Genomic DNA, 72,089 nt, shown 5'->3' on the forward strand with positions numbered 1-72,089 from the left:
ACACTTTTGTCTCTTACTTCATAGTGGAAACAATTCCCAATTTGTTCTCTGGGACAACAACAGAGACATTCATCTGGTTTTGGTTGTAAACTCATTTACTTATGCTACGCATACCAAAATTTAAGAAAAGACTATTAGGTTTTATACCCATGCCATAACTCGTATGGTGTCATTTCAACGGATTATGATGATGCTCTATTCAGTGTAAAAGAGGTAGTCTCTAAAGCATAATCCACAAAAATATAATGGCATCATTTTATTTTATCTCATCATTAACCCAACAAGGTTTGGATACGTCTCTCGGAAACTCCATCATCACTATGATACTCCAAGACACGTGAGTTGTAGAACAATTTCATAACTCTCTTAGATGTTCGCTAAAACTCGTAATTCAAATATTTCCACCATGATCCAATCATAGATATTTGACTTTTCTATTACGATGATTTCCACTTCATGCTGAAATTTATTTGAATCCATTCAAATGTTTCAAACTTCTTCCTTATCGAATATATCCACATATATATACTCAATTTATTGTTGGAAGTTTTCATGAAGTAGAAGAATCTCCCGCACACAACTATGCCCAGTGAACCACATACATCATCATGTATGTTTCCACTAAGTTAGTTGCCCGTTTAACTCTTGGCCTATGAACGGTATTTCAGTCATTCTCTTTAGAATAGATTTGCAAGCGCCAAACGATTCAAAAATCAAATGACTCCGAAAATCCATTTGCATGGAGTTTCTTCATGCGTTCCTTTCTAACATGACCTAAATGGTGGAATTCACATCATTTGCCTTATGGCATTTTAGCGTCAGTGTTATGCATGTGTGCTTCACCATAAAGATTTATAATAACTTATCCATCGTACATGGAATGTTGTCATAATTTGAACAACTCATTGTTTACATTTAACCAGAATAAAACAACAATTATGAAGTTCTTTATTATAAATCTGAAGGGCTAGATAGAATGCCAACGACGAACATAATAACACTTTATTTTTGTTCTAGACGTGCACTCCTATCATATTCCTTGTCAGTCACTTAGGCCATTGTATTCTTATATTGCGTTGTTTTGTATGACACTTCATACCAACCAATATGGTACAAATACCCAAGAATTTCATTGTGTGACCAAACAAGGAATATACATCCATAACATGTATATCATCTATATAGACCTGAGCTAGACTTTCTAGTCTTTTCTTTCTTTCTGCCAAAAATCTTTTGTAGTTTCTCTTTTAGCTTTCCTCATTCTCAGAAAAGACTTCACCTTCAATAACTTCTAGGTCCATTGGTCAAATACTAATAACCTTGAGGTTCTTACCTTCAAGTTGATCATCACATGAAAAGTGTTCCAGATTTCACTATTAGTAACCTTTTAATGTGATGAACAATTTCACTCATAATTTTTATCCATCAAATCATGATGTCTTTCCGAGACCATGTTTGTACATGCCAGGCTCGTAAAGTTTTAACCTTAGTATTCGCATGTGCAAATCTGGCTTGCACCCGTTGTATGCACACGTAGAATCTATAACACCCGATCATCACGTGATGCTTCGAAACGATGAGTCTTAGCAACGGTGCATACTAAGGAAGATCACTTCATGGATATGTGAATATCGTTAGTGCCCAACTAGTTGGAGGATTGGGACGCCTGGCGTCTTCAACCTTCGTACATTCACATAAAACTTATGAGTTTATGTAGTCTCACTAGATTATATTCTATCATCTTGCAATAAGGTCTTAGATATCACATATATCTCATACCTTGCTTATTTCTGAAAACAAAATTTCCAGGTCCGTACTTTTCAAACGGATTTGAACTTCAAGTTTCACGGAGACAAGGTGATTTTAGGTACTAATTGAAACCATTGCTCCTTGAATCAGCAATGTGAGGTTTACTAAAATTTTGCAATAGGACTTAATCATTTCTTGATTCTTTAACAATACGGTACCAGTCCGTAAAGTTACTTGTCAGACTTAACAGTATTTCTATCTCAATTACAAGACTAGCGCATGGTAGATAACGGATGCCGATTCTACAAATTTAATTCAAAATACTATTCAGACTATGTTCATGATAATCAGTTCATGTTTTAATCTAATTACTAATGAACTCCCACTTAATACAACATCCCTCATAGTTGTTTAGTGTCACATGATCCATATCCACTACACCAAAACCAATCATCACGTGAGATGATGTAGCTTCAATGGTGAACATCAACATGTTGATCATATCATCCATATGAATCGTGTTCAACCTTTCGGTTTCCTGTGTTCCGAGGCCATGTTTGTACATGCTAGGCTCGTCAAGCAAACCCAAGTATTTCCGCGTGTGCAACATGCATGGCTTACACCCGTTGTATGTGAACGTAGAATCTATCACATCCGATCATCACGAGATGCTTCAAAACGACGAACTGTAGCAACGGTGCATACGAGGGGAGAACACTTTATTATCTTGATATTAATGTGAGGGGTCATCTTATAATGCTACCGTCGTGATCTAAGCAAGATAAGATGCATAAAGGATTAACATCACATGCAATTCATAATATGTGATATGATATGGCCTTTCTTCTTGTGCTTTTGATCTCCATCTCCAAAGCACACGAGCATGATCTCCATCATCACCAGCATTGCACCAAGGTCCATGGCGCCACTTCATGGTTGTCCATCACTTATAGCTACTATAACAACTACTTGAAATAAAGCTATTACATGATGAATAGACACGCAGGTCTTAACAAATTTAAAGACAACCATTAGGCTCCTGCCGGTTGCCATAATACAATAATGAACATCTCATACATCAAATATAATCATCACATCATGGCCATATCACATCACCAAACCCTGCAAAAACAAGTTAGACGCCTCTAATTTGGTTTGCATATTTTACGTGGTTTAGCGTTTTCGAGTAAGATCCAATCTACCTACGAACATGAACCACAACGATGATACTAGTGTTGTCAATAGAAAGAGTAGATTGAATCTTCACTATGGTGGGAGAGACAAACACCCGCAAAGCCACTTATGCAATACAAGTTGCATGTCAAGCATGGAGCAAGTCTCATGAGACGCGGTCATGTAAAGTTAGCCGGGCCGTTTCATCCCACCATCCCGCAAGATGCAAAGTACACTAACTAAAAATAACAAAAGCATCAACGCCCACAAAAACCATTGTGTTCTACTCGTGCAACAGATCTATGCATAGACACGGCTCTGATATCACTGACGGGTTCGTTGCATGGAAAACAAAGAATTTCTACCGTGAACATGAACAAAAACCACGATCCAATCTAAGAAGAAGCAAGATCTAATCTACCAAGATCGAAGCAACGAGATGTATGTGGGACTAACCCTCGGAGATTCCAAAACCTACGAGATTAGATCTCGTTGTTGATGTAGTCGATCGTTGTAACACCCCAAAAATTTCAAAATAAAACAAATGAATTTCCCTAGTTCCAAATTTTGGTACCAACAAAAACTTTTATTAAATTAAGTGGGATACATAGTGATCTTGCATAATCCTTGTGCTATTGCCATGATTACTTGTTATAATAGTTTGAAATAATCTTAAACCCTAAACCTCACCCCTCTTTTCACCCTCCTAGTTAAAATAAAATAAAAAGGAAATTAAATAAGAAAAAGGCATATGTGCCTATGGCTATTTTTATAAATCTTTACCCTAGAACTTTCTACTTTGCTTAGAAGTTTGGAAAGCCTTCATATCACCCTACCTAGCACTTATCAAACCTAATCCAAGTTGTTTCCAAAGAAACTAAAAAGAAACTAAAAATGCCATAGAGGCATATGAGAGTAAAATAGCAAATTTGTGAATTTGAGAAGATTGACCCTAGGACTTGTTGTGAATGGTGGGATCACTCCTATATACCATTTCAACACTCAACAACACCATTTGGGTCAAGCCAAGTCAAATTAAAATTCAAATGCAACATATGCATAGAGGCATATGTGGCACATAGCCATTTCACCAAATTTTGCCCTATGACTTTAAACCTTGACCAAATGTTGGGAAACCTTCTCTAAACCTAATCTAATGCTAAATTGACCCTAACCCATGTCCAATTAAATCAAGATGAACAATTTACAAGTTTAATGAAATTTGACACATCACCTCTTATGTGTTATGGCCATTTTTGCAAATCTTTGAACAAGACCATTTGAATTGGTTTCAATGGTTTGAAAATGTTTCTAAACTAATAATAATCACTTTAGAGTCAAGAATAATCAAATCACAAAGAGAGAAATCAAATAGGGAGAAAATCCCCAAAATTCACTCACATACACTTAGCCAAATTTGCAAATCTTCAACCAAGGCCACCATTGCTTGATCTATTGTTTGTAAAACTCTTATATATGATTAAAAAAACACAATTGCATCAAAGAAACCAAAATCAAACCAAAGCAAATCTCGAAACCTTCACACATATGATAATGGTCATATGTGCACTTTTTAAAATCTTCACCACTTTACCTCTCTGGTTTTGACTTTTCTTCAACCAACCTTGACCAACCATTGCCATGTCATCCAAGACCATGTCAAGGTGAACAACTTTCATGTTGACCACACATGCTAATGTTGACCAGGTTGACCAGTAGAGATTTGACAAGTGGAGACTTTGAAATTATGGGAAGATCATACCAATTTTGAAATCTCACAAATCTTCACCAAAAAGAACACCACCACCACCACCATTCTATCACATTAAATATTTCAATGAAGTTCACCAAAAAGAATTTCAAAATTTAAAAATTTTCTCATGCGGCCATTGTGTCGAACACCTGGCAGGCAGCATCTAGCTTTTGTGTTACATCTCATTATCCAGTGGTTCTTAGCCTAAACCTCTTTTAGCTTGTGATGATCACACTCCCCTACAACCCCTGCATCAATGCCATGTACTTGCACCACCGTTTAAAGTGAGAAAAAGACCTAAACTAACCATGCCGTGCACCATGCCGGCCACCCATGCCACTCCTCTCTCTGGCCACCTCCTCTCACTTTCACCATGTCACAGAGTACCCCCAGCACACAAGGACGACGCCAGTACCAAGCCCTAGCCCATCCGTGCACCCCATTGGCCGAACCAGGCGCGCCCATGCACGCCCAGTACCGTGCCAGGCACGCGGTGAGCGCGCCCAGACGACGCCCTGGACGCGCCAGAGCGCCACTCGACCCGTCGCTCTCGTCCTCCTCTCCCTCCCCCACTTGGCGCGCGTGATCACCACGCCTACAGCTACTCGCCTGACCTCCTCACTAGCTCGCGCACGCCCCATCGCCGTCGCCATCATCAAGTTTCTGCCGCGCCGGTACCGCGAGGACGGCAACGACGCCGCACGCTCCCATCCTTCCCTAGCTGCGCCATCAAGCTCCCTAGCACTGACTAGCCGTCGCCTACCTCCTGCACCCCATACCTTGCCCCTTCGCGTCCTGGATCGCCGGCGCCATCGACGACCCTGCCGCACCCCCACGGTCACCTCGCGCCCTATAAATAGAGGCCATTCCAGCCTTCTCCCTCCACAGCAAACTTGCTTCTCTCCCTCTCCTTGACCTCCTCAACCACTGCACCCCCTCGATTAAGCCTCACGCTGCTCCAATTGCTCCGTCGATCGCCGGAGTCCGCCGCAGATCGACTCGCCAAATTCGGGCACCATTGGAGTTGCCATTGGTACCAGTAGGATCCTCGTCCTCGACAACCTCGTCTAGCACCTGCGTCGCCCCTCGCCGGAGTCCCAGCTCGCCGTCGACCCCCTACCTCCGCCGTGCCTGCGTCTGCTTCTCGCCAACGACGACGACGCCCCTCCACCGTTGATTTCGCTTCTGATCGCGCGGCTCAGGTTAGTTGATACCGTTTCGGTGAAATAAGCCACTGACGGGTGGGACCCCATGTCAGCAGGCCCGAACCGTTACTGGGCCAGTTCCTTCGTTCAAACCATTTCGGCCCATCTGTTTTCCCGCGCAGCCCAACAATTTAAACTGTGTATGAATCCATTTCAGCAGTTATTCCATTCTGGTCTGTGCTATAAATTGAATAGTTCAAAATCTAAAATTCCAATTTGAGTAATTCAAAATGTTACAGAAAGCTTATGAATTTATCTAGCCAACCCCACTGGGTTTAACCTTATACCTTGTGTAGTTTTGGAATAGCAAAAATAACAAAACAGAGACTTTTCAGTATTCAAATAAATCTTGAAAATCAACCATTTTGAATTTTGAAGTGAATCCAATTGCAATAATTCACTTTTAACAAACCCTAATTTAATATGTAAAAATATGATATGGATTCTGTACATGATCATGGGCTAGATTCAAAAATTGGCTATGTAGTCAATACTAGCTCATTTAAATCAATTTCAAAATTTTAGGGTTTTAAATCTATGAGGTGTAGCACCTCATTTAAATCACTTTCCCAAGTGTTATGCAGTAAGGTGAGGTCCTTAGTTGCATGATCTCATATTTTCTCACTTGTGGAATTTAAATCAAAGTAGTATTTAATTTTGGCAATGGTTATTTTAAATCACATGAGATGATGAATCTCAATTAAATCACTTTTCTAAAATAATAAATGTGAAGTGTTGACCTTGGTCAACATGGGATCATCCCTGGTTATTTGAGAAGATTAAGTCTTAAGGAGAATTCAATGAGAGGAAATTATTTCTCCCAAACCAAAGAGAAACCCTAATTCCAATGTTTAATGAGAGGAAATTATTTTTCCAATTATTAAATAAGGAACCCCTAGAATAAATTTTGGATAAATGTTAAGTAGTAATGCTAGATCAATTGTGTGAGCCATTAAGGCTAATTAAAGATTGCTTAAGTGTTGTTTGGTGATTGTATCCTCGTATTCGTTTATAGACGCTAGTACCGGAGACTATCAAGAGGAAGAGGTCTTCTACCAAGAGGAAGAGCAAGAAAACTTTGATCACATCACCAATCAAGGCAAGCTAGACTAATGCAAGCTATTTTGTTTGCAAGATATTATCAATGCAACTAGAATAATGCAAAGCTCTACAAGAGCAAGGCACCATTACTTTTATTTTATGCTTAATGCTCCTATCCCAAGTTTTTACTTTACAAGCTTTACTAAATTTTGTTTATCAAAGTACTTTTTGATTCATGATTCACTTAGTTTAGTTATGGAGAAGTGCAAGAGTATCAAACTTAGCCTAGAACAATCCAAGTTGCTTAGCACCCCTCATGACTAGTTGCTAGTGCTCAATAATCAAAGTGACTATTCTAGATGGGAACTTGTGAAAACCAATGACTTTGAAAACCTTGGAATGATGAGTCATTCTATTGAAAGATTTTGAAGGTGAATGTGACTTGTGAATGACTTGGTGAATTTTACAAAACTGATGGTTGGGTTCGGATGCGATACCATTCCAATTTTACAAGTACCCCCACAATACCTGAATCTGGGTAAGGCTTAGCTGGAAATTTATGTGTCTTAGTATGGGTTCCCTCTAAAACAAGCGTCATCGGGGTTATGCCGGAGGCTGCCTCTACAACAAAAGGAATGATGTGAAATGTGGGGATCCCAGACTAGCTGTCCAAAATCCCTGTTATGTATACAGTTCACGATCCCATGATCAGTGCGTCGTGAACACATAACCGAACTGATATCAAATTACACCATCCATTACAAAGCGGAATAAGAAAATTACAATGAGGTCACATGACCATTACTTACATAATAGCCTCGAAGGGCCTAACTAAACATCAGAGTAGCAACATCACTTCAGCAGCGTAGTACCCAAGTCATCCGCCATAACCCTACGAGCAAGCGAGCGGGAAGACGTTCCTAGCTCGCATAGACGTCGTCAACTCCTTCTTCATCCATTGTGTTCCTCCGAGTCTTGCCAAGTAAATAGCCAGGGACAAAGCCGTGAGTACATTGGAATTGTACTCGCAAACCATCAAGAAAGGTGCTAACAATGCTAACTAAAAGAGACAAGAGAAGAAGGATAGCTTCTCTTGTGGATATAGCACGTGAAAGAGAATCAGTTTCTCTTGTGGATATAGCATCCCAACATCGCAGTTGAAGGGGACACTAAGAGGGTTCTATGACATCTCTATATCTTTGTTAAAGAAGATACTTCAAAAGAGTTCTACAACATAAAACACTAGGAAGGGGGTAACCCAGTTTATTTCCTTTCCGACCATCTCCACAAGTTCCTTTTTCCTTTGGTAAACACTTTCTCAAACAAAACTCATCAGGCTAAGCAGCAGCCATTTCAACCGTCCATGACCGCGGACACGGCTATTCGAATAGATTTGACTCTGCAGAGTTTGCACACTTTCCCCACAAGATCCGCGAGTTTATCATGTGGGCATCATCCCTGGCATATCAACTATGCCATGACAAAAACTCGGACATAGCCTTTCGCCTATTCGTCTAAGCACGGGATCCTACCCTATGGAGTATGTACCTCCCCGGGACCGTGGCAGCTCACCTCACTTTGAGCGTGGCTCCACCGCCAAGCCAGGAGACCCATAGTGTCTTCCGGACGGGTCAGCCCCGAAGGCCTCCCGTTATACTATTGTCTCCACCAACGACAATCCGGATTCAGGGGTAACCTTACCCTTATATAGTTGTGCGGTTGTTGACGTCAGAAACCCCCTGGCGGGCAGAGACGGGCAACACAGTAGAGCCGGGAACAACTAGGGTTGCGGCTGGCCCCAGTCCCTCAGAGCGACGGCCCGCAAAGCCTCCTGGTCGCACGTCCGATGCTATCGCAAGGGCGTGCCACCCGACCTATACCTGGTCGGGAAGGTGTGGATGATGCCTCGCTTAGTTTCCTGCATGGCATACACGTAAACATTAAATACGAGCCTCGATCGGCTCTCGAGTTGTCTCGTGAATCGGCTCAAAGAGCCGATTCACCCATGATTCGAACGAGGTGTCCGAATATATGGTGGTCCTGCTTGATCAAGATAAAGCTGATGAGACCTACGACGATTTAGGGTTTTCACCGCATAATCGGATCGTCCTACTCACGATTGGGCCTCGCGCTCGCGCACGGTGACCGTAAGCCGATCCTAGACAGGGCCTAAAAACCAACACGAGGTTGATCCCGGAACATCCTTTCTAGGGCTAGCAAACGTCACCCTACACGCCGCTGGATCCTCCAACCCTTTGTAGGGCCTAACTATTGCGGATGTTAAACTAATCCTTGATGAAACAAGGAGCAACCGTAACGGATCAGATCTACTAAACTATGATCAAGCGGGGTGCCGCCCCTACACCTAAGATAGGTGTAAGGGCGGCTAGATGTGCAAGGGTCGCATAACGAAAGCATGTAATTCGAAGAACAATGCTAACCCTAACACATCTAAGATAACTACGTTGCTCGCCATCAAAAAGGCTTCAGCACGAGCAACGCATGAACAACGTAGGCAGGCTTGTGCTGCCTAGATCGCAAGATGCGATCTAGGCAGCATGGTGCTTACCGGAGAAACCCTCGAGACGAAGGAGTTGGCGATGCGCCGAGATTTGTTTGTGTTGAACGTTGGTTGTTGTTTATTCCATAAACCCTAGATACATATTTATAGTCCAGCGGACTTTCTAATGTGGGCGTGCACTAAACCGTGCACGGGTAAAATTCTAACTTCTAAACTAAGATGCGATCTAATATGTTACAGATACACGGGCAATTAAGCCCAACTTGGTATAAAAGGCCGATTCTCGTATTTCTTCTACATATAATCTTCAAATCCATCTCGATCACGGCCCACCTCTGACTCGGTCAAATTCTGGTGATAACACATGCCCCCCTGGTTTTGGAAATGTCATTTCCAAAATCATTATGCTCTTCTTTCGTCGGGTCATGTCGTGGCAGAGCAGAACTGCCGCAGAATCCTCATCATGGTGCCTTGCCCCTTCCACTTCTCCACGTGGCCGCAAAACTCTCCTGTTGGGCAACATCTCCTCGGAAACTGCTGTGGCATTGAATCTCTCCCATATCCCCTTTATTTAACCGTTCTAAACAGCTTGCGTCTCCTTCGTCCTCCTCGCATTAGCACCAAAAAACACTCGTGCCACCATGTCTTCTTCCTCCTCCTCCGAGCTTTCCTACGGGTCCGACTCCTCCCGCGAGACGCCGCCGGAAATCCGTGCCCCAGAAGAATGGGACGAGGAGAGCCACGCCTCCTCCATTTGGTCCGAGGACGACAAGTCCTTGACCAGCGGGGATGAAGATCTTCAGTTCCTCGTCGACGGGGAACTGGAGTCAGAAAGCGAGGACGACCGGTTCCCCTGGGACGGCTGCCCCACCTCTGAAGAAGAGGAAGAGGAAGACGACGACGACGACTCCCTCGAGGGCTACCCGCCGGCGAAACGCCTCCGCATGTGGTGGGACGATGACAGCAGCGACGATGAAGACGGGGATGAAGCTCCCGTAGAGGGCTACGGGAGTAGCGACGAGGAGCCCATCGGCAGCAGTGCCGATGAGAGTTCCGAGGATGACGACGAGGGCAGTGATGGCCCGTAGAGTAGGATCTACCAGTATAGGCCTAGCCGTAGTAGATTGGCCAATAGGCCCTTCTTTTGTTCTTCATTCTTTGAGCAATCGGTTCTTCCTTTGTAAGAAATCCTGTTTATTAATGAAGAAACTTCCCCAATTTGGTCTTGACGATTTCTTTTGGACCGATTCTCAATGAGCCGATGGCAACGCATCGGTCTCTCGTATAATGAACTTGAGCTCCGCCAGATCACCACCTTTGACGAAAATCGCTGCGCAGGACTAGCCGATGGCCACCCAATCGGCTTTCAAAAACGGGGCTTCCATCAGGCCAGCTGCCCCCCGAGTCTCAATCAAGGCGAACAGATACGAGGGCATGCCATTCAGACAGATGGACCTGGGCTAGGCCATGTCCGAGAGAACTATCATGCAGAGCCAGCCGATTCCCATCAAAATCGGATCTTCAGAGCAGAGAACCTTCGGGGTGAGCTGCCCCCCGAGCTTCTTCAGTTCTTCCTGCACCTTGCCGGCCAGATCGGCTCCTTTCCTTTGGCGGATCTAATGCAATCCATCCTTGACCTGATCTGCACGTCCAGGCTGCTTTTGGCATTGTTCTTGAAGAGAGGATCCGAGCCATTGGACCATTGAACCACTCCATTGAGGAGTTATCCCATCACAGCCGCTCTTCGTGGTCCACTTCCTGCTCCATTGATCCTCTGATAGTTACAGCTACACCTCTGCATCGGCTTGTATATCCTTAAGTCGATGTCTGCTGCATCGGCTGTGCTCAAAAATTTTCGAATTTTTTGAATTTTTACGGCCGATTTATGCATCGGCCCCCATACTTTAATACTCATCACCAAAGAATGAGACACTTCTACTGCATATCCTTGTGTTTTATCCACCTGGGTGCCCCCCCGAGCCGATTCTGTCAAGAGAATTGATGGTATCGGCTCTGTTGGATAACATGTTGAACCCGAGCGAGAATGGATGGTGATGATAATTTTGGCCGATTGCTGGAATCGGCCTCCACGTTGAATTGCTCGGTGAAGGTCTTGTGAGGTCCCTTCACCAATTTTTGGGGCCGATCACAAGGATCAGCCTCGCCACGTTTGCTTATTGACGTGCTCTTGCTACTCGTTCAGGCCGGTAGATAAAACCAGCCCAATCTCTGACTTTATCATGTTGGTGTGCTTGCTCGTCGTCCACCTTGAGTGCATCGTGTAATCGTGGAGCACTAAGCTTCGTCGGAAGAACGAGCACCATGTTTGTGCCAGCCGATGTTTCATCATCGGCTTTCCTTGCTTGGGGCGCCACTCCATTTTCCGTGGACGACCCTCTTCATCCAGGGCTCGCTGAATCTTCGCAGCCAGATCAGGCCTTGCCTTCCTCAATGTATGCAAGTATAACCTCTCGGCTTCCTCCAGGCCACGCAATCGCTGAACCCTGCGTTTCTGGGAACGGCTGAGTCCATCAGGGCACCACCTTGGCCGGTGGTACATGTCTTCTTCTTCTCCCTCGTCTTCTGAATCTTCGAGATCTTTCAACCGAGGGGACTCAGCGCGTTTACTTTGTGGCGGGAGAGGCCCTAGGCGCTTGAACACGGACACGTTGGATGTCTCCTTCTTCTGGTTGCATTACGGCGAGCTTGCCGATTGTGGGCAATCGGCTCATTCCTGAATCCCGGCAGGTGTCCGAAGAAGGGACAGTCCCGAAGGCCTATCCTCGTCGACTTGCTCCCCCAACTTTTCCTTGGCACGGCGCACGTGCTCCTCCTCATTACGATCATGCCGACGACGTCTCCTGTCGTCCCTAGCCAGACGATCTTCTTCATCATCGTCGTTGAATCGCCGGCGTTGGTCATACTGACTCACATACTTGTTGAGGAGGTGATCAGAGAGAGGTCGTTGATACCTTATGTTTTTCACCTCTCTCTCTGTGACGTAGCGCTTGCCATCTTGGCGGAGCCGATCGCGTGGAGCGGCTTCCTCTGTATCTTTGCTATGAGAGCAGCTGCCCTCATCTCCGTCCTTACCAGGGTGGTGTCCCGGTCCTACCATGTTGATATTGTACGAGAAATCCGGCTGGCATCCTCCATGGTAAGTATACTCCACCATGTTTACGGCGGGGAAGGGGTGTGTGTCGACCTTCATGGCGTACTGGTTGAAAATTAACCGTCCGTTTTCTATCGCCATTTGGATCGCTGCCGCCACACCCTGCGGTCGTTGGTGGTGTGGGTGAACGTGTTATGCCACTTGCAGTATGGCTTTCCGTTCAGCTCTTGCACCGTGGGGATCTTGTGGCCTTCGGGTACCTTTATATGCTTCTCCGTGAGTAAGAGATCAAAAATCTGCTCCGTCTTGGTCACGTCGAAGTCGAACCCTTTTGGAGGGCCTTGTGGCTTCACCCATTTGCAGGTCACGGGGCCTCGTCGCTCGAGTCCATTCAGCCACCGCTATCTCTCGATCTCCCGCAGTACCTTCATCCTCGTCCGCCTCAACCAGGGTCACCGCACGCTTGAATTTGTCCCGGTAAACATCCGGGTGGCGCTGCTCATATGCCGACAGCCTTCGCACCATGTGCGCCAATGAAGGGTAGTCTCGCTTGGGAGGTCACGTCCTTAATCGATGATGAGAGACCCACCACCGCCAACTCGACCGCTTCTTTTTCACTTATATGAGCCGAAAAGCATCGGTTCCTAATGGTCCCGAAGCGCTGGACGTATTCCGACACTCGTCTCCCCGCGCTTCGTCGTACTTGCGCTAGATCGGCAATACCAACATCGGAAGCCTCCGAGTGATACTCGCTCATGGAACTCGCTCTTCCAACTGCTTCCAAGTTCGGATGGAGTTCGGTGGCAGCGATGTGTACCACCCGAAAGCCGATCCCGTGAGGGATCGTGCAAAGAACCTCACACGCAACTCGTCCGATGCCGAGATCGTGCCCAGCCTGTGCCAAATATCGGCTCACATGCTCGATGGAGCCGGAACCATCCGATCCACTAAACTTTGTGAAGTCCGGGAGCCGATATTTGGGTGGTAGCGGGATCAGTTCGTAGTCGTTGGGGTACGGCTTGGTGTAGCCGAACGTCTTCCTTTTCGGCATCATGCCAAACCGATCTTTCGAGATTGCACAAATCTGATCCGCCGTGATGGCCGAAGGTGTCGAACCCCGAAGATTCGCCGGGTGGCATACTTAACCAGCCATGCTTGCTTTTCCGGTTCTAAGCCAACCGCAGGAGCTGGGCTCGGAGGTTTGTCGGGGTGGCGTACTTAGCTAGCCACGTTTGCTTCTCGGGATCGGCTCCCGACGTTCCTCCCGCCGTCCCGCAGGCCCCTCGCTGTTGCAGCCTCGGTTCGAGAGTGCCCGAGCGCCGCAGTCTGGTACGTATGCGCACGCGTATCCGTGCGGGATCTCCTTGGGTGCCTCGGTAGGAATTGGTAGTCGCTAGGATCACCACCAATCTTGTAGACGACGTATGCCGATGAGTTCGGCAGCTCCGGTGCTGCCCACGCGAACGGCCGGGGCTGGAGTGGCATCTCTCCTTTGAAAGTCCCCGCAGCTGGTCCCGACGGAGAATACCGGTGGCTCATGATCTCCCGGACCACGCGCGAGCGACACGCTCCAAAGTGTTCACCGAGGCTCTCGCAGTGGCGATGCAGCGAATGAGCCACCATGTAGTTGATTTCCGCCGCAGCGACCTGGTGCGTTCTTCCGACGGGGCGGACAGGTCCACTCCATCGAGTGCGCCTTCGGTGTGAAACCTTCCACCCGACGCCATGGGAGCGGGTTCGGTGGAATGAGCCGATGAGTTCGGCTTCGAGGGTTGCCTTGATCTCGTCATGTTTCTTCTTGAGTTCATCGAGCGGATCCTCGTACTTGACCGGAGTGCTTTCCGCCATCTCGGATGTAGATGGCGATGTGGTGGATGTCGAAGGTGGTCCCACCGGCGTGCCGCGAATGTGTTGACGTCGAAACCCCCCGGCGGCGCAGAGACGGGCAACACAAGAGAGCCGGGAATAACTAGGGCTGCGGCCGGCCCTAGTCCCTCGGAGCGACGGCCCGCAAAGCCTCCCGGTCGCACGTCCGATGCTATCGCAAGGGCGTGCCACCTGACCTATACCGGTCGGGGAAGGTGTGGATGATGCCTCGCTTAGTTTCCTGCATGGCATACACGTAAACATTAAATACGAGCCTCGATCGGCTCTCAGGTTGTCCTGTGAATCGGCTCAAAGAGCCGATTCACCCATGATTCGAACGAGGTGTCCGAATATATGGTGGTCCTGCTTGATCAAGATAAAGCTGATGAGACCTACGACGATTTAGGGTTTTCACCGCATAATCGGATCGTCCTACTCACGATTGGGCCTCGCGCTCGCGCACGGTGACCGTAAGTCCGATCCTAGACAGGGCCTAAAAACCAACACGAGGTTGATCCCCGGAACATCCTTTCTAGGGCTAGCAAACGTCACCCTACACGCCGCTGGATCCTCCAACCCTTTGTAGGGCCTAACTATTGCGGATGTTAAACTAATCCTTGATGAAACAAGGAGCAACCGTAACGGATCAGATCTACTAAACTATGATCAAGCGGGTGCCGCCCCTACACCTAAGATAGGTGTAAGGGCGGCTAGATGTGCAAGGGTCGCATAACGAAAGCATGTAATTCGAAGAACAATGCTAACCCTAACACATCTAAGATAACTACGTTGCTCGCCATCAAAAAGGCTTCAAGCACGAGCAACGCATGAACAACGTAGGCAGGCTTAGTGCTGCCTAGATCGCAAGATGCGATCTAGGCAGCATGGTGCTTACCGGAGAAACCCTCGAGACGAAGGAGTTGGCGATGCGCCGAGATTTGTTTGTGTTGAACGTTGGTTGTTGTTTATTCCATAAACCCTAGATACATATTTATAGTCCAGCGGACTTTCTAATGTGGGCGTGCACTAAACCGTGCACGGGTAAAATTCTAACTTCTAAACTAAGATGCGATCTAATATGTTACGTATACACGGGCAATTAAGCCCAACTTGGTATAAAAGGCCGATTCTCGTATTTCTTCTACATATAATCTTCAAATCCATCTCGATCACGGCCCACCTCTCGACTCGGTCAAATTCTGGTGATAACACATGCCCCTCTGGTTTTGGAAATGTCATTTCCAAAATCATTATGCTCTTCTTTCGTCGGGTCATGTCGTGGCGAGAGCGTAACCGCCGCAGAATCCTCATCATGGTGCCTTGCCCCTTCCACTTCTCCACGTGGCCGCAAAACTCTCCTGTTGGGCAACATCTCCTCGGAAACTGCTGTGGCATTGAATCTCTCCCATATCCCCTTTATTTAACCGTTCTAAACAGCTTGCGTCTCCTTCGTCCTCCTCGCATTAGCACCAAAAAACACTCTGTGCCACCATGTCTTCTTCCTCCTCCTCTGAGCTTTCCTACGGGTCCGACTCCTCCCGCGAGACGCCGCCGGAAATCCATCTCGATCACGGCCCACCTCTGACTCGGTCAAATTCTGGTGATAACAGCGGTGTCCCATGTTAAGAAGAACAAACTACGGGCTAAGCCCCGTCCCACCCCAGGGTAATGTGGTTGCACGGGTTAATTGTCACGGGTGAATACTTAGGCGCCAAAGTTTTCGAAAACAAGATTTTCTTTTCAACCATCTTTGCCAAGATCCTTTCCTTTCATAAACACACGCTTGGGTAAGTCCAACTCACCCAAGGTTTTCAAAATTTCTTTTCAACAAGGTATTTTTCCAAGGGGGTTCCCAACCTATAGTTTTATGACGGAACTAAGAGTCACAATGACATGATGCTAGCCATCATACCACTAAGGGGATGATAATTGAGGTGTTAAGGGGATCATACATACTTAGGATAAGCATGTATAGGGACAACATAAGTTGGAAGATTCAACGAGGTTCAAGATGTTAATCATCATACCGCTAAGAAGATGATAATATAGATGGTCAAGGGAACATACATGCTCAGGGTATGCATGCATAAGATCAACAAGGGGTTCAACATACTCGAGAGTAAGTATGCTGAACATCAACAAGGGGTTCAAGAAGGGTGCCAAGAGGTCGACACACACAAGATAAGTGGGCATACCCCTCACACTTAGAGGGTACACCAAGATCATGATAATGACCACCATTTCCCTAAAGGGGATGGTAGGTGAGGTGTCAAAGAGAATCCAACATGCTCATGGTGAGCACGCTCCATCAACATAAGTAGATACCACACAAAATATATTGAGAGACAAGAATAACAAAGTAACCACAATATGTGATTCAACATTCAGAGATCAAGAGATGGCTTGCCTTGGCCTATTTGTCCCTGGACTTCTTCAACTCCATCAATATAAGAATCCCATCAATATAAATAAAACCCTTATCCGAACCACTTCTTCTTCTCCGGAATTGTTCGCATCTATCGCCGGAAAATATAAAAGGAACTCAATCAATCACATTGCATCAACAAGACAACATTCAACAATCAACAACTAACCATGCAGCCAAGGTATAACATACTAGGGACTTATAGATACCACAAACAACTTAAAGAGAACCCATTTTATTTACCTAGTAAAAGTATGAGAGTGCCACGACTTAGCAATTGCCTCTCTAGGTATCACCATGGCACAAACTAAGTATCCCCTGGTAGATAACATCATAAAGAGGACAAGAGCATTAGTTTGACATCAGATACATTCACAAAACATTTTCAAACATTTTTGGAAAAGTAGAAAACAGTTTTCCTAGTTTAATTTGTTCACATAACACTACATCCAAAATAGGAAGCAAACCATATTCCAAATCATTTGGAAACTTAAGCAAAACAAAAGAGCTAATGTTAAGTTGCAGAGGTTTTGGTTTGCAAGTATAAAACAAAGGTTGCCCATCTCTACTAAAAAGAGTTGGTCAAGGGTTTTAAATAAACCGAAAAGTTTTGCTTCAACAATGCATGTCACACATAAACATCACTAACAGCAACAAATATGTATGAACAGAGACTAATAATATTTTTCCTAGATGGCCAGTATTAATACAAGACTAACCCAATTGGAATCACCCAAAAAGGTTAATCCTACTATTTTAGGAATTTCTTTGAATCTGACTGTACAGAAAACAAGATCTGTAAGCCATAAATCATAGAAAAATCCTAAAAATATGAAGCCACTGGCATTTGAAAGGTAATTAAACAGAGATGCATACACAATTGGATTTGGGTTCAAATTATTTTTGAAGCTCTCACAAATGGATTTACAAGTTTACTTCATGTCTGTACCATTTGCTTTCTCTCTGGAGTTACAGAACAGATAAAGGTTTGAAACTTGTTTGAGATGATTAAGAAAACATTCAGTAATCTTACAGAATTGGAATCACTCAATTAGGTTCAAAAATGGATTTTTAGTGATTTAAAAGCTAACAGCCATGTCTGCAGAATACACAGAACAAGTTTAATTCACCAAAAATCGTACATAACTCATAAAACTATGAGGTCAGATGCATCTGAAAGATATTGAATAGGTGGTTCTTACCCAATTGGTTTCATTCAAAAATTCGTTTCCAAGCTCCTAGTTTAATTCGACAAAGTCAGATCTGACCAGATCTTGATCTGTGAACCATTTCAGTTTCAGGAGGTCAATCCAAGTGAAATCACCGCCAAAATGAAGGTATTGAAGTGGGCTTTCACCTACAGTTGAGTTTGTTCAAAAAGGTTTTGTGAAACGGAACAAATCTAACAAACAGTGAATCTGCATGTTTATAGAACTTCATTTACCACGGACAATCCGTAAAGAATTTGAGGATGAGACCAACGCCAAGTTGTAGATCTTTTCAATACCTATCTGTGGAACTTTGTATCACTCGATTTGGATATGCACACGAGTTTTGGCGGATTTTACAAATTCGTACCAGAATCTGAAACAGCAAGATTACAGGAATTACAGCAAGGTTTTGGACGAACTTTGCTCAAGAACTTCAGATCTGAGGATAGCTTAACCTTCTCCATGCTTGGACCAACATGCACCTGCATCAAGATCCAATCTTGTGAGAGGAGAAAGGAGAAAGGGGGCTGGATTCATCAAAGGTTAGGGAAGAAGAGAGTGAGAGGGATGCTCTCATGGTGAGGGGGAGCTTGAGGGAGGAGGAGAGCTTCATCTTGGTGAGCTTTCCATGGCCATGGCCGGCCATGGAGCCTAGGAGCAGCAGCATTTTCGTGGGGAGAGGTAGGAGAGAGTTATGAGGGTGTAGATAAGGTGGAGGAGTGAGTGGGGAGTGAAAAATGAAGCCAGAGGTGGAGGTGGTGGCCGGCCAAGAAGTTCTTATAGAGGGAGAGTGAGTTGGCTGCCTCCTTTGTGATTGGCTAAGGTGGGTGGCTGTCCATTTAGTGATTGGGTTAGATGGGAGGCAAGGCTTGTAAGAGAAGGAAGTGAGGATGAGGAGATTGGCTCGGCACGAAAATCTTGCTATGGCTGGCTCCTTCTTGACAACCACAAGTGAACAAACAAAGTGCAATGCCACTTCATGAATGTCGACCAAGGTTGAGTATTTGAGGGGTTAGCTAAAAATGGTTTGATGATGTATTAAAATTTGGGAGAGAGGTGATAATAATCATTGGTGGCAATGTTGGAGAATAAAGTACTTTGATCAAATTATCAATTTGGCCAAGAGATGATGGTGGTGATGGTGGTTGGGACAATGGTAGAGCAAGATTAAGAGAGATGGTGAGTGAAGTAACCATATACCCACAATGAAGAATATGGTGACTTAAATCATGAATTCATGAGGTCAAGGTAATGATGGATGGAAAGGAGATGATGAAATAAGTTGCTCTACAAATGAGGGGTCAATTGGGAAGGATTTGAAAGTATCAAATGATCATCCATTTGATCAAAAATTGGAGGATGGAGGGGATGCAATGTGGTGGATCAGAGATGTGCATAAGATGTGCAAGAGTTGCCATTTGAAAAAGAGTTTAATTGAAAGGTATGGGACACACCTCAATTGTCTAGAGACAATTGGGAATGAACTCAAGTGAAATGGAATTTTGAAAATATTGAGAGAGATCTAGTTGGAACATAGGAGTTCAAAATGTTCTACTTACTTTCTCAAGTAAAGTAGAGTTTTCTCAAACCTAAAATAAGAGAACAAGAAATGGTATAAATACCATAGCAAACCTTTTTGTAAAAAGGAAAGCAAAATAGGAAGAAAAGTTTTAGAAACCAGTACTTGGTAGAAATGGGATGGAAAGCAAAACCCATTTCAGTTCTTTGTTTTCCTTTAAGAAATATCTTGAAAAGATTTAATAAAACTAGAAGTAGTTTTGTGATCAAAACTAGAGAAGGAAAAACAATAGGGTTTTTGAGAAAGAAAACTTAATTTAGGGAGAAGTGTTCTCAAGGGTAGATGGTGGCTATAAAATGTACCCATCATTCCCACTCTTGGTTTTGTGAAGATAAACTTGGATGTAGAACAAAAACAAGAGGTGAAAGAGGAAGAAGTGATCCGGTGTCTGGAACATGGGATAGGATACCGAGATCAAGTTGAATATATGAGTTGCAAGGATTGACTGAGACATGCAGGACGTGGAGGTTGAAGAGAATGTTGCATAGATGAGATCCATGCATTGAAGTCAACAATAACAGTTGTGGGTGCTTAGAGATCAATTGCCAAAGTCTGGACATTTAAAGCCTGTCAACACAGATGGTCGACATGGCCTCAAAACCAACAAGGATGAGTGGGTAAAAGAGAAGGGTGCAAGTTTGGAATCAAGGATGATTTGAGCTAACTTAAACACAAAGAGGAATTTTAAGTAGACACACTCATGTTGCCATGAGTAGAAAAGTTTGATGTGGAGAAATAGGAAAACAACTTTTCCTAAGTCACATAGGTGTTTTATTAGGTGAGTTGCTTGCTTGACCACTAGAGGTGTTGATCTACGAGGTAGCTCAAGACAAAACTCAACAAGCAAAACAAGACAATAAATCTACCAACAGATCAAAGCAATTCATCTTAACAGACAGATCAAGGCAATTCATCTTAATTAGTCTACAGAAAAAGTTTTTGTTCCCCCTAATTTTTGCATTATGGACAAATAAACAAGGTTGCAAAAAGTGGGGTGTTACAGATCTTTCACCCTTAAACTAATCTCGTCCCGAGATTACTGAGCGTAGAACTAGAGGGGTTGTAAAGTTTAACTGAAGTTAGACTCCATTCTTCTGTAGACGTGCCGTTGTAGAGAAGGTCGTTGCTTCATCTTCTGGGAGACATGATGGATTCCTGCCGATGGCGAGCTTCATGAAGAGGTTGACTACTCCATGCAGGTGTTGGATCTGTAGTTTCTTCACGATCCTAGTGGAGGTTCAAGACTGTGAGAGAGTTAGTGCACCCAACGGGGCTTGAACAGGGCTGAAAACTTTTTAGAGTTAGCTTGATTTTAGTGGAAGACGAAGTCTTCCACCCTTAAGATTGTTCATATGGCTTTCGGAAAAACTCAGAGCTTCTGCCTTGTGGTCCTATCTGGGGCTTCTGAAGAAGTCGTCGATCTTCCTTGTTCAGTTGAAGAATCTTCGGGGGCGACGTGCAGACCACCACTTCAAGAGGCACTCACGGTGTTAACTGAACCATATGGGACGTGTGGCGAGTTGGTAAGTCAATAAAACGCCTGGTTGGTATCCATATGAAGCCGCAACAGAGGTCGTCGAAGACAATCTTCAGCTTGAGGGTCGGTGCTGACTTCAGTAACAACTAAGAAGTTAGCGGGTAAACTACGCCTAAAGTCTTGAGTCTTGGAGTATCTTCAGGAGCTTCATTTGATGAGGACCAGATGAACCATGTGATGTAGCTCGGCTTTGACGCTATTGTTCTCTCAGCTTGTCAGACGATGTGTTGGAGGGTATTTTCAAGAAGATATCCTAGAGGTTAGCGCGATTATACTCCCGGGTTAGACCAAGTTAGTAAGTCTTCTGGTAGAGGTGCAATCACTCTTGAAGGTAGAGGCTTCTGCTTCCTTGATGAAGTGGAGATGCTTCACCGAATCTTGAAGGTATTGGCTTTTGCTTTGTTGGCGTAGTAGAGATGCTTCAGATAACCTTGAGAGTAGTCGGCGTGGATAGGGGTCTGAGTTAGTTTCCCTGACGGTTGAAGAACAACTGCTAACGGGTTTAGAGTTAGAGTCTTTCGTTAATCTACCCAACTAACTAGCAGTTAGCAATACACCGGCGAGGCAAACTTTAATTCCTATCATAGCATGTGACACCCACACAATCATAACCAGAGACAAAATACCATTAACAGAGGCTACTGGTATTTTTCCTAGATGCACATTAACAAAACAAGATCAACACAATTGGAATCATTCAAAAATATTTATTTTTCAATTTTTGAGACTCAAAATACTAACCAGAAACAGTGATCAAGTTTTATTTATTAAAAATCGCACAAAAATCCTAAAAATACAAGGTCAGTGGCATCTGAAAGATAATTTCATACTGGTTCTAGTGCAATTGGAATCATATCAATTGGAGCTACCAAACTATTTTTATTAGCAAAACAGTTCACTGGCAGATTTCCATTTTTAATTTCTGTTTTACAAATTTCAAACAAAAAAAAAGGGCGGGAACGTCTAAATAGCAGGACATACATGCACACAGCAAACAGATACAAACACTCAAGGCAGCACACTTAGGGAACTACAAGCAATCATCAAACCAGACATGGTACTCTAAGTACCCAGATATTTCTAATGCTCGGGTTTATCTCAATCAAAGCGATTGAGTTTGTCCTATCCATCCTATTGGTTTGGGGCTGGTCACATATGTCGACGTCCTCATATTGTCAGCATCAGCTTCAACTTGGATCCTTGTAGCAGTTGGTAGTGAAGGGGCCTGGTGTTGAGTCGTTGATGTTGAGGCGGAGGAGAAAACTGTGTAGAACTTCTAGTCTCGGCATCCCGGAAACATGAGGTCTTTGAAGAGGTAGCTATTGAGGTGCTCCCGAAGTCGGCAACTTCTGGTGGCTGGCCTAAAAATTACTAGTCAAGAACTGAGGACTTGATCCCAGACAACTGCAAAAATTGCAAGTCCACGGAGGAATAAGGTCAGATCCTTGACATACTTTGGTGACAACCAAAGATATGATGCTATCCTTTCTACAAGAGCACGGCTAAATTGGTATCCAATTCAATAGCTCTTGTTGGAGATTCATGAGTCTTCCTGAGGGATTGATCCATCTTTGAGTTCGAGTCTCCGGTCTGGGTTGGGGACATCGTCCAATATGTAGGTTTGAATTGGATGAGACAATAGAGTAAGAATTTTCAAACCCTTTTATAAAGCGGAGAGATAAGAATTTAGAAGCTTTGAATAAATAAGAGGAGTAGAAGCTATGCTTCCGACTAAATAAAGAATTTGTTTCGTAAATAGTTTTTCCCCAGTACTTGTTTGCTAACTAACGTCCATGCTAACTAAGGTCTCCTACAGTCAGGATAGCTCTGATACCAGCTCTGTGGGGACCCCGGACTAGCTGTCCAAAATCCCTGTTATGTATACAGTTCACGATCCCATGATCAGTGCATCGTGAACACATAACCGAACTGATATCAAATTACACCATCCATTACAAAGCGGAATAAGAAAATTACAATGAGGTCACATGACCATTACTTACATAATAGCCTCGAAGGGCCTAACTAAACATCAGAGTAGCAACATCACTTCAGCAGCGTAGTACCCAAGTCATCTGCCATAACCCTACAGGCTGACTGGGAAGACGTTCCTAGCTCGCATAGACGTCGTCAACTCCTTCTTCATCCATCGTGTTCCTCCGAGTCTGGCCAAGTAAATAGCAAGGGACAAAGCCGTGAGTACATTGGAATTGTACTCGCAAACCATCAAGAAAGGTGCTAACAATGCTAACTAAAAGAGACAAGAGAAGAAGGATAGTTTCTCTTGTGGATATAGCACGTGAAAGAGAATCAGTTTCTCTTGTGGATATAGCATCCCAACATCGCAGTTGAAGGGGACACTAAGAGGGTTCTATGACATCTCTATATCTTTGTTAAAGAAGATACTTCAAAAGAGTTCTACAACATAAAACACTAGGAAGGGGTAACCCAGTTTATTCCTTTCCGACCATCTCCACATGGTCAACCAAACCATTCTAGTACCCTTCCGGTACTCCGAAAACAAGTTCCTTTCTCCTTTGGTAAACACTTTCTCAAACAAAACTCATCAGGCTAAGCAACAGCCATTTCAACCGTCCATGACCGCGGACACGGCTATTCGAATAGATTTGACTCTGCAGAGTTTGCACACTTTCCCCACAAGATCCGCGAGTTTATCATGTGGGCATCATCCCTGCATATCAACTATGCCATGACAAAAACTCGGACATAGCCTTTCGCCTATTCGTCTAAGCACGGGATCCTACCCTATGGAGTATGTACCTCCCGGCACCATGGCAGCTCACCTCACTTTGAGCGTGGCTCCACCGCCAAGCCAGGAGACCCATAGTGTCTTCCGGACGGGTCAGCCCCGAAGGCCTCCCGTTATACTATTGTCTCCACCAACGACAATCCGGATTCAGGGGTAACCTTACCCTTATATAGTTGTGCGGTGTCCCATGTTAAGAAGAACAAGCTACGGGCTAAGCCCCGTCCCACCCCAGGGTAATGTGGTTGCGCGGGTTAATTGTCACGGGTGAATACTTAGGCGCCAAAGTTTTCGAAAACAAGATTTTCTTTTCAACCATCTTTGCCAAGATCCTTTCCTTTCATAAACACACGCTTGGGTAAGTCCAACTCACCCAAGGTTTTCAAAAATTCTTTTCAACAAGGTATTTTTCCAAGGGGTTCCCAACCTATAGTTTTATGACGGAACTAAGAGTCACAATGACATGATGCTAGCCATCATACCACTAAGGGGATGATAATTGAGGTGTTAAGGGGATCATACATACTTAGGATAAGCATGTATAGGGACAACATAAGTTGGAAGATTCAACAAGGTTCAAGATGTTAATCATCATACCGCTAAGAAGATGATAATATAGATGGTCAAGGGAACATACATGCTCGGGGTATGCATGCATAAGATCAACAAGGGGTTCAACATACTCGAGAGTAAGTATGCAGAACATCAACAAGGGGTTCAAGAAGGGTGCCAAGAGGTCGACACACACAAGATAAGTGGGCATACCCCTCACACTTAGAGGGTACACCAAGATCATGATAATGACCACCATTTCCCTAAAGGGGATGGTAGGTGAGGTGTCAAAGAGAATCCAACATGCTCATGGTAGAGCCACACAAAATATATCGAGAGACAAGAATAACAACAAGTAACCACAATATGTGATTCAACATTCAGAGATCAAGAGATGGCTTGCCTTGGCTTATTTGTCCCTGGACTTCTTCAACTCCATCAATATAAGAATCCCATCAATATAAATAAAACCCTTATCCGAATCCACTTCTTCTTCTCCGGAATTGTTCGCATCTATCGCCGGAAAATATAAAAGGAACTCAATCAATCACATTGCATCAACAAGACAACATTCAACAATCAACAACTAACCATGCAGCCAAGGTATAACATACTAGGGACTTATAGATACCACAAACAACTAAAAGAGAACCCATTTTATTTACCTAGTAAAGGTATGAGAGTATCATAACTTAGCAATTGCCTCTCCAGGTATCACCATGGCACAAACTAAATATCCCCTGGTAGATAACATCATAGAGAGGACAAGAGCATTAGTTTGACATCAAATACATTCACAAAACATTTTCAAACATTTTTGGAAAAGTAGAAAACAGTTTTCCTAGTTTAATTTGTTCGCATAACACTACATCCAAAATAGGAAGCAAACCATATTCCAAATCATTTGGAAACTTAAGCAAAACAAAAGAGCTAATGTTAAGTTGCAGAGGTTTTGGTTTGCAAGTATAAAACAAAGGTTGCCCATCTCTACTAAAAAGAGTTGGTCAAGGGTTTTAAATAAACCGAAAAGTTTTGCTTCAACAATGCATGTCACACATAAACATCACTAACAGCAACAAATATGTATGAACAGAGACTAATAATATTTTTCCTAGATGGCCAGTATTAGTACAAGACTAACCCAATTGGAATCACCCAAAAAGTATGAATCCTACTATTTTAGGAATTTCTTTGAATCTGACTGTACAGAAAACAAGATCTGTAAGCCATAAATCATAGGAAAATCCTAAAAATATGAAGCCACTGGCATTTGAAAGGTAATTAAACAGAGATGCATACACAATTGGATTTGGGTTCAAATTATTTCTGAAGCTCTCACAAATGGATTTACAAGTTTACTTCATGTCTGTACCATTTGCTTTCTCTCTGGAGTTACAGAACAGATAAAGGTTTGAAACTTGTTTGAGATGATTAAGAAAACATTCAGTAATCTTACAGAATTGGAATCACTCAATTAGGTTCAAAAATGGATTTTTAGTGATTTAAAAGCTAACAGCCATGTCTGCAGAATACACAGAACAAGTTTAATTCACCAAAAATCGTACATAACTCATAAAAATATGAGGTCAGCTGCATCTGAAATATATTGAACAGGTGGTTCTTACCCATTTGGTTTCATTCAAAAATTCGTTTCCAAGCTCCTGGTTTAATTCGACAAAGCCCGATCTGACCAGATCTTGATCTGTGAACCATTTCAGTTTCAGGAGATCAATCCAAGTGAAATCACCGTCACAATGAAGGTACTGAAGAGGGCTTTCACCTACAGTTGAGTTTGTTCAAAAAGGTTTTGTGAAACGGAACAAATCTAACAAACAGTGAATCTGCATATTTATAGAACTTTATTTACCACAGACAATCCGTAAAGAATTTGAGGATGAGACCAACGCCAAGTTGTAGATCTTTTCAATACCTATCTGTGGAACTTTGAATCACTCGATTTGGATCTGCACACGAGTTTTGGCGGATTTTACAAGTTCGTACCAGAATCTGAAACAGCAAGATTACAGGAATTACAGCAAGGTTTTGGACGAACTTTGCTCAAGAACTTCAGATCTGAGGATAGCTCAACCTTCTCCATGCTTGGACCAACATGCACCTGCATCAAGATCCAATCTTGTGAGAGGACAAAGGAGAAAGGGGGCTGGATTCATCAAAGGTTAGGGAAGAAGAGAGTGAGAGGGATGCTCTCATGGTGAGGGGGAGCTTGAGGGAGGAGGGAGCTGCATCTTGGAGAGCTTTCCATGGCCATGGCCGGCCATGGAGCTAGGAGCAGCAGAATTTTCGTGGGGGAGAGGTAGGAGAGAGTTATGAGGGTGTAGATAAGGTGGAGGAGTGAGTGGGAGTGAAAATGAAGCCAAAGGTGGAGGTGGTGGCCGGCCAAGGAGTTCTTATAGAGGGAGAGTGAGTTGGCTGCCTCCTTTGTGATTGGCTAAGGTGGGTGGCTGTCCATTTAGTTGATTGGGTTAGATGGGAGGCAAGGCTTGTAAGAGAAGGAAGTGAGGAGGGAGGTCAGCTCGTGCACGCAAAATCTTGGCTATGGCCGGCTCCTTCTTGACAACCACAAGTGAACAAACAAAGTGCAAATGCCACTTCATGAATGTCGACCAAGGTTGAGTGTTTGAGATGGTTAGCTAGAAATGGTTTGATGATGTATTAAAATTTGGGAGAGAGGTGATAATAATCATTGGTGGCAATGTTGGAGAATAAAGTACTTTGATCAAATTATCAATTTGGCCAAGAGATGATGGTGGTGATGGTGGTCTGGGACAATGGTAGAGCAAGATTAAGAGAGATGGTGAGTGAAGTAACCATATACCCACAATGAAGAATATGGTGACTTAAATCATGAATTCATGAGGTCAAGGTAATGATGAAGAGATGGAGAAGTAGTATGATGAAATAAGTTGCTCTACAAATAGAGGGGTCAATTGGGAAGGATTTGAAAGTATCAAGATGATCATCCATTTGATCAAAAATTGGAGGATGGAGGGGATACAATGTGGTGGATCAGAGATGTGCATAAGATGTGCAAGAGTTGCCATTTGAAAAAGAGTTTAATTGAAAGGTATGGGACACACCTCAATTGTCTAGAGACAATTGGGAATGAACTCAAGTGAAATGGAATTTTGAAAATATTGAGAGAGATCTAGTTGGAACATAGGAGTTCAAAATATTCTACTTACTTTCTCAAGTAAAGTAGAGTTTTCTCAAACCTAAAATAAGAAACAAGAAATGGTATAAATACCATAGCAAGCCTTTTTGTAAAAAGGAAAGCAAAATAGGAAGAAAAGTTTTAGAAACCCAGTACTTGGTAGAAATGGGATGGAAAGCAAAACCCATTTCAGTTCTCTGTTTTCCTTTAAGAAATATCTTGAAAAGATTTAATAAAACTAGAAGTAGTTTTGTGATCAAAACTAGAGAAGGAAAAACAATAGGGTTTTCGAGAAAGAAAACTTAATTTAGGGAGAAGTGTTCTCAAGGGTAGATGGTGGCTATAAAATGTACCCATCATTCCCACTCTTGGTTTTGTGAAGATAAACTTGGATGAGAACAAAAACAAGAGGTGAAAGAGGAAGAAGTGATCTGGTGCTGGAACATGGGATAGGATACCAGATCAAGTTGAATATATGAGTTGCAAGGATTGACTGAGACATGCGGGACGTGGAGGTTGAAGAGAATGTTGCATAGATGAGATCCATGCATTGAAGTCAACAATAATAGTTGTGGGTGCTTAGAGATCAATTGCCAAAGTCTGGACATTTAAAGCACTGTCAACACAGATGGTCGACATGGCCTCAAAACCAACAAGGATGAGTGGGTAAAAGAGAAGGGTGCAAGTTTGGAATCAAGGATGATTTGAGCTAACTTAAACACAAAGAGGAATTTTAAGTAGGCACACTCATGTTGCCATGAGTAGAAAAGTTTGATGTGGAGCAAGAAGGAAAACAACTTTTACTAAGTCACATAGGTGTTTTATTAGGTGAGTTGCTTGCTTGACCACTTGAGGTGTTGATCTACGAGGTAGCTCAAGACAAAACTCAACAAGCAAAACAAGACAATACATCTACCAATAGATCAAAGCAATTCATCTTAACAGACAGATCAAGGCAATTCATCTTAATTAGTCTACAGAAAAAGTTTTTGTTCCCCCTAATTTTTGCATTATGGACAAATAAACAAGGTTGCAAAAAGTGGGGTGTTACATGAAATGACGTGAAATGTGGTGAATGTCCGGCCCAAGCCCTGTGCAGTTCCCAGGCTGACTGTCTGTCTTCACTGGGAGGCCAAGCTCATGGGGAGAGGTGCCTATACTAGGGTATGTAAATGAAAGGTTAGGATTGGTAGTTCGCGTACTGCGTACGATAAATCGGGGCCGATTACCCACGACGAACTATTGCAATTGTTGTGGCACAAGTGTACAACCTCTGCGAGTTTAACCTATTCGAATAGCCGCGTCCGCGGTCATGGATAGTTGGAAAGGCCATACTGTTCCGTCATCAGAACTTTTCTAAAAATATGAATGGTGACTTGTGATTTGAATTGAAAGGTGACCTTGACTTTGAATCACAACTGAGTTGTGGGAATGACACTAATGTTCCCACGTGAGTTAAGTTAGGCAAATGAGGAGTTTTTGGTTATGAAAAAGCTTATGAAATAAAACTGGCTTTCTGCAAATGAAGCTAGAGCTTAGAACCCCCTTACTATAGTTGATAGTTTTTACCTTAGTATTAGTTTGCGAGTACTTTAAAGTACTCATGGCTGTGTCCACTGGCTATTCAAATGGCCGGACTATGAAGACGAGTACCGGAACCCGGAAGAAGGACAGCGGGACGTCTACGACAACTAGGATCACTCCGACGTCAACGGTTGCATGTGGAATAGATGGACTACTACTACGCTATTTCGCTTCCGCTATGTGTTATGTAATGGATCAATAGAACTTCTATTATTGTAATAAAGCTGGATCATGTGATCCTTTATTTGTAAGACGATTATGTGTTGTAATGAATGATGTGTTGTGATATCAATCTATTATGTCTCGCAAAAACAATATTCACGGGATTTGTGAGGAATGGCATAATAGGCATGCTGGACTTAAAAATCCGGGTGTTGACAAGTTGGTATCGAGCCATTGTTTGACCTTAGGAGACCCTAGTTAGAATGGACGTCCGAAAAACTTAGTTTCAAAACAAAGGAAGTAAATATTTCTGAAAACTTATTTTCCACTCTTACCCTTGAGATCTTTTTCAAGTGAGAAATTCATGCTCTACTTTTCCTTGAAATTTCTACCTAAAAGTTTGCACACTTGATCACTTCTCTAACTTACTCATCCTCTTTGCTCACAGATGAAGTACCAATGGGAGTTTTATCAGCTTGGTCCCGGAGGCAACCTAAGGTTCGAAAAGGATTTGAAGCAACTAGTGGAATATCTAGGATACCCGTACCCCGAGTTCTTCGGAATACCCCTCAACAACCACTCCGGAGAACCACCTCGGTGGGAAGTTTCTACTGATCTACGAAGAAAGCTTGGAGCCCCGGTATGGGAAACCATCTGGTTTTCTGTAACAGGAACCACTTGGAAGGAAGGACTAGACAGAGCTATGCAAGAAGCAATTTTCCGTCTGTGCGGACAAAATGATAACAAGATCAAGAACACTCGCTTCATCTACTATCCCAGACATGACCCCATGGGAAGACCGATGACCATGCCCCCGCACACGGAGATGAACCCCTATGTAGCACACCAGGACTTCAGGATGTACAAAACCCGTAGGGATTTGGACAACGCCCTGGCCTCTCGCCAAGCACATTACCCGGTAAGATGAAGAATCCCCCCCCCCTGAAGAGTAGTATCACCCCAACACTTAAGTAGGTGTGAGTTGTATCAGGATCCCCTTGTATCGTAGAGCGAATGAATGGTTCTTCAAACCAACGGTGTGTTAGCTTTGTAATATGTGATGTTTGGTATGAATGAAAAAAGTGTTGTTGGTTTTTACCCCCGCAACACTACTCAAGTTTTCAATTTATGAACTTTTTAAACTTTAACAAAACAAACCCTAGAAATTTCCCTCTTATCTTATCATCTACCTCAATGTTCAGATGGCCCCACCAACCCGCAACGCCACCCAGGATGCCATGATGCAACTGCTGCAGACGATGATGGCAGATCGAGAAGCCGAAAGAGCTGAACGCCAAGCAAACCTTGCCGCACTGCAACAGATAGCCCAGAACAATCAAGGCCACGGAAACCACGATCACCCCGGATCGAAGCTGAAGAATTTTCAGAACACCAACCCTCCAATGTTCAACAAGACTGAAGAGCCACTGGACGCAGATGACTGGCTCCAAACAATGGAGAACAACCTCGAAGTTGCGGGAGTTGAAGCCGCAGAGAAAGTACTGTTCGCCACCCACTACCTTTCAGGACCTGCCAGAGCCTGGTGGACAAGTGCCCGCGCAATGAATGCGGGACAGATGATGACATGGGAAGACTTCAAGCTGAAGTTCAGCAAATACCATGTGCCTCAAGGACTAATCAAGAAGATGAGAGACGAGTTCCGCGAACTCAAGCAAGGAAGGATGTCCGTGGTGGAATACCGCGACAGGTTTCTTACTCTGTCAAGGTACGCCCCGGATGAGACCGACACCAATGAGAAAAGGAAGGAGAGATTTCTGAACGGACTGCACGACGAGATGCAAACTGTGTTAGTGAACATTCCGTTCGCTGACCTCGAAGCCCTCGTGGACTCAGCCATACAGATGGAAGGAAAGCTGCATCAGGCCAATGAGAACCGCAAGCGAGAGGATGATGAACCGAGTGGACCCCACCATACCCAGAAGTACCGCAACAACTCCTCTGGAGGATTCACCCCAAGATACAACAAGCCCCCTGCTCAGAGTTATCGCCCCAACAACAACAACAACAACAACGGAGGACCCCCGAAGCCCGGAGGTAACAACAACAACGGCAACCACAACAACAACAACCACAACAGCAACAGCAACAATGGGAACAACAACAACACCAACACTGGCCCAAGGACTGGAAGCAATACCATTCCCGTCACCCCGAAGGACAAGTCTACTGTAAACTGCTATGAATGTGGAGTTGTGGGCCACTACTCCAATGAGTGTCCCAAGAAGCTTGCCAAGATTGCCGCCAACACCGCTGCACCTGCCCAGCAACAGCGCCGCTTCGCCGGTAGAAGGAACCAGAACAACAACAACGGCCGTTTCTACCACATGACTGCCAATGAAGCTCAGGAAGCACCCCAGACCATGCCAAGTATGTCTTCCTGTTAATCAAAATGCTCAATCTCTCTTAGGAACCTAACTTTTCTTAAAATCTCGGGACGAGATTTGTTTAAGGGGGAAGGGTTTGTAACATCCCAAAAATTTCAAAATAAAACAAATGAATTTCCCTAGTTCCAAATTTTGGAACCAACAAAAACTTTTATTAAATTAAGTGTGATACATAGTGATCTTGCATAATCCTTGTGCTATTGCCATGATTGCTTGTTATAATAGTTTGAAATAATCTTAAACCCTAAACCTCACCCCTCTTTTCACCATCCTAGTTAAAATAAAATAAAAGGAAATTAAATAAGAAAAAGGCATATGTGCCTATGGCTATTTTTATAAATCTTTACCCTAGACCTTTCTACTTTGCTTAGAGGTTTGGAAAGCCTTCATATCACCCTACCTAGCACTTATCAAACCTAATCCAAGTTGTTTCCAAAGAAACTAAAAAGAAACTAAAAATGTCATAGAGGCATATGAGAGTAAAATAGCAAATTTGTGAATTTGAGAAGATTGACCCTAGGACTTGTTGTGAATGGTGGGATCACTCCTATATACCATTTCAACACTCAACAACACCATTTGGGTCAAGCCAAGTCAAATTAAAATTCAAATGCAACATATGCATAGAGGCATATGTGGCACATAGCCATTTCACCAAATTTTGCCCTATGACTTTAAACCTTGACCAAATGATGGGAAACCTTCTCTAAACCTAATCTAATGCTAAATTTACCCTAACCCATGTCCAAGTAAATCAAGATGAACAATTTACAAGTTTAATGAAATTTGACACATCACCTCTTATGTGTTATGGCCATTTTTGCAAATCTTTGAACAAGACCATTTGAATTGGTTTCAATGGTTTGAAAATGTTTCTAAACTAATAAGAATCACTTTAGAGTCAAGAAAAATCAAATCACAAAGAGAGAAATCAAATAGGGAGAAAATCCCCAAAATTCACTCACATACACTTAGCCAAATTTGCAAATCTTCAACCAAGGCCACCATTGCTTGATCTATTGTTTGTAAAACTCTTATATATGATAAACAAACACAATTGCATCAAAGAAACCAAAATCAAACCAAAGCAAATCTCAAAACCTTCACACATATGATAATGGTCATATGTGCACTTTTTAAAATCTTCACCACTTTACCTCTCTGGTTTTGACTTTTCTTCAACCAACCTTGACCAACCATTGCCATGTCATCCAAGACCATGTCAAGGTGAACAACTTTCATGTTGACCACACATGCTAATGTTGACCAGGTTGACCAGTAGAGATTTGACAAGTGGAGACTTTGAAATTATGGGAAGATCATACCAATTTTGAAATCTCACAAATCTTCACCAAAAAGAACACCACCACCACCATTCTATCACATTAAATATTTGAATGAAGTTCACCAAAAAGAATTTCAAAATTTAAAACTTTTTCTCATGCGGCCATTGTGTCGAACACCTGGCAGGCAGCATCTAGCTTTTGTGTTACATCTCATTATCCAGTGGTTCTTAGCCTAAACCTCTTTTAGCTTGTGATGATCACACTCCCCTACAACCCCTGCAACGATGCCATGTACTTGCACCACCGTTTAAAGTGAGAAAAGACCTAAACTAACCATGCCGTGCACCATGCCGGCCACCCATGCCACTCCTCTCTCTGGCCACCTCCTCTCACTTTCACCATGTCACAGAGTACCCCCAGCACACAAGGACGACGCCAGTACCAGGCCCTAGCCCATCCATGCACCCCATTGGCCGAACCAGGCGCGCCCATGCACGCCCAGTACCGTGCCAGCGCACGCGGTGAGCGCGCCCAGACGACGCCCTGGACGCGCCAGAGCGCCACTCGACCCGTCGCTCTCGTCCTCCTCTCCCTCCCCCACTTGGCGCGCGTGATCACCACGCCTACAGCTACTCGCCAGACCTCCTCACTAGCTCGCGCACGCCCCATCGTCGTCGCCATCATCAAGTTCACGCCGCGCCGTACCGCGAGGCACGGCGATGACGCCGCACGCTCCCATCCTTCCCTAGCTGCGCCATCAAGCTCCCTAGCATCGACTGGCCGTCGCCTACCTCCTGCACCCCATACCTTGCCCCTTCGCGTCCCGGATCGCCGGCGCCATCGACGACCCTGCCGCACCCCCACGGTCACCTCCCGCCCTATAAATAGAGGCCATTCCAGCACTTCTCCTTCACAGCAAACTTGCTTCTCTCCCTCTCCTTGACCTCCTCAACCTCGCACCCCCTCGATTAAGCCTCACGCTGCTCCAATTGCTCAGTCGATCGCCGGAGTCCGCCGCGGATCGACTCGCCATCGATCCGGGCACCACTGGAGTTCGCCACCGGTACCGGTGGGATCCTCGTCCTCGACAACCTCGTCTAGCACCTGCGCCGCCCCTCGCCGGAGTCCCGGCTCGCCGTCGACCCCCTACCTCCGCCGTGCACGCGTCGGCTTCTCGCCGACGACGACGACGCCCCTCCACCGTTGATTTCGCTTCTGATCGCAGTGGCTCAGGTTAGTTGATACCGTTTCGGTGAAATAAGCCACTGACGGGTGGGACCCCATGTCAGCAGGCCCGAACCGTTACTGGGCCAGTTCCTTCGTTCAAACCATTTCGGCCCATCTGTTTTCCCGCGCAGCCCAACAATTTAATACTTGATATTAATCCATTTCAGCGAATATTCCATTCGGATGCTGTGCTATAAATTGAATAGTTCAAAATATAAAATTCCAATTTGAGTAATTCAAAATGTTACAGAAAGCTTATGAATTTATCTAGCCAACCCCACTGGTTTTAACCTTATACCTTGTGTAGTTTTTGAATAGCAAAAATAACAAAACAGAGACTTTTCAGTATTCAAATAAATCTTAAAAATCAACCATTTTGAATTTTGAAGTGAATCCAATTGCAATAATTCACTTTTAACAAACCCTATTTACTATGTAAAAATATGATATGGATTCTGTACATGATCATGGGCTAGATTCAAAAATTGGCTATGTAGTCAATACTAGCTCATTTAAATCAATTTCAAAATTTTAGGGTTTTAAATCTATGAGGTGTAGCACCTCATTTAAATCACTTTCCCAAGTGTTATGCAGTAAGGTGATGACCTTAGTTGCATGATCTCATATTTGATCACTTGTGGAATTTAAATCAAAGTAGTATTTAATTTTGGCAATGGTTATTTTAAATCACATGAGATGATGAATCTCAATTAAATCACTTTTCTCCAATAATAAATGTGAAGTGTTGACCTTGGTCAACATGGGATCATCCCTGGTTATTTGAGAAGATTAAGTCTTAAGGAGAATTCAATTAGAGGAAATTATTTCTCCCAAACCAAAGAGAAACCCTAATTCCAATGTTTAATGAGAGGAAATTATTTTTCCAATTATTAAATAAGGAACCCCTAGAATAATTTTTGGATAAATGTTAAGTAGTGATGCTAGATCAATTGTGTGAGCCATTAAGGCTAATTAAAGATTGCTTAAGTGTTGTTTGGTGATTGTATCCTCGTATTCGTTTATAGACGCTAGTACCGGAGACTATCAAGAGGAAGAGGTCTTCTACCAAGAGGAAGAGCAAGAAAACTTTGATCACATCACCAATCAAGGAAAGCTAGACTAATGCAAGCTATTTTGTTTGCAAGCTATTATCAATGCAACTAGAATAATGCAAAGCTCTACAAGAGCAAGGCACCATTACTTTTATTTTATGCTTAATGCTCCTATCCCAAGTTTTTACTTTACAAGCTTTACTAAATTTTGTTTATCAAAGTACTTTTTGATTCATGATTCACTTAGTTTAGTTATGGAGTAGTGCAAGAGTATCAAACTTAGCCTAGAACAATCCAAGTTGCTTAGCACCCCTCATGACTAGTTGCTAGTGCTCAATAATCAAAGTGACTATTCTAGATGGGAACTTGTGAAAACCAATGACTTTGAAAACCTTGGAATGATGAGTCATTCTATTGAAAGATTTTGAAGGTGAATGTGACTTGTGAATGACTTGGTGAATTTTACAAAACTGATGGTTGGGTTCGGATGCGATACCATTCCAATTTTACAAGTACCCCCACAATACCTGAATCTGGGTAAGGCTTAGCTGGAAATTTATGTGTCTTAGTATGGGTTCCCTCTAAAACAAGCGTCATCGGGGTTATGCCGGAGGCTGCCTCTACAACAAAAGGAATGATGTGAAATGACGTGAAATGAGGTGAATGTCAGGCCCAAGCCCTGTGCAGTTCCCAGGCTGACTGTCTGTCTTCACTGGGAGGCCAAGCTCATGGGGAGAGGTGCCTTGTAACACCCCAACTTTTGCAACCTTGATTAGTTGTCTTTATTTCAAAAATCAGGGGGAACAAAAACTTTTTCTATAGACTTATTAAGATGAATTGCCTTGATCTGTTTGTTAGGATGAATTGCCTTGATCTGTTGGTAGATGAATTTTCTTGATTTGCTTGTTGAGTTTTGTCTTGAGCTACCTCAAAGAACAACACTCCTAGTGGTAAAATGAACAACTCACCTAATAAAACACATGTGTGACTTAGGAAATGTTGTTTTCCTTCTTACTACATCAAACCTCTCTCCGATGACAACATGAGTGTGCCATCTTGATTTTTCTCTTTGTGGTACAAGATAGCTCAATCATCCTTAATTCAAAACTTGGTACCATCTACCCCTTGCTACATCCCTATCTTATACCCACTCATCCTTGTTGGTTTTGAGGCCATGTCGACCATCTGTGTTGACAGGCTTAAAATGTCCAGACTTTGGCAATTGATTTCTAAGCAACCACAACTGTTATTGGTAGCCTCAATGCATGGATCTCATCTATGCATCACCCTCTTCAACCTCCACGTCTTGCATGTCTCAGTCAATCCTTGCAGCTCATATATTCAACTTGATCTTGTATCCTATTCAATGATTCAACACTAGATCACTTCTTTCAATTTTACCTCTTGTTTTTATTCAAGTTTAATCTTCACAAAACCAAGAGTGGGAATGATGGATACATTTTGTAGCCACCATCTACCCTTGAGAACACTCCTCCCTAAATTAGTTTCCCTCCTCAAAAATCCTACGAGTTTTCCTTCTCTAGTTTTGATCACAAAACTACTTCTAGTTTTATTAAAACTTTCCAAGATTTCTCTTCAAAGAAAACAAGGAACTGAAATGGGTTTTGTTTTTCATCCCATTTCTACCAAGTATTGATTTATAAAACATTATCTCTATTTTGCTTTGTTTTAACAAAAAGCTTGTTTATGGTACCTATACCATTTCTTGTTTTCCTCTTGATTATTTTTACATTTGAGAAAAACTCTACTTTACTTGAGAAAGTAAGTAGAATATTTTGAACTCCTTTGTTCCCACTAGTTTCCTCTCAACATTTTAAAATTCCATTCCACTTGAGTTAATTCTCAATTGTCCCTAGACAATTGAGGTGTTCCATATACTTTTCAAATGAATCCTTTTTCAAATAACAACTCTTGCACATCTTGTGTACATCTCTGATCTACCCCATTATGTTCCTTCATTCTTCAATTCTTGAGCAAATGGATGATCATTTGATACTCCCAAATCACTCCCAATTGACCTCTTATTTGTAGAGCAACTTATATTTCATTATGCCATCTCACTTCTCTATCATTTTCCATCATCACCTTGACCTCATGAATTGATGATGTATGTCAATATATTCATCCTTGTGAGTATATGGATACTTCACTCACCATCTCTCATAACCTTGCTCTACCATTGTCTCCACCACCATCACCATCCCATCTATCTTGACATGCTCATGCATTGTTGCATGTGGTCAATCCCCAATCTCTTCAATATTGAATTCAAATAAAAACTACTACTCATCAAATATACCTTGGGAACTATCTTTCATCATAAGTTGGTCTCAACCAAAGTGGTGGAGATTATTCTCATGGCACATGTCACCTTCATACTCCTTTTTATCTATATGTATCTACTCCTGTTATCATCATCAAAGTCACTCTTTGACATTTTTCTCCTCAACATCATGCACATATCTATTCACATGGATGTTGTGCCTCTCCCCCACATTGTTCACTTGTTTTTGGCAAGAATGGAGCCGGCCAATTATGTTGGCATGGCCATTTTCGGCCAGCCACCTTCCTCCTCATTTTCTTTCTCCAAAAGCCTTGCCTCCCACCTAACCCAATCAATAAATGGCAGCCACCCACCTTGGCCAATCAAAAAAGGAGGCAGCCACCCCTCTCCCTCTATAAAAACCCCCTAGCCGGCCACCTCCTCCCCTTTGCTTCATTTATTCTCTTCCTCCACTCCCTCACACTCTCATTCTCCACTTCCCCACGAAATGCTGCTCCCCCTTGCTCCCATGGCCGGCCATGGCCATGGAAAGCCACCAAGATGGAGCTCCCCTCCTTCCCCAAGCTTCCCCTCACCATGAGAGCTTCCCTCTCACTCTCTCCTCCCCCAACCTTGATGAATCCAGCTCTATTTCCCTTTCTCCTCTCACGAGATTGGATCTTGATGCAGGTGCATGTTGGTCCAAGCATGGAGAAGGTTGAGCTATCCTCAGATCTGAAGTTCTTGAGCAAAGTTCGTCCAAAACCTTGCAGTAATTTCTGTTATCTTGCTGTTTCAGATTCTGGTACGATCTTGTAAAATCCACCGAATCTCGTCTGCAGATCCAAATCGAGTGATTCAAAGTTCCACAGATAGGTATTGAAAAGATCTACAACTTGGCGTTGGTCTCACCCTCAAATTCGTTACGGATTGTCCGTGGTAAATAAAGTTCTGAAAACATGCAGATTCACTGTTTGTTAGATTTCTCCCGTTTTGCAAAACCTTTTTGAGCAAACTCAACTGTGGGTGAAAGCCCTCTTCAATACCTTCATTTTGGCGGTGGTTTCACTTTAATTTACCTCCTGAAACTGAAATGGTTCACAGATCAAGATCTGGACAGATCTGACTTTGTCGAATTAAACCAGGAGCTTGGGAACGAATTTTTAAGTGAAACCAGTTGGGGGAGAACCAGATTTTCAATGCCTTTCAGATGCAACTGACCTCATATTTTTATGATTGATGTACGATTTGTGGTGAATTAAACTGGTTCTGTATGTTCTGCAGACATAGCTGTTAGTTTTTAATTCATCAAAAATCCATTTTTGAACTTAATTGAGTGATTCCAACTCTGTAGGATTACTGAATGTTTTCTTAATCATCTCAAACAAGTTTCAAACCTTTATCTGTTCTGCAACTCCATAGTTAAAGCAAATGGTGAAAACATGCAGTAAACTTGTAAATCCATTTGTGAGAGTTTCAGAAATAATTTGAACCCAAATCCAATTGTGTGTGAATCTCTGTTTAAATATCTTTCAAATGCCAGTGGCCTCATATTTTTAGGATTTTTCTACGATTTATGGCTTACAGATCTTGTTTTCTGTACAGTCAGATTCAAAGAAATTTCTAAATTTGTAGAATTAATATTTTTGAGTAAATCCAATTGGGTTAGTCTTGTATTAGTACTAGCTATATAGGAAAAATATTATTAGTCTCTGTTCATATATATTTGTTACTGTTAGTAATGTTTATGTGTGACATGCATTGTTGAAGCAAAACCTTTCGGTTTATTTAAAACCCTTGACCAACTCTTTTTGGTAGAGATGGGCAACCATTGTTTTATGCTTGCAAAGCAAAACCTCTGCAACTTAACATTAGCTCTTTTGTTTAGCTTAAGTTTTCAAATGATGTGGATTATGGTTTGCTTCCTATTTTTGTATAGTGTTAAGTGAGCAAATTAAATTAGGAAAACTGATTTCTACTTTTCCAAAAATTGTTTGAAAATGTATTGTGAATGTTTGTGATGCCAAACTAATGCACTTGTCCTCCTTTTTATGTTATCTACCAGGGGATACTTAGTTTGTGCCATGGTGATAGCTAGAGAGGCAATTGCTAAGTCGTGGCACTCTCATACCTCTACTAGGTAAATAGATGGGGTTTTCTAAATTAAAACTCTTAAAATTGTTTTGTGGTATCTATAAGTATTTTGTAGGTTATCCCTTATTAAGGTGGTTAGCTACTGATTGTTGATTGTTGTATGTTTGTTTTGTTGATGCAATGTGATTGATTGTGTTCCTTTTATATTTTCCGGCGATAGATGCGAACAATTCCGGAGAAGAAGAAGAAGTGGAATCGGACGAGGATTTTATTTATATTGTTGGGATTCTTATATTGATGGAGTTGAAGAAGTACAGGGACAAATAAGCCAAGGCAAGCCATCTTTTGATCTCTGATTCGGTGTCTAGTTGGATGTCATTTGTTGATATCCAAAGCACCTTAATTCTATGTGTGTTGTTCTCTTTACTATTGTCATCTATGTATGGTTGCTAGTGGGGTACTCCCTAGTGGTGATACTCCACGATTGTCGTTGTGATTATGGGATGCATGGTATCATGGTCGTGCTATTCCACTTGGTCATCTTGTATGCTCAACTTGAGCATCTTCCCTCTCAAGATAGTAACTTACACCACACTCACAACTTTTGTATTTTAGAGGTATCAATGTCATGATGTTGGTGTAATTCTCAACTTGAGAGGATTATGCCGGGTACCCTATTGGAGAGTTGGTTGGGTAGTAATTCTCCACTATCCAAATTTTATAGTTAGCACCACAAATCTGAAAGTATAATCCTCTTTGTGTTGTCATCATACATGCTTATCTTAAGCAAGTATGATCCACCCATTACTCCTTTATATACTTTCTATGGCAAGATGACTCTCATCTCGGCCGTAGTGCAATTCTAGTTCAACTCATGAAACTATAGGTTGGGAACCCCTCAAGGCTTACCTTGTTGTAAATGTTTTTGAAAAACCTTGGGTAAGTTAATTATACCCAAGTGTATGTTTTGGAAAGACAAGGTCTTTGGACAAGGATGTTGGAGGAATATGGTTGGATGTTGGCAAGTAAAGAAAGTGTGGGAAAAATGTTTTTAAAGGAGCACTGCGTATAAGTGTTCGCCGTCCCAACTTTTATCGCGCAACCACTCTACCCTGATGTGGGACGGGGCTTAGCCCGTAGTTTGTTGAAGCTGGCAGGAGCACCCTTCACAACTTTCTAGGGAGGGTCACGATGACCTCCGACGCCGGGTTGCGCTCCGGAGGAGGCAATACACTGTCTTAAGCGATAGCCGGACGATTGCGAGGGTCTTCGTCATGGCGCCGGAGATACGCTCAAAAGGAGGTATGCTGCCGGGGTGCCGGGAAGGGGTAAGCCCGCAGGGAAGGACTCGTGCCAGTGGAAATGGGCGAAAGGTTATGTCCGGGTATCCGTCGTGGCATATGTTGTTATGCGGGGATGATGCCCACACGATAGGTATCCGGATAGTTGTGGGGAAAGTGTGCAAACTCTGCAGAGTCAAACCTATTCGAATAGCCGTGTCCGCGGTCATGGACGGGTTGAGATGGCCATACTTAACTGGGGCTTGTGTTTTGTTTTGATAAATGCTTTGCAAAGAAAGTGTTGTGTTGGATGTACCGGAAGGGTACGGAAAAAGGGCGTGTGTCGACCATATGGAGATGGTCGAGGAAAAATAAGACCAAGTGGGGAACTCTTTCCTAGTGTTTCATGTAGAGGAACTCTTCTTTAACAAAGATATAGAGATGTCATAGGACTTCCCTAGTATCCCCATCATCTGAGATGGCGGTATGCTAACTCTTCTTCAATAAAGATATAGATATGCCATAGCTATCTTTTGAAGTATCTTCTTCAATAAAGATATAGAGGTGTCATAGTACCACTTTAGTGTCTCCATCAATTGCGATGTCGGGATGCTATATCCACAAGAGAAACTGATTCTCTTTCACATGCTATATCCACAAGAGAAACTATTCTTCCTCTCTTGTCTTCTCTAGTTAGAATTGTTATCACCTTCTTGATGGTTTGCGAGTACAATTCCAAATGTACTCACGGCTTTGTCCCTGGCTATTTACTTGGCCAGACTTGGAGGAACACGACGAATGAAGAAGGAGTTGGTGACGTCTATGCGAGCTAGGAACGTCTTCCCAGTCAGTTGCTCGTAGGGTTATGGCGAGATGACTTGGGTACTGCTGCTGCTCGAAGTGATGATGCTATTCGATGTTTAGTTAGCCCTTCGAGGCTATTATGTAAGTATGGGTTATGTGACCATGCTGTAATTTTCTTATTCCGCTTTGTAATGGATGGTGTAATTTGATATCGGTTCGGTTATGTGTTCACGACGCACCGATCATGGGATCGTGAACGGTATACATAACAGGGATTTTGGACAGCTAGTCCGGGGTCCCCACAGAGCTGGTATCAGAGCTATCCTGACTGTAGGAGACCTTAGTTAGCATGGACGTTAGTTAGGAAAAGAATTACTTGGGAAAAACTATTTATGAAACAAATTGTTTCTTCAGTCGGAAGTATAGCTTCTACTCCTCTTATTTCTTCAAAGCTTCTAAATTCTTATCTCTCCGCTTTATTAAAATGTTTGAAAATTCTTACTCTATTGTCTCATCCACTTCAAAACTACATATTGGACGATGTCCCCAACTCAGACCGGAGACTCTAACTCAAAGATGGATCAATCCCTTGGGAAGACTCGTGTATGTCCAACAGCAGCTGTTCAAGATTGGAGGCCGACTTAGTGTGCAGATAAAAGAATAATAAGATCATGTCTTTGGTTGTCACCAAAGTATGTCGAGGAGCTGACCTTGTTCCTCTTTGGACTCGCACTTTTGCAGTCGTCAAGGATCAAGTCCTCAGTTCTTGACTAGTAATTTTTAGGCCAGCCACGAGAAGATCTCGACTTCGGGAGCACCTCAACAGCTACCTCTTCGAAGACCTCATGTTTCCGGGATGTCGAGACAAGAAGTTCTACACAGTTTTCTCCTCCGCCTCAACATCAACGACTCAACACCCGGCCCCTTCACCACCAACTGCTACAAGGATCCAAGTTGAAGCTGATGCTGACGAGATGAAGACGCCAACATATGTGACCAGCCCCCAAACCTATAGGATGGATAGGACAAACTCAATCGCTTCGATTGAGCTACCCCACGTATTAGGTATCCCTAGATAATTAGAGTGCCTTGTTTGGTGTGCTGATTGCTTGTAGTTCCCTAGTGTGCTGCCTTGAGTGTTTGTATCTGTTTGTTGTGTGCATGTATGTCTTGCTATTTAGACGTTCCCGCCCTTTTTAATTGTTTGAAATTTGTGAAACAGAAATTAAAAATGGAAATCTGCCAGATGTACTGTTTTGCTAATAAAAATAGTTTGGTAGCCCCGATTGATGTGATTCCAATTGCACTAGAACCAGTATGAAATTATCTTTCAGACGCCACTGACCTTGTATTTTTAGGATTTTTGTGCGATTTTTAATAAATAAAACTTGATCACTGTTTCTGGTTAGTATTTTGAGTCTCAAAAAGTGAAAAATAAATATTTTTGAATGATTCCAATTGTGTTGATCTTGTTTTGTTACTATGCATCTAGGAAAAATACCAGTAGCCTCTGTTAGTGGTATTTTGTCTCTGGTTATGGTTGTATGGGTGTCACATGCCATGATAAGATTAAAGTTTGCCTCGCCGATGTATTGCTAACTGCTAGTTAGTTGGGTAGATTAACGAAAGACTCTAACTCTAAACCCGTTAGCAGTTGTTTTTCAACCATCAGGGAACTAACTCAGACCCCTATCTACGCCGACTACTTTCAAGATCAGCTGGAGCGACTCTACCACGCCAATGAAGCAGAAGCCCCTACCTTCAAGAGTGACTGCACCTCGGCGAGAAGACATACTAACTTGGTCTAACCCTGGAGTATAATCACGCTAACCGCGAGGATATCTTTTCGAAACTACCCCCCTAACACACCGTCTAACCCGTTGAGTGAACAATAGCGTCAAAGCCAAGCTACATCACCTTGTTCATCTGGTCCATACCAAGTGAAGCTCCCGAAGATACTCCAAGACTCAAGACTTTTGGTGTAGTTTACCCGCTCACTTCTTAACCGGTCAACACCGACACTCAAGCTGAAGATTGTCTTCGACGACCTCTCGTTGCTTGCTTCATATGGATACCAACTAGGTGTTTCATAAACTTACTAACTCACCGCGCGTCCCATACGGTTTAGTTAACACCGTGAGTGCCTCTTGAAGTGGTGGTCTGCACGTCGCCCCCGAAGATTCTTCAGCTGAACAAGGAAGACCGATGACTTCTTCCGAAGCCCCAGACAGAACCTCAAGACAGAAGCTCTGAGTTTTTCCGAAAGCCCGATGAAAAATATTAAGGGTGGAAGGCTTTGCCTTCCCCTAAAATGTGGAGCTAACCCTAAAATTTTCTACCTTTGTAAAACACCGTTGAAAACTTGGGATAGCACTAACCACTCTTGAAGCCATGGACTACACAATGCCCTCTGAAGATGTTTTCAACTCAAGACAGGAGATCAATGACTTCTCCAAGGAGCGCCTGACAAGACCCGTGGCCGAAGCTTACAGCTTTTAACGCCCCCTCCCCGGTGAACAATTTTAAGGGTGGAAGACTTCGTCTTCCACTAAATTTAGGCTAACTCTAAAAAGTTTTCAACCCTGCTAAGGCACCATTGGAGTGCACTAACTTTTCCGAAGTCATGGACTCCGCTAGGATTGATAAGAAGCTACGGGTCTAACATCCGCAGGGAGTAGTCAACTTCTTCATGAAGCTCGCCATCGGCAGGAATCCATCATGTCTGCTAGAAGATGAAGCAACGACCTTCTCTACAATGGTGCATCTATAGAAGGATGGAGTCTAAATTTGGTTAAACTTTACAACCCCTCTAGTTCTACGCTCAATAATCTCGGGACGAGATTAGTTTAAGGGTGGAAGATCTGTAACACCCCAACTTTTGCAACCTTGATTAGTTGTCTTTATTTCAAAAATCAGGGGGAACAAAAACTTTTTCTATAGACTTATTAAGATGAATTGCCTTGATCTGTTTGTTAGGATGAATTGCCTTGATCTGTTGGTAGATGAATTTTCTTGATTTGCTTGTTGAGTTTTGTCTTGAGCTACCTCAAAGAACAACACTCCTAGTGGTAAAATGAACAACTCACCTAATAAAACACATGTGTGACTTAGGAAATGTTGTTTTCCTTCTTACTACATCAAACCTCTCTCCTGATGACAACATGAGTGTGCCATCTTGATTTTTCTCTTTGTGGTACAAGATAGCTCAATCATCCTTAATTCAAAACTTGGTACCATCTACCCCTTGCTACATCCCTATCTTATACCCACTCATCCTTGTTGGTTTTGAGGCCATGTCGACCATCCGTGTTGACGAGGCTTAAAATGTCCAGACTTTGGCAATTGATTTCTAAGCAACCACAACTGTTATTGGTAGCCTCAATGCATGGATCTCATCTATGCATCACCCTCTTCAACCTCCACGTCTTGCATGTCTCAGTCAATCCTTGCAGCTCATATATTCAACTTGATCTTGTATCCTATTCAATGATTCAACACTAGATCACTTCTTTCAATTTTACCTCTTGTTTTTATTCAAGTTTAATCTTCACAAAACCAAGAGTGGGAATGATGGATACATTTTGTAGCCACCATCTACCCTTGAGAACACTCCTCCCTAAATTAGTTTCCCTCCTCAAAAATCCTACAGTTTTCCTTCTCTAGTTTTGATCACAAAACTACTTCTAGTTTTATTAAAACTTTCCAAGATTTCTCTTCAAAGAAAACAAGGAACTGAAATGGGTTTTGTTTTTCATCCCATTTCTACCAAGTATTGATTTATAAAACATTATCTCTATTTTGCTTTGTTTTAACAAAAAGCTTGTTTATGGTACCTATACCATTTCTTGTTTTCCTCTTGATTATTTTTACATTTGAGAAAAACTCTACTTTACTTGAGAAAGTAAGTAGAATATTTTGAACTCCTTTGTTCCCACTAGTTTCCTCTCAACATTTTAAAATTCCATTCCACTTGAGTTAATTCTCAATTGTCCCTAGACAATTGAGGTGTTCCATATACTTTTCAAATGAATCCTTTTTCAAATAACAACTCTTGCACATCTTGTGTACATCTCTGATCTACCCCATTATGTTCCTTCATTCTTCAATTCTTGAGCAAATGGATGATCATTTGATACTCCCAAATCACTCCCAATTGACCTCTTATTTGTAGAGCAACTTATATTTCATTATGCCATCTCACTTCTCTATCATTTTCCATCATCACCTTGACCTCATGAATTGATGATGTATGTCAATATATTCATCCTTGTGAGTATATGGATACTTCACTCACCATCTCTCATAACCTTGCTCTACCATTGTCTCCACCACCATCACCATCCCATCTATCTTGACATGCTCATGCATTGTTGCATGTGGTCAATCCCCAATCTCTTCAATATTGAATTCAAATAAAAACTACTACTCATCAAATATACCTTGGGAACTATCTTTCATCATAAGTTGGTCTCAACCAAAGTGGTGGAGATTATTCTCATGGCACATGTCACCTTCATACTCCTTTTTATCTATATGTATCTACTCCTGTTATCATCATCAAAGTCACTCTTTGACATTTTTCTCCTCAACATCATGCACATATCTATTCACATGGATGTTGTGCCTCTCCCCCACATTGTTCACTTGTTTTTGGCAAGAATGGAGCCGGCCAATTATGTTGGCATGGCCATTTTCGGCCAGCCACCTTCCTCCTCATTTTCTTTCTCCAAAAGCCTTGCCTCCCACCTAACCCAATCAATAAATGGCAGCCACCCACCTTGGCCAATCAAAAAAGGAGGCAGCCACCCCTCTCCCTCTATAAAAACCCCCTAGCCGGCCACCTCCTCCCCTTTGCTTCATTTATTCTCTTCCTCCACTCCCTCACACTCTCATTCTCCACTTCCCCACGAAATGCTGCTCCCCCTTGCTCCCATGGCCGGCCATGGCCATGGAAAGCCACCAAGATGGAGCTCCCCTCCTTCCCCAAGCTTCCCCTCACCATGAGAGCTTCCCTCTCACTCTCTCCTCCCCCAACCTTGATGAATCCAGCTCTATTTCCCCTTTCTCCTCTCACGAGATTGGATCTTGATGCAGGTGCATGTTGGTCCAAGCATGGAGAAGGTTGAGCTATCCTCAGATCTGAAGTTCTTGAGCAAAGTTCGTCCAAAACCTTGCAGTAATTTCTGTTATCTTGCTGTTTCAGATTCTGGTACGATCTTGTAAAATCCACCGAATCTCGTCTGCAGATCCAAATCGAGTGATTCAAAGTTCCACAGATAGGTATTGAAAAGATCTACAACTTGGCGTTGGTCTCACCCTCAAATTCGTTACGGATTGTCCGTGGTAAATAAAGTTCTGAAAACATGCAGATTCACTGTTTGTTAGATTTCTCCCGTTTTGCAAAACCTTTTTGAGCAAACTCAACTGTGGGTGAAAGCCCTCTTCAATACCTTCATTTTGGCGGTGGTTTCACTTTAATTTACCTCCTGAAACTGAAATGGTTCACAGATCAAGATCTGGACAGATCTGACTTTGTCGAATTAAACCAGGAGCTTGGGAACGAATTTTTAAGTGAAACCAGTTGGGGGAGAACCAGATTTTCAATGCCTTTCAGATGCAACTGACCTCATATTTTTATGATTGATGTACGATTTGTGGTGAATTAAACTGGTTCTGTATGTTCTGCAGACATAGCTGTTAGTTTTTAATTCATCAAAAATCCATTTTTGAACTTAATTGAGTGATTCCAACTCTGTAGGATTACTGAATGTTTTCTTAATCATCTCAAACAAGTTTCAAACCTTTATCTGTTCTGCAACTCCATAGTTAAAGCAAATGGTGAAAACATGCAGTAAACTTGTAAATCCATTTGTGAGAGTTTCAGAAATAATTTGAACCCAAATCCAATTGTGTGTGAATCTCTGTTTAAATATCTTTCAAATGCCAGTGGCCTCATATTTTTAGGATTTTTCTACGATTTATGGCTTACAGATCTTGTTTTCTGTACAGTCAGATTCAAAGAAATTTCTAAATTTGTAGAATTAATATTTTTGAGTAAATCCAATTGGGTTAGTCTTGTATTAGTACTAGCTATATAGGAAAAATATTATTAGTCTCTGTTCATATATATTTGTTACTGTTAGTAATGTTTATGTGTGACATGCATTGTTGAAGCAAAACCTTTCGGTTTATTTAAAACCCTTGACCAACTCTTTTTGGTAGAGATGGGCAACCATTGTTTTATGCTTGCAAAGCAAAACCTCTGCAACTTAACATTAGCTCTTTTGTTTAGCTTAAGTTTTCAAATGATGTGGATTATGGTTTGCTTCCTATTTTTGTATAGTGTTAAGTGAGCAAATTAAATTAGGAAAACTGATTTCTACTTTTCCAAAAATTGTTTGAAAATGTATTGTGAATGTTTGTGATGCCAAACTAATGCACTTGTCCTCCTTTTTATGTTATCTACCAGGGGATACTTAGTTTGTGCCATGGTGATAGCTAGAGAGGCAATTGCTAAGTCGTGGCACTCTCATACCTCTACTAGGTAAATAGATGGGGTTTTCTAAATTAAAACTCTTAAAATTGTTTTGTGGTATCTATAAGTATTTTGTAGGTTATCCCTTATTAAGGTGGTTAGCTACTGATTGTTGATTGTTGTATGTTTGTTTTGTTGATGCAATGTGATTGATTGTGTTCCTTTTATATTTTCCGGCGATAGATGCGAACAATTCCGGAGAAGAAGAAGAAGTGGAATCGGACGAGGATTTTATTTATATTGTTGGGATTCTTATATTGATGGAGTTGAAGAAGTACAGGGACAAATAAGCCAAGGCAAGCCATCTTTTGATCTCTGATTCGGTGTCTAGTTGGATGTCATTTGTTGATATCCAAAGCACCTTAATTCTATGTGTGTTGTTCTCTTTACTATTGTCATCTATGTATGGTTGCTAGTGGGGTACTCCCTAGTGGTGATACTCCACGATTGTCGTTGTGATTATGGGATGCATGGTATCATGGTCGTGCTATTCCACTTGGTCATCTTGTATGCTCAACTTGAGCATCTTCCCTCTCAAGATAGTAACTTACACCACACTCACAACTTTTGTATTTTAGAGGTATCAATGTCATGATGTTGGTGTAATTCTCAACTTGAGAGGATTATGCCGGGTACCCTATTGGAGAGTTGGTTGGGTAGTAATTCTCCACTATCCAAATTTTATAGTTAGCACCACAAATCTGAAAGTATAATCCTCTTTGTGTTGTCATCATACATGCTTATCTTAAGCAAGTATGATCCACCCATTACTCCTTTATATACTTTCTATGGCAAGATGACTCTCATCTCGGCCGTAGTGCAATTCTAGTTCAACTCATGAAACTATAGGTTGGGAACCCCTCAAGGCTTACCTTGTTGTAAATGTTTTTGAAAAACCTTGGGTAAGTTAATTATACCCAAGTGTATGTTTTGGAAAGACAAGGTCTTTGGACAAGGATGTTGGAGGAATATGGTTGGATGTTGGCAAGTAAAGAAAGTGTGGGAAAAATGTTTTTAAAGGAGCACTCGCGTATAAGTGTTCGCCGTCCCAACTTTTATCGCGCAACCACTCTACCCCGATGTGGGACGGGGCTTAGCCCGTAGTTTGTTGAAGCCGGCGGGAGCACCCTTCACAACTTTCTAGGGAGGGTCACGATGACCTCCGACGCCGGGTTGCGCTGCGGAGGAGGCAATACACCGTCTTAACCGATAGCCGGACGATTGTGAGGGTCTTCTGTCATGGCGCCGGAGATACGCTCAAAAGGAGGTATGCTGCCGGGGTGCCGGGAAGGGGTAAGCCCGCAGGGAAGGACTCGTGCCAGTGGAAATGGGCGAAAGGTTATGTCCGGGTATCCGTCGTGGCATATGTTGTTATGCGGGGATGATGCCCACACGATAGGTATCCGGATAGTTGTGGGGAAAGTGTGCAAACTCTGCGAGTCAAACCTATTCGAATAGCCGTGTCCGCGGTCATGGACGGGTTGAGATGGCCATACTTAATCGGGGCTTGTGTTTTGTTTTGATAAATGCTTTGCAAAGAAAGTGTTGTGTTGGATGTACCGGAAGGGTACGGAAAAGGGCGTGTGTCGACCATATGGAGATGGTCGAGGAAAAATAAGACCAAGTGGGGAACTCTTTCCTAGTGTTTCATGTAGAGGAACTCTTCTTTAACAAAGATATAGAGATGTCATAGGACTTCCCTAGTATCCCCATCATCTGAGATGGCGGTATGCTAACTCTTCTTCAATAAAGATATAGATATGCCATAGCTATCTTTTGAAGTATCTTCTTCAATAAAGATATAGAGGTGTCATAGTACCACTTTAGTGTCTCCATCAATTGCGATGTCGGGATGCTATATCCACAAGAGAAACTGATTCTCTTTCACATGCTATATCCACAAGAGAAACTATTCTTCCTCTCTTGTCTTCTCTAGTTAGAATTGTTATCACCTTCTTGATGGTTTGCGAGTACAATTCCAAATGTACTCACGGCTTTGTCCCCGGCTATTTACTTGGCCGGACTTGGAGGAACACGACGAATGAAGAAGGAGTTGGTGACGTCTATGCGAGCTAGGAACGTCTTCCCGATCGGTTGCTCGTAGGGTTATGGCGGATGACTTGGGTACTAGCGCTGCTGAAGTGATGATGCTACTCGATGTTTAGTTAGCCCTTCGAGGCTATTATGTAAGTATGGGTTATGTGACCATGCTGTAATTTTCTTATTCCGCTTTGTAATGGATGGTGTAATTTGATATCAGTTCGGTTATGTGTTCACGACGCACTGATCATGGGATCGTGAACGGTATACATAACAGGGATTTTGGACAGCTAGTCCGGGGTCCCCACATGCCTATACTAGGGTATGTAAATGAAAGGTTAGGATTGGTAGTTCGCGTACTGCGTACGATAAATCAGGGCCAGTTACCCCTGACGAACTATTGCAATTGTTGTGGCACAAGTGTACAACCTCTGCAGAGTTTAACCTATTCGAATAGCCGCGTCCGCGGTCATGGACAGCTTGGAAAGGCCATACTTGTTCCGTCATCAGAACTTTTCTAAAAATATGAATGGTGACTTGTGATTTGAATTGAAAGGTGACCTTGACTTTGAATCACAACTGAGTTGTGGGAATTACACTAATGTTCCCACTTGAGTTAAGTTAGGCAAATGAGGAGTTTTTGGTTATGAAAAAGCTTATGAAATAAAACTGGCTTTCTGCAAATGAAACTAGAGCTTAGAACCCCCTTACTATAGTTGATAGTTTTTACCTTAGTATTAGTTTGCGAGTACTTTAAAGTACTCATGGCTGTGTCCCTGGCTATTCAAATGGCCAAACTATGAAGACGAGTACCAGAACCCGGAAGAAGGACAGTAGGACGTCTACGACAACTAGGATCACTCCTGACGTCAACAGTTGCCTGTGGAATAGATGGACTACTACTACGCTATTTCGCTTCCGCTATGTGTTATGTAATGGATCAATAGAACTTCTATTATTGTAATAAGACTCGGATCATGTGATCCTTTATTTGTAAGACGATTATGTGTTGTAATGAATGATGTGTTGTGATATCAATCTATTATGTCTCGCAAAAACAATATTCCTGGGATTGTGAGGAATGGCATAATAGGCATCTGGACTTAAAAATCCGGGTGTTGACAATCGTCCAGTGCTGCAATCTGGCAGCACTTTCGTACTCGGTCGTGCGTACGGTGTCGATGAAACCCGTCCTCTGTGATGACCCAGCGTACCACTGCATGGTGTAGTACACAAGTCGTTGACATAACACAAGTGAAACACCGTTCCACTCATATTACATCTCTCAGAGTGGTACAACAGAAACATATGCGAGTCCAAGGTATGTCTATAGAAGTACACACGCACTGTTTACATAAGATCAACACAACCTCCTACTTTACAGTGAGGTAAAACTTCAAATAAAACTCCGGAAGAACGACTCGTAGTCTATCTTATTGCTAACTCAAGTTTAAGAGCTACTTGGCTTGCTATAGAAAACTAACTACTTAGGTGCTATGATTAGGGAAAGGTTCCCTTCTATTACTAGTCTAAGTTTCCACTCTAGCTGATGCAGAAGTCGATTCCATTGACTTCTTTGATTAGATTCTTCATCTTGTTGCAGTTGACTCCTTTGTCTTCGAGTTCCACGGTAGTTTCTCCTTCGGTGCTTTGATCTAAGAAGGGGGTTCAAATGGGAGGGAATGAGTACGAGCGTACTCAGCAAGTTCATATTAGGAAATAGGTGTATCATGCACTAGCTACAGCCATAGACCAGAAAGTCATAGGCCAATGCAAGTTTTCATAAACATTTCTTCAAAAGGTTTATTTTATTCTGAAAACTATGCCCGTCGGTCTTCACAGGTTGAACAAAACTTCGTGGAGTTCCTTTCCTGCCGCGTTCGCAGTTCCCTTCCCGGAACAGGGAGTGACAGATCACAATTCGGTATCCTCTCGCAGAGGTGCGTTACTTTTCCCATAAGAGACCTTATCCTTGATACCTATCCGAGATGCATGCTCGTCCACACTTCCTTGGTGTGGGGCGAGGTGTAAGATCCAAGCCAATCACTGCCTTCTCCGCGACCCTGCAAACCCACCCTTTTGTCCGACCCTACACCCCCAGTAGACTTCTCCCGATAATACGGATTTACTCACGGTGTACTCCGAACAATCCATCATAGATCGTAGAGCTTATCATCACTAATGGATGGGGATTTAAAAGGCTATCCCAACCTATTGCGGCAGTGCCTCCAACACCCCGCCAGCCTCTACCAATCCGTTGGCGTGCGTAAGGGAAAAGATACGACTGACTTCCCGCGAGCCATTATAGATCTTATGGTCAACGCGATATGTACGGCGCTAGAATCAACTGGACGGCATTGGTACTTAGTCCTAGATGAGTAGTACCCATGCAATGGAACCTCCACCATATCAACACATACCATGGTTCCATTGCCCACCACATAGTCATATTCATAATTGTAAAATAATACTTTGCTTTTCAATGCATGAGTGATAAGTATAGTACTTTGCATATAGTTTGATACAAATAATCAAATGACATGAGCAAGCGATGAACTTGCCTTTCTTGACCGCAAGATTATGCAGGCAAAAGCTTCGATACGTGAGAAGTCCAAATGCTGAAATACCATCATCGTCCGGTAAGGACAATGTTTAAAGAACTGGCAATAATGCTATAATGCATAGTATGAGATGCAATCGTCCCGAGCGTAACCTAACCTCGATGATTTAGGATGTATGAGTTGTAAAGATTTCTTTAGGGTTGGTTGCACTTTTAGAATGGTTCTCAAACAAGGTTCTTATTAGGGTTTGGTTATATTAGCATCATAACTAAGTGATATAAGACATCATAACAATCATACACATAAAGAATAGTGGTGGAATAATATGTAAAGAACAATTGTCAATTTTAAGTTCTACATGACATGGTTGATGATTACTTATATTATACTTCAAAAGAATAATTTTTGAAGAACATGTTGATTAAGAAATAATGAGTATTTCAAATAAGAATTAGGGCTTCTAAGGTTTAATTGACATTTGTACTTCAAAAGGATAACTTTTTGTTGACTGCCAAAACCCACCGGCGGGCAGCGGCCTTGTCAACACCGTAGAGCCGGGAAGAGCCTAGAGCTGCGGCCGGCTGAGACCCCTCCGAGCGACGGCCCGCAATGCTCTTCTGGTCACACGCGGCGATGCGAAGTGCAAGGGCGTGCCACCTGACCTATACCTGGTCGGGAAGGTGATGGGGATGCCTCGCTTAGTTTCCTCGCAGGGCATACATGTAAACGTTAAATACGAGCCTCGATCGGCTCTCGAGTTATCCTGTGAATCGGCTCAAAGAGCCGATCCACCCATGATTCGTACGGGGTGCACGAATACCTGGTGGTCCTGCTTGATCAAGATGAAGCTAATGAGATCTACGATGATTTAGGGTTTTCACCGCATAATCGGATCATCCTACTCCAGGTTGGGCCTCGCGGCCACGCACGGTGCTCGTAAGCCGATCCTAAACAAGGCCTAAAAACCAACATGAAGTTGATCCTCGGAACATCCCGTTTAGGACTTGCGAACGCCACCCTACGTGCCACTCGGATCCTCCCCCTTTGTAAGGCCTAACTATTGCAGATATTAAACTAATCCTTGTAGAACAAGGAGCAATCGTAACGGATCAGATCTACTAAATAATGATCAAGCGGGGTGCCGCCCCCACACCTGAGATAGGCGTGAGGGCGGCTAGATATGCAAGGGTTGCACTACGTAAGCATGCTTAAACGAAGAACAATGCTAACCCTAACACATCTAATGATAACTACGTTGCTCGCCATCAAAAGCGCTTCGAGTACGAGCAACGCATGAACAACGTGGGGCTTGTGCTGCCTAGATCGCAAGATGCGATCTAGGCAGCATGTCGCTTACCTGATAGAAACCCTCGAGACGAAGGAGTTGGCGATGCGCCGAGATTGGTTTGTTTTGGGGTTGAACGTGAGTTGTTGTTTTATTCCATAAACCCTAGGTACATATTTATAGTCCAGGGGACTTCCTAATGTGGGCGTGCACCAAACCGTGCACGAGTAAGATTCTACTTTCTAAACTAAGATACGATCTAATATGTTACAGATACACGGGAAATTAAGCCCAACTTGGTATAAAAGGCCGATTCACATAATTCTCCATGTATACTTCCTTTAAGCCCATCTTGATTGCGGCCCACCTCTGACTCGGTTAAATTCTGGTGATAACACATGCCCCCCTGGTTTTGGAATTGGTAATTCCAAAATCACTCGCTTTCCTTCGTCGGGTCATGTCGTGGCGGAACCGTCGCAGTATCCCTCATGATGATGCCTTGCCTTCTCAACTTCTCCGCGTGACCTGGCAGTTTTTTTTTTCTTTTTTAGGCACCACTTCCTCGGAAACTGCTGTGGCATTGAATTTCCACTATATCCCCTTTTATTCAACCGCTACGAACAGTTCTGCTCTGCATCCCCCTCGCATTAGCAGTCCGAAAGTCCTCCTGCGCCATCATGTCTTCTTCCTCCTCTGCCCTATCAGATCCTTCCAGCCAGTCCTCCCTGTCCCGCGAGCCGACGCCGGAGCACAACCCGGCGGCGGTCCATGCGGCCAACACCCGTCGCGCCATTGCGGCCGGGGAGGAGTCGGACCATGACTTCTCCATCCGGTCCGAGGACGACCAGTCCTCGACGGACGGGGAGAGCGACCTCCGTTTCCTCGCCGACGGGGAATCGGAGGAGGAGAGCGATGACGATCGCTTCTCCTGGGACGACTTCACCTCCTCCGAGGGGGTGGTGGAGGAGGAAGAGGAGGAGGAGGAGGACGACGACGACGACTCCCTCGAGGGCTACCCACCAGCGAAGCGCCTCCGCATGTGGTGGGACGACGACAGCAGCGGACGACGAAGACGGGGATGAAGCCCCCGTGGAGGGCTACGGGAGTAGCGACGAGGAGCCCATCGGCAGCAGTGCCGATGAGAGCTCCGAGGATGACGATGAGGGCAGTGACGGCCCGTAGATAGGACCTCTAGCATAGGGTCAGTAGTAGTAGATGGGGCAATGTATCCCCTAATATTTCCTTTTGAGAGCAATTAGCTCTTTATGTAAGAAATCCCGCCTATCAATGAAGAACTGTTCCCCACTTTGATTTTGCCGATTTCCTCTAAGTTTTAATTGAGCCGATTCACCCCTCCTACTGACCTTGCCGATTCATCCCCTTCGCCAATGTGTAATGAGCCGATAACAACACATCGGTCCTTCGCCATTCATCCTTCTATTCTTCAATTCCTTAGCGAGCGCTCATCGTTTTGTGAAGAAGGTTGCAACGAAGATCAGCCGACGCGTACTTCAATCGGTCCTTCAATAGAGCATCTACCGGGCCTGTTGCCCCCGAGTCTCAGCCAAGGCAAAACAGAGACGAGGATACGCAAATGAACCGCATAGACCCGGGCTTGATCGTGTGTGGGGAAGTTCCTTATGCGGCGTCGGCCGATTTGAACACAAATCGGCTTCTCTGAGCGGAAAGCCTTCAAGGTAAGCTGCCCCCCGAGCTTTTTTAGTTCTTGCTGGCTAGATCGGCTCCTTTCCTTTGGTGAATCTAATGTCATCCATCCTTGACCTGATCCGTCCGCCCATGCTGCTCCTGATATTGTTCTTGAAGAGAGGATCCGAGCTTCCAAACTGCTCCATTGAGGAGTTCCTTCATAAAAAATCTCCCTTTGTGCTCCATTGACCCTCTGATCGTAACAGTTACTCCCCTTGAGTCGATGGCCATGCATCGGCTTGTGTTCGAAAATTTTTCGAATTTTCATATATATATATTTTTTATTTGGCCGATTTCCCTTAATCGGCCCCCAATGTTTCCTTGCACGTATGTTCTCACATGTTTATCTGCACATGTTCATCTGATTATATGCCCCCCGAGCCGATACCTGCTGGATGACTGCATATATCGGCTTGTATGGTTAGCCGGGGCACTCGCACTTGTACGTCGGCTCCGTAAAAATCCGCGCCGACTCTCGTATGCCGACGTGGGTACTGTCCGAGTAGATCGGTGCTGAACGCAAGCGGAACATGTGGTGGAAGTAATTTTGGCCGATTGCTGGAATCGGTCTCCATATTCATTGGAGAGCTGACTGAAGGTCCTGTAATGTCCCTTCATAACCTTTTTGGGGCCGATCACAAGGATCAGCCTCGCCTGGTTTGCTCATTGGTCTAGTCTTGCTATTCGGTTATGCTGGATAAAACCAACCCGACCTCTGACTTGATGCGCTTGCTGTCGTCCACCTTGAGTGCACCGTAGAGTCGTGGAGTGCTAAGCTCTGTCGGCAAGACGAGTACCATGTTTGTGCCAGCCGATGTCTCATCATCGGCTTTCCTCCGTTTGGGGCGCCACTCCATTTTCCGTGGACGACCCTCTTCATCCAGGGTTCGCTGAACCTTTGCAGCCAGATCAGGCCGTGCCTTTCTTAGCGTATGCAGGTACAACCTTTCGGCTTCCTCCAGGCCGCGCAATCGCTGAACCCTGCGCTTCTGGGAACGGCTGAGTCCGTCAGGGCACCACCTTGGCCGGTGGTACTGTCTTCTTCCACTTCTCCCTCGTCTTCCGAATCCTCAAGATCTGCCCAACGAGGTGACTCGGCGCGTTTGCTTTGTGGCGGGAGAGGCCCTAGGCGCTCGAATACGGACACGTTGGCTGCCTCCTTCTTCTTCTTGTTGCATTCTCGGGCAATTGCCGATTGTGGGCAATCGGCTCATTCCCGAATCCCAGCGAGTGTACGAAGAAGGGGCAGTCCCAATGTCCGGCGTTGTCATCTTGCTCCCTTGATGCTTCCGTGGCACGGCGCTCGTGCTCCTCCTCATCGCGATCCCGCCGACGATATCTTCTCGGCTTCTCTAGCCGGACGATCTCCTTTATCATCGTAATTGGACCGTCGGCGTTGGTCGTACCGACTCACATATTTGTTGAGGAGGTGATCGAGAGAGGGTCGCCGATATCTTATATTCTTCACCTCTCCCTCTGTGACATAGCGCTTGCCATCATGACGGAGCCGATCGCGTGGAGCGGCCTCCTCTGTATCCTTGCTATGAGAGCAGCTGCCCTCATCTCCATCTTTGCCAGAGTGGCTTCCAGGTCCTACCATGTTGATGCTGAACGAGGGACCCGGCTGGCAACCTTCAGGGTTGGTAATTTCTACCATGTTAACGGCGGGGAAGGGTTGGGTGTCGACCTTCATGGCGTACTCGGTTGAAAATCAGCCGCCCCTTCTCTATCGCCGCTTGGATGTGCCGACGCCACACCCGGCAGTCGTTGGTGGCATGGGAAAGCGAGTTGTGGAATTTGCGAGTACGGCTTTCCGTTTAGCTCTTTCGCCGTGGGGAACTTGAGACCTTCGGGAATCGTCAACTCGTTTCTCCTTGAGCAGGAGGTCGAAGATTTGTTCGGTCTTGGTCACGTCAAAATCAAATCCCCTGGGCGGCCCTGGTGGCTTTACCCATTTGCAGGCCACGGGGTTCCTCCCCGAGTCCACTCAGCCACTGCTATTTCTTGGTCTCCCGCAGGCACTTCATCTTCCTCTGTATCGACCATAACTACTGCACGCTTGAACTTGTCTTGGTACAGGTCAGGGTGGCGCTGTTCATATGCCGATAGTTTCTGAACCATGTGCGCCAGCGAGGGATAATCTGCTTGGGAGGCCATGTCCTTGAGCTGTGTTGCAAGGCCTGCTATCGCCAACTCGATCGCTTCCTTTTCAGTTATACGAACCGAATAACATCGGTTCCTAAGATTCCTGAAGCGCTGGATGTATTCCGTCACCGTTTCCCCGCGCTTCGACGTAGTTGTGCTAGATCGGCAATGCCGGACTCGGAAGCTTCGAATGGTATTGCATATGGAACTCGTTCTTCCAATTGCTTCCAAGACTCGGATGGAGTTTGCTGGCAAAGAGGTGTACCATCCAAAAGCCGATCCCGTGAGGGACTGTGAAAAGAGCCTCACGCGTAGCTGATCCGACACGGAAGCCGGTCCTAGTTGAGCCAAATATCGGCCGACGTGCTCTATGGAGCTGGAGCCATCTGATCCACTGAATTTGGAGAAGTCAGGGAGCCGATATTTAGGTGGCAGCGGGATCATCTCGTAATCGTCGGGGTACGGCTTGTAATAGCCGACTGCCCTTCTTTTCGGCATCATGCCGAACTGGTCCCTCAGTATGGTACTGATCTGATCCGCTGTGCTGGCCGTAGGAGTTGCACTCTGAAGATTCGCCGGGGTGGCGTACTTGACCAGCCATGTTTGCTTTTCCAGCTCTGGGCTCGGGAGTTTCGTCGGTGTGGCGTATTTAGTTAGCCACGTCTGCTCTGTCGCCGACGTTCCTCCTGTCTTCGCCGGAGTCCCCGATGTTGTGGCCTGGTTTGTGACTGCCCAGTCACCACAATCCGGCACATACATGCACGCGTATCCTTGAGGGATCTCCTTAGGCGCCTCCATTAAGAACCGGTAGTCACTAGGGTCGCCACCAATCCTGTAGACGAGGAATGCCGGTGTAGTCGGCACTTCAGCGAGTGCCGCCAACGCATATGGCAGCGGTGGACGGGACCGGAGTGGCAATTCTCCTTGATGAGTCCCGAGAGCTGGTCCCGACGGCGAGTACCGGTGGCTCATGATCTCCTGGATCACGCGCGAGCGACACGCTCCAACACGTTGACCAAGTTCTCGAGTGGCGGTGTAGCGAGTGAGCCACCGGGTAGTTGATCTCCTCGCCGCAGACCCTCGGTGCGTTCCTCCGACGGGGTAGAGAGGTCTATCCCATCGAGCGCACCTTGCGGTGAGAATCCCTTCCATCCGATGCCATGGGAACGGGTTCTCCGAAAAGAGCCGATGAGGTCGGCTTCGAGGGTGGCCTTGATCTCGTTGTATTGCTTCTTGAGGTCGTCGAGGCGGATCCTCGTAGGTGACCGGCGTGCCGTCCGCCATCTCGGATGTAGATGGCGATGTGGTTGATGTAGACGATTGTCCCACCGGGCGTGCCGAGAATGTGTTGACTGCCAAAACCCACCGGCGGGCAGCGGCCTTGTCAACACCGTAGAGCCGGGAAGAGCCTAGAGCTGCAGCTGGCTGAGACCCCTCCGAGCGACGGCCCGCAATGCTCTTCTGGTCACACGCGGCGATGCGAAGTGCAAGGGCGTGCCACCCGACCTATACCTGGTCGGGAAGGTGATGGGGATGCCTCGCTTAGTTTCTGCGGGGCATACATGTAAACGTTAAATACGAGCCTCGATCGGCTCTCAGGTTATCCTGTGAATCGGCTCAAAGAGCCGATCCACCCATGATTCGTACGGGGTGCACGAATACCTGGTGGTCCTGCTTGATCAAGATGAAGCTAATGAGATCTACGACGATTTAGGGTTTTCACCGCATAATCGGATCATCCTACTCCAGGTTGGGCCTCGCGGCCACGCACGGTGCTCGTAAGCCGATCCTAAACAAGGCCTAAAAACCAACATGAAGTTGATCCTCGGAACATCCCGTTTAGGACTTGCGAACGCCACCCTACGTGCCACCTGGATCCTCCCCCCTTTGTAAGGCCTAACTATTGCGGATATTAAACTAATCCTTGTAGAACAAGGAGCAATCGTAACGGATCAGATCTACTAAATAATGATCAAGCGGGGTGCCGCCCCCACACCCGAGATAGGCGTGAGGGCGGCTAGATATGCAAGGGTTGCACTACGTAAGCATGCTTAAACGAAGAACAATGCTAACCCTAACACATCTAATGATAACTACGTTGCTCGCCATCAAAAGCGCTTCGATACGAGCAACGCATGAACAACGTGGGGCTTGTGCTGCCTAGATCGCAAGATGCGATCTAGGCAGCATGTCGCTTACCTGATAGAAACCCTCGAGACGAAGGAGTTGGCGATGCGCCGAGATTGGTTTGTTTTGGGGTTGAACGTGAGTTGTTGTTTTATTCCATAAACCCTAGGTACATATTTATAGTCCAGGGGACTTCCTAATGTGGGCGTGCACCAAACCGTGCACGAGTAAGATTCTACTTTCTAAACTAAGATACGATCTAATATGTTACAGATACACGGGCAATTAAGCCGAACTTGGTATAAAAGGCCGATTCACATAATTCTCCATGTATACTTCCTTTAAGCCCATCTTGATTGTGGCCCACCTCTGACTCGGTTAAATTCTGGTGATAACACTTTTGAAGAACAGGTTCCATTAGAACAAGAACTACTATACATAGGAGCTATGGATTTCTAGGGTTTACTATTGGATTCATTTAGTTTCACTAATAGGGACTAGTTGGGTTCTTAAGTTGAATTTGTTCTATATACAACAAGTATTGGCAGGTTTATTACTATGGTTGATTATGGTATCATATCAAAGAATGATGGTCAAGGTGTTGCTATGAGCTAGGGTTTACTATAGCCTCATATTTGCTTTACTAAGTAAACACTAATGGTTCCTTCTAAGCATCATATCAAAGGATGGTTATTAAGATGGTTCTATAATTAGCTATTAGGGTTTATTATAGTTTCACAATTTCTTCACTAAATAATCTCTAATGGCCTCTAAGTTAAGTGACTTATCATTTCGTAAGTAGGGTTTAGTTGGATAGGAGCATGTGATGTGATTTGCTACACAAAGTTGATACTAGGGTTTATCATTATGGTTCTACTAGGGTTTAATTGTTGAGGTTGATCTTAATGGTATGGTATATAGGAGTGGTGATCAATGGTACTAATTCAATTAACAAGTTAGGGTTTATACCTAGGTGGCACTAGTGGATCATATAGGTTTAATTAGGAATAGGGACATGAAATGATAAGCTCATGTGAATTGGTTTTATGCTAGTGGATCATAAGAATGCATTCATTTGTTGCTTATTAGGGTTCTATATGTCAATTAAATCTCACATGATCACATGTGACACATAACTAGGGTTTTAGAGTTGCTTCTAAGGTGCAATGATCACATGAAATAATGGAAACAAGGTCTTACTAAAATTGAAACTAGGGTTTCTAAATTATGGTTCAACTCCTAAAATGATGATTGGTAATAGAGTTGTGGTTACTTATTACTTTGAATCAAAATTAGTAATGGTTTAACATTTTATTAATTTTTACAAGATTTAATAATTAGGGTAACTCCTAATTAGGTTAAATTCAGAGATAATGGTTTAACAATTATTACTGGTTTTAAAACTAATAACTTGCAAATTAAAATTATTTAAGTTCACAATATTTAAGTTACTAAATTTAATATTGGTTTTTAGTATTTCTTCATTTATTATTATTTAAAGAAAATAGAAAATAGTAATATGCAAATTAGGGTTTATGAATTATCACTAATATTTAAGTTAATGCAACTATGATAAAGAAAATTAATTTTAACATTTTTAATTAGTTACTGATTAGTTAAAATTTAATTTTTGGAACTTAATTATTTATTGAATTCAATTTGCATTTTAAATAAATGAAAAGGCATAATTAAAGAAGTTAAAAATAAATGGATTTTTATTTTGTCACACATTTTTGTTTTAAATTTTATTTGAATATAGTTTATTTTTGTGAGCATTTTGATATATTGTTCATATTTTCTGAGTTGAAATGAATTTTATATGATTTTTCAAAGTTTCTGCAATTTTCTGGAATTTGAAATTAAACAGAAAGGCTAAACATATCGATTCACACCTAGCTACAGAGACAGACAGGTGGGGCCGTTGACTGGGTCACTTGCCACGCGGGCAAGGACCAGTCAACAAATGCTGACGAGGCAGGAGACACGTCCCTCTCGCCGTCGGCTCGACGCCGGCGACCAGACGAGGACGGCGCCGCCGCTACAGGGTCTCCCCGAGCTTCCCGTGAAGTGCGTTCGAACGAGAAGAGGATGAGGAACACTCTGGTGGTGGCGGAATCAACTATTGGTGCCCGGAACTTCATCGGAGACGATGACCCGCGGCGGTTTACTCCGGCGAGGAATCGAATCCGATGCTAGGATGGATGACAAAGCAAAATAAAAGGCTCCAGAGGTGCGTATGCTCACCCTGAAGATGATGATGTGCTCGACGGGGACGTTGGTGGTCGGAGACGAGCTCACCGTCGCGAATCCCGGCGATCTGCTGCAAGGGAAAAAGCTGAAATTGACGTCGTCCAGAGCTCCCCTGGATGCATGCTTGCTCCCGTGTGGACTACGCACCGAGGCGCACCTCCTCGACCATAAATCGTACGCCGGGGTGGTCTTAATCGGCGGCTAGCCGGAGAACAGCCGACGGTGATTTTGTTGATTGCGAGAGATAGAGAGCGATTGAGGAAGAATGGATGGGTAGCGAGGTTCTAGGGTTTCCTGGAGATGCACCAGACATATTTATAGAGTTGGACGGGGGCTAGTTCATCATCTCACCGTCGGCGACGGCAGAGATGCTACGGTGGTTTTGACATGGCCAACGGGCACGAATCGCTGCGCGATGACCACCGACGGACGCAGAGAAGATTGGGAGAGGTTCTGGATTCGCCTGCAACGTCCGAGGTCGTCCTTATCGCCGTCTTGATCGTGGCCTACTGGCGCAGGCTCGCTATCGACGCCGGGGAAGAGAACGAAGACGATGGTCTCCTCTCGCACGATTTTTGAAGCACTTGAAACGGTATGGTGGTGAGTCGAATTTGTTCGTGGGCTGGGCTGCTCCTGGGCTTGGTCGACGTGGCGGTAATGGGCTGCGGTGGCCTGCCAGGTAGGTTTCCCTCTCTTTCTCATTTCAAATTTCTGTTTTCATTTCGTGGTTTCTATTTGGTATTTGAATTCACATTTGAATTCTGTTTTATTTTATAGGTTCTAAAATACTTGAGTATCAAGATAATTTGATAATCATGCTTACTGCATGGTTTTATTATTTTAACAAATAGTTTGGTTAGGATTCAATTGAGATCTTGTGAGACTTGAATTAAATAGAAATGGTTTAGGTATTTATCTCAACTCTTTAAATTTGGAAATCAAACCTATTTTGAATATTTGAATTTTAGAACATGTGCATGGTGAACACATTCTATTTTTCTAGTGCTTAACCCTAGTGATCATTCACATATAATTTAATTATGGCTAGGGTTTAACAAATGGTAAAGGAAATGGAATTGTGTTATGATTTTATGTGGATAGTTATTTCTAAGGGTTTAAAGTTTTGCATACTCTTTATTAAGTTGCAATATAAGTAGGCATGAGGCATGGAAGGGTTCTTTTCATGATCCCAAGTGGTACTTGGATTCAAATGTGGTCTAGGGTTTTTATTTGGGATTACCCATGGGATACACAAGCCAGAATTGGGTATAAGTATAAGCTTTGATTATGTTTTATAGGCTAGCTAGGGTTACTCCTCCATACAAGGCATGAGGATTGGTCTGGGGTTAACTACTAGTGATATACTTATTATTTTATGTGATAGATGAGATCTATTGATCACATATATAGGTTTAACTTATCATCTCAATTTATAAGGTAAGATCAGACATTAGACATGATCCACTTATTCCTCACTAATCTCTCTTCTTTAATCCTTATCTCAACACACTCACTTAAATTCTTAGGGTTTATAATTAATACCAAGTTGTGATGATTATGGAATTGATTTCCTAAGGTATTGCTATTGGGATAGGGTTCTCACCTCCAAGATCAAATATTGACTTGAACAACCAGGATTAGTACTTCTCTAATATTCTTATATGAACATGGCTATGGTTAGTATTATAACTTCTCTCACTTCTCAATGTCTTGGAATATCCTAAGGTCCTACTCAAGAGATGATGATATGATCTTCTAAATATATGGTTTGCCTAGGAATTCTACCTTGGTATCTTTTGTAGCTTGTTCTTCAGGAAATCTGATAAACCTGCATCTTGTGGTATGTCTCCACCTCCTAGCTTCTTCATCTTGATCCTAGCTAATTCATATGGAGTGGCTCTATGTGTTTATTCACATGTATCATGCTACAAAATGAGCAAAGGGATGAAGGGTGTGGCTCTATTTATAGGCTTGGGCAAGCTCTAGTATCATGACACGTAGGTGGTGACTCTTATGTTGGTTAGATGAGTAAGGTGCTTGGTTGTCATGCACTTATCCATAGCAATCCTTTGAGTATGAGGTGGCATAGCTTGGAAAGCAAGTCATGTAGATATTTTCATCCTATGTGGCATAGAGATTATCCTCTCATATGATTTATTTTTGGATAGCCAAGTGGCATTTGTTACTAAATATCCTATGGAGAGTTGTATTATTGTGGATGAGTCATCATACCATCTTTGATTGGATTTACATTATAATATTGGTCAAAAGGTTAAGGTGGAAGTTATTCCTCAATTTTGGATAGTTAGGTTTGATTTCACCAAGGCATGATCATATGAGTTTCAAAATACTCATAGTTAATTTTATACAAATAGTTTGGACTATAATTTGTAATGTAAATGGATTTAGTTTTATGATATTCCATGTATTTAAAAAGTTATGATTTAAATAAGAATGTGTGTCCTTTATGCACTTTAGACCCTGTGGTTTACCTTATTTATAAGTGAATTAAATTTACACACAAAGGTAGTTGCTAACTTTTATGTGTTAATAAGTTAGGGTTTGATTCTTAAGGAATGTGTTGTTGTAAAGCTAATTCCATTTGATCTAATCCATAGATCAAATCATCTCTACCCAAAATAAGGTTTTAGCAAAGATCACAGTGAAGTTTATAGCGCTTGACTTGATGAGCTACTTCAATTCCAGCAAGTCAAGTGAAACTTCGATTCATCGTGACAGGTTTTATTTGAAAGCGCGAAAATTCCCCGGATTTTCTATGCATGAATGCAATGCACACTTTGGTGTTTTCTCATTTTGTAGCCTCTAAACCTGGGATATTACAGCCTCTCCCCCTTAAACTGAACTTCGTCCCGAAGTTCGAACGCTCTCATGTTTCGGTATGTGGAACTGACTTGAACAGATCACAATCCTTTAAACTCCATGGTGATCTCATTAGATATAATTCAATATATCTCTCGTCCAGATCCTTCCTGGAGTCTTCTGATGTCTGGCACTAATACTATCTTATATTTTATGATTTCTTCCAACACTCTAAGCTTATAGGTTTGCTCTCCAAATTAAGATTCTTCGATTAGGACATCTTCTTATGCTAATGTACTTTACTAATGGTTGTGGTGATAGCTTCCTATCTGGGTACTCAAAGCTTGGTTCTACCAGCTGCGGTAATCCAGCTGCGGTGCCCAAACCTTAAGTCTAAAGGATTTGTTTAAAGTAAGGTATTGTTGTCCCTTACTACCATAACGAAAGTAATGATACTTCGTAAGGTATTTACAATAGGCATGGTCCTGGTAGTTTTATTCCTACGAATGGATTAGACTCATTTAGTCCATCCAATCATGGCTTCTAGTTTATGCTAGTTATTCTTCCTTTTGGTTTCTTTAGGTTCCATGAAAGGAATCTTTCTAATAGGCTTATGTTTTGGTATGGTCAAACCCTTCGGTCTTTTGTTTTCTTTGACTTTGATTGTCCTCCGACATCTTCTTCATCCAACTTCATTAGCTTAGACTTACTTGAGCTCTTCTACTTCCGAGTAATTATCAATTACCCACTCAAGTTAAGGTCTAACCCTTACTTCTTCGAGATATGAACCTCGGCTTCTGGTCTGACATCCTCCTGAGAGTACTTTGGTATGGATACATCCCAACAACCTTATAAAAATAAGATTGGACTTCCTCTCAGTTCAGACCTTCTTCTTGGTCCATCATACTCCAAATACTATATCTTAATACTTCTCATTCAGCCTTCCTCTCCCCCTTGGAGTTTACTAATGATCTTTAAACTTCCTTTCTTCTAATCATTAAACTCCAAGGCCAGATAGTTGGTCTAAGTATGGTTTATATTTTGTACCTTTCTAAAGTCTCACGAAGAATTTGTTCTGGTGTATTCACACAATTGTGGATATCTATTGTGAATCCTCTAACTAAATATTTACCAGCTACGGAATATCAGCTGCGGAATCCCTCTTTCCTTTAGAGTGAAAGAACAATTAATCTGTGGACTATTTGTTACCAGCTGCAGACTACCTGACACGAGATGTGGCTTATTGAATACCAGCTGTGGCTATGTTATGGTTTTAGGCAATATCTACCTACTAGCTGTGGCTTCTTTCATAGTTTTAGTTAAGATATACCTCACTTCACATACTTTCTCTTCATGATTATCCTATATCAGCTGCGGTCTTATTATGCCAGCTGCGACTTCACTTGTATTTTCCTTCTTCTAGGGTTTGTTTTGCAAGATAACCACTTGTGGATACTATGAAAATAGTATTGTAATTGACTTCACTTGCATTCCCTGCCTCCATAATGAATACAACTCTACTTCTACTACTCCATATTCACTACTTTTCTCACTTCCTGATACTTCCATGTTGAAGTACTCCTTGGTTAAGGATAGAAGTGAGTTTTATTGGTCCTTCCTTTAGAGTATTGTGGTTGCTTCCCACAATTTTACTTTCTTCTTCATGTGAACCATCATCTTGTCTTCAAAATCTTCAGGATTCGTCACTTCCTTACACGAATACCTTGACCCTCTAGACCTATAACATCAAGTAAGAACTTGATATTGCAACATGCATTTGCATATCAAAGTCAAACTTCATGTATGGATCTAGTCAATCAATGAAAATCCAATAAAATCCAAGAAAATCCAGCTTTGTGCTTATGATACACATCCTTATTTTCCTGAATATAAAAGTTTGGTAAAACATCCCTAACATCAGGTTCAGATGTGTAGTATATAACACCACACAAGATGGGTTTAGGTTGCGATACTTAGCACGAATACGTGAATTTCTACTATTGGTCTCAACATTTATCTTAATTGCACATTTGCAATGAGACAAACTTGAAACACAATGGCCTGGGATAGTTGAAGTTAACCTAGTTTTCTTTGGAAGTACTAACAAAATAGTATACCATATATATGTGCTATTGAGGACTACTTCCTATAATACAATTAGTTCTAACATGTCTACTCTAAACACATGATTGTTTAGAATATACTACCTATAACTCTAGGATTTCTCTATATGATATGCTCTAAATAAGCCTTCTTTAAATTAAGGACTATGGTTCTAACATACTTGGCACAATTTCCAGGATTTTAAGGCCTAAGCTTTTGAACTATTCCTTAAATCCAACTCCTTATCACACTCTTGTTAATTCACTTATGCTGTTCTACTCCATCACATCATGATTCTCAAGTGAATCATACATGATTACCAACTTTACCATAAAAAGTAACTTGTATAACTCCTATCACTCTTCCTTACCTCCTATGATTGACTCATCATAGGTATATACTACCTTATATAACTTATCTCCCTTCCTTAACATCAGTCATTTGACATTTTAAATGACTCTTAACTATACTTGCATTGGTATACTTCTTCCAATAGGATATCTTCCTTATGGTTGTATCCTCTCTTTGGACTACCAGGTATTGTATACCAACTGTGGTCTACTACCACCCATTATCTTATGCTTCAATGGGGTTCTACTTATTTAGAATGAAGCAAGATAACTAATTTACTTAATAAAATAGATAAGAAAGATTGACTCAAGTGTGTCAGGATTATTCTCAAGTGAATACCCATCTCAAGTCATAAGAATGGTTGATTTAACTAAGACATCTTCCTATAGACACTACCAAACCTATAGGTCTCCTTTAAAGGGTTTTAATCCTAGGGTCAAAGCATTTGCTCGATACCAATTCGTGATGACCCAGCGTACCACTACATGGTGTAGTACACAAGTCGTTGACATAACACAAGTGAAACACCATTCCACTCATATTACATCTCTCAGAGTGGTACAACAGAAACATATGCGAGTCCAAGGTATGTCTATAGAAGTACACACGCACTGTTTACATAAGATCAACACAGCCTCCTACTTTACAGTGAGGTAAAACTTCAAATAAAACTCCAGAAGAACGACTCGTAGTCTATCTTATTGCTAACTCAAGTTTAAGAGCTACTTGGCTTGCTATAGAAAACTAACTACTTAGGTGCTATGATTAGGGAAAGGTTCCCTTCTATTACTAGTCTAAGTTTCCACTCTAGCTGATGCAGAAGTTGATTCCATTGACTTCTTTGATTAGATTCTTCATCTTGTTGCAGTTGACTCCTTTGTCTTCGAGTTCCACGGTAGTTTCTCCTTTGGTGCTTTGATCTAAGAAGGGGGTTCAAATGGGAGGGAATGAGTACGAGCGTACTCAAGCAAGTTCATATTAGGAAATAGGTGTATCATGCACTAGCTACAGCCATAGACCGGAAAGTCATAGGCCAATGCAAGTTTTCATAAACATTTCTTCAAAAGGTTTATTTTATTCTGAAAACTATGCCCGTCGGTCTTCACGGAGTTGAACAGAACTTTGTGGAGTTCCTTTCTGCCGCGTTCGCAGCTCCCTTCCCGAACAGGGAGTGACAATCACAATTCGGTATCCTCTGCAGAGGTGCGTTACTTTTCCCATAAGAGACCTTATCCTTGATACCTATCCGAGATGCATGCTCGTCCACACTTCCTTGGTGTGGGGCCAGGTGTAAGATCCAAGCCAATCACCTGCCTTCTCCGCGACCCCGCAAACCCACCCTTTTGTCCGACCCTACACCCCCGAGTAGACTTCTCCCGATAATACGGCTTTACTCACGGTGTACTCCGGACAATCCATCATAGATCGTAGAGCTTATCATCACTAATGGATGGGGATTTAAAAGGCTATCCCAACCTATTGCGGCAGTGCCTCCAACACCCCGCCAGCTCTACCAATCCGTTGGCGTGCAGAAGGGAAAAGATACAGCTGACTTCCCCAGAGCCATTATAGATCTTATGGTCAACGCGATATGTACGGCGCTAGAATCACCGGACCGGCATTGGTACCTAGTCCTAGATGAGTAGTACCCATGCAATGGAACCTCCACCATATCAACACATACCATGGTTCCATTGCCCACCACATAGTCATATTCATAATTGTAAAATAATACTTTGCTTTTCAATGCATGAGTGATAAGTATAGTAATTTGCATATAGTTTGATACAAATAATCAAATGACATGAGCAAGCGATGAACTTGCCTTTCTTGACTGCAAGATTATGCAGGCAAAAGCTTCGATACGTGAGAAGTCCAAATGCTGAAATACCATCATCGTCCGGTAAGGACAATGTTTAAAGAACTGGCAATAATGCTATAATGCATAGTATGAGATGCAATCGTCCCGAGCGTAACCTAACCTTGATGATTTAGGATGTATGAGTTGTAAAGATTTCTTTAGGGTTGGTTGCACTTTTAGAATGGTTCTCAAACAAGGTTCTTATTAGGGTTTGGTTATATTAGCATCATAACTAAGTGATATAAGACATCATAACAATCATACACATAAAGAATAGTGGTGGAATAATATGTAAAGAACAGTTGTCAATTTTAAGTTCTACAGGACATGGTTGATGATTACTTATATTATACTTCAAAAGAATAATTTTTGAAGAACATGTTGATTAAGAAATAATGAGTATTTCAAATAAGAATTAGGGCTTTTAAGGTTTAATTGACATTTGTACTTCAAAAGGATAACTTTTGAAGAACAGGTTCCATTAGAACAAGAACTACTATACATAGGAGCTATGGATTTCTAGGGTTTACTATTGGATTCATTTAGTTTCACTAATAGGGACTAGTTGGGTTCTTAAGTTGAATTTGTTCTATATACAACAAGTATTGGCAGGTTTATTACTATGGTTGATTATGGTATCATATCAAAGAATGATGGTCAAGGTGTTGCTATGAGCTAGGGTTTACTATAGCCTCATATTTGCTTTACTAAGTAAACACTAATGGTTCCTTCTAAGCATCATATCAAAGGATGGTTATTAAGATGGTTCTATAATTAGCTATTAGGGTTTATTATAGTTTCACAATTGCTTCACTAAATAATCTCTAATGGCCTCTAAGTTAAGTGACTTATCATTTCCTAAGTAGGGTTTAGTTGGATAGGAGCATGTGATGTGATTTGCTACACAAAGTTGATACTCGGGTTTATCATTATGGTTCTACTAGGGTTTAATGGTTGAGGTTGATCTTAATGGTATGGTATATAGGAGTGGTGATCAATGGTCCTAATTCAATTAACAAGTTAGGGTTTATACCTAGGTGGCACTAGTGGATCATATAGGTTTAATTAGGAATAGGGACATGAAATGATAAGCTCATGTGAATTGGTTTTATGCTAGTGGATCATAAGAATGCATTCATTTGTTGCTTATTAGGGTTCTATATGTCAATTAAATCTCACATGATCACATGTGACACATAACTAGGGTTTTAGAGTTGCTTCTAAGGTGGAATGATCACATGAAATAATGGAAACAAGGTCTTACTAAAATTGAAACTAGGGTTTCTAAATTATGGTTCAACTCCTAAAATGATGATTGGTAATAGAGTTGTGGTTACTTATTACTTTGAATCAAAATTAGTAATGGTTTAACATTTTATTAATTTTTACAAGATTTAATAATTAGGGTAACTCCTAATTAGGTTAAATTCGAGAGATAATGGTTTAACAATTATTACTTGGTTTTAAAACTAATAACTTGCAAATTAAAATTATTTAAGTTCACAATATTTAAGTTACTAAATTTAATATTGGTTTTTAGTATTTCTTCATTTATTATTATTTAAAGAAAATAGAAAATAGTAATATGCAAATTAGGGTTTATGAATTATCACTAATATTTAAGTTAATGCAACTATGATAAAGAAAATTAATTTTAACAATTTTAATTAGTTACTGATTAGTTAAAATTTAATTTTTGGAACTTAATTATTTATTGAATTCAATTTGCATTTTAAATAAATGAAAAGGCATAATTAAAGAAGTTAAAAATAAATGGATTTTTATTTTGTCACACATTTTTGTTTTATATTTTATTTGGATAGAGTTTATTTTTGTGAGCATTTTGATATATTATTCATATTTTTCTGAGTTGAAATGAATTTTATATGATTTTTCAAAGTTTCTGCAATTTTCTGGAATTTGAAATTAAACAGAAAGGCTAAACATACCGATTCACACCTAGCTACGAGAGACGGACAGGTGGGGCCGTTGACTGGGTCACTTGCCACGCGGGCAAGGACCAGTCAACAAATGCTGACGAGGCAGGAGACACGTCCCTCTCGCCGTCGGATCGACGCCGGCAACCAGACGAGGACGGCGCCGCCGCTACAGGGTCTCCCCGAGCTTCCCGTGAAGTGCGTTCGAACGAGAAGAGGATGAGGAACACTCTGGTGGTGGCGGAATCAACTATTGGTGCCCGGAACTTCATCGGAGACGATGACCCGCGGCGGTTTACTCCGGCGAGGAATCGAATCCGATGCTAGGATGGATGACAAAGCAAAATAAAAGGCTCCAGAGGTGCGTATGCTCACCCTGAAGATGATGATGTGCTCGACGGGGACGTTGGTGGTCGGAGACGAGCTCACCGTCGCGAATCCCGGCGATCTGCTGCAAGGGAAAAAGCTGAAGACGTCGTCCAGAGCTCCCCTGGATGCATGCTTGCTCCCGTGTGGACTACGCACC

This window comes from Lolium rigidum, chromosome 7, assembly GCF_022539505.1.
Source record: "Lolium rigidum isolate FL_2022 chromosome 7, APGP_CSIRO_Lrig_0.1, whole genome shotgun sequence".
Taxonomy (NCBI): Eukaryota; Viridiplantae; Streptophyta; class Magnoliopsida; order Poales; family Poaceae; genus Lolium; species Lolium rigidum.